Source organism: Benincasa hispida, chromosome 12, assembly GCF_009727055.1.
Source record: "Benincasa hispida cultivar B227 chromosome 12, ASM972705v1, whole genome shotgun sequence".
Lineage (NCBI taxonomy): Eukaryota > Viridiplantae > Streptophyta > Magnoliopsida > Cucurbitales > Cucurbitaceae > Benincasa > Benincasa hispida.
The window spans coordinates 41353724-41425812 of NC_052360.1; the positions used below are offsets into that span (position 1 = coordinate 41353724).

General features: G+C 33.7%; 1 protein-coding gene across 2 annotated transcripts; it reads left to right on the forward strand.

Annotated features, from left to right (window-relative positions):
- The first annotated feature begins 13028 nt into the window (after positions 1 to 13028).
- On the forward strand, positions 13029 to 48278 carry LOC120067195 (receptor-like protein 4). 2 transcript variants are annotated; one of them, XM_039018684.1, is made up of 9 exons: positions 13031 to 13348; positions 13438 to 14490; positions 15008 to 15158; positions 15645 to 15716; positions 16236 to 16304; positions 24754 to 24822; positions 25248 to 25325; positions 42701 to 42909; positions 47608 to 48278. In XM_039018684.1, exons 1-9 carry the CDS (start codon positions 13234 to 13236, stop codon positions 47712 to 47714), a joined length of 1923 nt encoding a protein of 640 aa, XP_038874612.1. In that variant the 5' UTR covers positions 13031 to 13233; the 3' UTR covers positions 47715 to 48278. The 2 variants fall into 2 exon arrangements, 1 of the variants encoding a protein (XP_038874612.1); XR_005478944.1 differs by lacking the exons at positions 42701 to 42909; positions 47608 to 48278 and having other exon boundaries at positions 13029 to 13348; positions 16236 to 16308; positions 25248 to 25311.
- Positions 48279 to 72089: the final 23811 nt, after the last annotated feature.

Consider the following 72089-nt stretch of genomic DNA (forward strand, 5'->3'; position numbering starts at 1 on the left):
TTTGAAGAGAATTTGAGTTCTCATCTGAAGTCCTTGGCCCTATTTATAGACGTCTAAGATCTCTCTAAGGCCGACACCTCCTACTTGGCCGCATGTCCAAGTGTCATTTCTTTACACTATTAACACAACCTTGCGTAATCGCAATCCAAGGTGGCTTGCTCCCCTTTCACCAACGCACAGACCTCAATTTTGCAAGTCTTCTTGTGTATCCACCTCATTTGCTTATGGCTTAAGATTTCTTCCTAACAAGCTACATGTCTGGATGACGTCCTTGAATGCGTCCATCCTCCATATGTGTTCATCCTTCATATGCGTTCATCTACCCACAAATGCGTCCATCCAAATGCCGCAACATTCCTATGTCTGAATATCACCCATTGACGCATGCGTCCATCCCCATGCTTGCGCCCTGCGGTGTCACCCTTCAAGCCATTGCTGCCTAGCACCTTTCCCCATATACGACTCACTAACCTCGATTATGCCATCTCCAATTAATGCAACCTTATCTTGTGCATCCCATTGATGCAACTTGGTCGCATATACTAGATGCTCGTAAGGCTCTTCCTTGGTCGCATGCCCTCTACCGCATGGCTTACCCTTGCCTTATATGCTCAACTAGGATTATGACCAACCCTCTTCCACCGCATACTATTTGCTCAAGCCTTGTCCTATGCGTCCACATGCCTCGGATGTCCAACGCATATAGTACATCTCCAACGCATAACACCAACGCATAGTGCTGCCATATACCATCGACAGTATACCTTCGGCTGCATACCATCGGCCGCATACATAGCATCGTTGCATGCCATCGTGGAGCATTGTCGCATACTTGATCAACGCGTGCGCATACCATCACCGCATACTCGATCAATCAACGTGCGCAACTCCAATGCCCAATGCCCTTGTTCGCACATCTTGAGGCTACCGCATGCTCTACTAACCTCTTAAACATCGGCTGCCACATGCTCCGCATACCTTCCTCTCGGCCATACTTTAGCCTCTTTCAATGCCCCAACTAACCTCTCAAAGCTTCATGGCTAACGCATGGCACCACACCAATGTATTGTCAAATACTTAGTCATTTTTTTTCTCTTGGCTTCCAACGCATAGTTCTGTTTTGACCTTATACTTAACCAAATTTTCACTAGTTATGACTTATCTCAAAGCTACTCAACAATCTATTTAAATACTTAGAAATTTCCTTCACTTTAACGTAGGATTTGACTTTCACTTAGTCAATCCCTTTTATTTCCTGCTTAAGTAGGAAAAATGGAAATATGGATTTCACACTATTCGACTTTGTCAATATTCGTGAAGCTCTCAACCAATGATTGAAACTAAGTTTGTTGAAATGTAGAACAATGTTTGATATGCATATAATTAGTTGTCACATCTTTAATTTTAGGATACACATATGATCTACATCTACTTTGAGGTACATTATTTCACTTCATCAAACATTCATCAACCAATATATTGAAAACTCATTTCTATTACACTCTTCTAAATCACTAAGATCTTTCTCACAATCCGTATTGTATTTTAAGCTAAAATCACAAAGCTCTCCAAATTCCTCTCAACTCCACCTTTTTGTAATATACTCCAACTACTTTTGGAGTTCAACAATTTTTTTTGTGTGTGTGTGTGTGATAACATTGCTTTCGTAACTATTTGTTTTTTAGTTTTAAGGGTCGAAAGTATTGATACTATTTTTTAAATGAGGCATTAATGGCTCCCGTCCATATACTAATGAAAACTATATTTTTTCTTTAACTTTTTAAAGTAGTATTATAAACAAGGTACTAATTGTCGGTTTCTATTCAAAACTAATGGTATAATAATATTTTTGAAAATTTTTAAGAAAATTAAATGGACGTGTGTAAGATGAAGGTGTTAAAGATGTGCCAACTTAGTTAGGATATCCTGGTGCACTCCCTGATCTCTCTCTCTAGTATTTTTTTTTAAAAAAAAACTTTTTTAAAAAAGATTAATTAACGGTTACTATTCAAATTTTAAAAAGTGCAAAGGTATATTTTTGACAAGAAATACAAAGTTTAAGGATATTTTCTATAATTTAGCCTTGAATCAAAGTGTTTGACATAGACTATGAGAATCAAACCATTGAGTTTTTCTTTTTCATTAGAATAACTTTTTTTAAGAAATTAGAATAACTTTTTTCAGCAATGTCTAGCCAAATTATTGATAGAATTACATTTATAATAAATCCATATGATGATTTAACAACAATTTTTTTTTGACAAAATTCAAAAGTGAAAGATCTACCTTATGAAAATTAAGCTTATAAACTCTCTCATCTATTAGTTTCTTTGCTTTATCTACTATTTAGAATTAGAGACAATCATTCAATTGTTTACAAACAAAATATGAAAATCAAAATCAGGGTAAACAAACAAAAACCAAAAAAAAAAAAAAAAAAGAAGATGCTATGCCAAAATGATAACAACTAAAGTTATATTTATATTTTGAATGTCAATCCGTAGCACTTTGAATATTATTGAAAAAATGACATAACTATCCAAATTCAAATATCAAAGATTTTAGTTATTATTTGGGAAAAATATTACATTTGATAGTGTTAAATTAATTTAATATTTGATATTAGATTAATTATTATTAATTAAATTTTTTAATTAATTATTATTAATTTTATTAGAAAAATAAATTTTGTATTAATTTTTATAAAATAAAATTTCAGTTTTAATTTTAAGATTAAAAACTGAAATTGAAATTATCGTGTGGACACAAATATATCAATAGTGAGAAGAGTGTAACTATCGAGTTATAGTGGTGTGTTTCGATAATTAATGAATACTGATTAATTCGGTCTAAAGAGTTTAACCAATTAATCTTAATCGTTGGAGCTCATGATCTGTAGGTTCATAAGGTCCCTCTACTAGCTCGTAAAACATGAACACCTTCAATTTATTAAATTGAGTGAATTTGGAATGATATCAATTTGAATTGTTCAAATTGAATTTCAATTAGAAAATATTCAAAATAAAATTAGGGTTTTTGAGTTTGAATTAGTTCAAAATCAAATTAGGGTTTGCTTAATTATATTCGATATAATTAATGTTTAATTTGTTGAAATTTAATGAAATTGGAGAGTTAATAATATTTAAATGTTGATTTAAATATCAATTACATGAATAAGATTCATGTTTAAATTTAGTATGTGATTAATTTGATATTTGATATTTAAATTAATTAATTTATTATGTTTAATTAATTAAAAATAAAACTAATTTCCATTTTTAAATTCAATTTGAGAAATTGGATTTTACAATTTTAGATTTGATTAATTGAGAATTAATTAAATCAAATTTTGATTAATTTTAGAATTAATTAAAAGAAATTGAGAAATTTGGAAATTAAACTTCAAAGTGGGTTTTTCCCACATTTGAAGCAAGTAGGATGTGTCCTACCTATAAGTTCACACAAATCCCACCTAAATCCACTTCAATTCTCAACTAGCTGCTGGCCTTGATGAAGCGCTTTAGTGGTTGCATGTTGAAGATTATTAAAAGTTCTTCAGTTGGAGAAGAAAAGTAGTTTTTGGCTGAAGAAATTAGTCTTTTTGCAGTCTTCTTCTTCCTCTTGAAACCCACAAAACACCTTCAACAAATTCACTCAAATCTGAGTTCCACCACTCAAATCCAAAGCTGAGAATAAAGAAGATATTGTGGTTCACAGTTGATTTGGAGCTGAATTGGAATGAAAAACAGCTTGGAATTTGAAGAATTCATCAAGAGGTATGTAACATTAAACACACTTGTGTTTTTTTTTCTTCTGAAAATGCATTCTTTAAAACTCAAATTAAATGCAATTAGAGTGCTTATTGATTATGTTTACTTCCGTTGTGTGCTAATGTATCCTTTCAATTGGTATCAGAGCATGATTTAAGCACTCAATTAATTTGAGTTTGTTGGGTAAATTTCTAAGTTTGCATGTTTATGGACTGATATGGATGTTTATCGGCCTTGACATTAGATTTCTCTTTGATTTCCAAGTTAAATTTGTAATTGGCTCTTGTTTGTTGAGCTTATATGTATGCTCTAGAGTCTATAATTTATTTGGAGTCATTAGAGTCCAAATTAGATTGTAATTTGGAGATGGAAACAAGCAAGGTCGAGGAGAAATTTCTGCAGAACTGCTTCTGTCCAGATAGCGTTGCAACACTGCCCTAGAGTGTTGCAACGCTATTCTTCATACCAGCACATATTCGTGGTGTTCTTCTTGTAGCATCGTAACGCTAGGATGAGAGCGTTGCTAACACTGCTCATACCACCCCAGATCCAAGGTGCGGGCTCGAGTCGGTTCACGCAGGGTTTTCCGGTTCAACTCTTATTTGGTCCTGTTCAACCTATTTTGGACTGTTCAACTCTTTTGAAGACTTTAGAGGTCCGATTCAAGCGATTCGGGTGGTTCTACAACAATTTGAAGTTTTTTTTCCAGTTTTGTAATACTTTAGTTATTATGCTTGCTTAGGATGCCAAAATTAAACCATATCAGTATTTTTTAAAAATAATTATGCATGTGATGTATGTTGTATTTAAATTCAAACATGTTTATGTATATCGTATGCCATTTAGATTTAAAATCCCACCATAGGAAGCATGTTACATGTATTGAGTATATGTTATAAATTGTTATAATGTATAGAATGCATGTTTAGGGTTTCTGTTTTAAATATAATTTTTATATTAAATTTGAATATTTTTTATGCATGTTGTGGATGTATAAGCATGTCTAAGTTTTATAAGTTATTATAAAATTGAAATAGATATTAAAATTCATAACGAAGATAAGTTCCATGCTCATGTAGGTTAAACACTTGTTTTAATAGTTAAAATAGGTCACTATCTTATAAATCACGGTTACAAACTCAACCAGTATATAATCTTGTCTAAGGTCGGGGGTACTTAAGTTGACAGTCTACGAAACACCTCCTACCTAAGGATTATGGCCAAATAGTTTAGTGTTGTTAACCGGTTTTATAAGCATACGTGAGCGGTGTGAAGTAATAAAACGGTTTATCACCTAGACATTGTAGGTAAATTCCAATTATAAGTGTTATACTTGGATAAAACCACTTAGACTTAGGGTTGTTTTAATTAGCCAAAAAGAACCTAAGTATAATTTTACCCAAATAATAGAACACTTCAGTGGAGTTTGATAACTCATGTGATAAATTTATTAGAACACTTCAGTGAGAGATTAATAACATATACGATACATTATTTTTCCTCACGTTCCTAAGAGTTCACAATTGAGATTTAAACGGTATTTCATGTCACCCTGGGAGTGATCTCCATACGGAAAGTATTTGCATAAATCTGGATTCTGGTGAATAAGGGAAGTCGTTCGAACATAAATTAAATATTAAATAGATTTCAACTGTCACGTCTCCACATAGTTCACACTGTGAGATTCATATGATACTTTTTGTCACCCTAGGGGTGACCTCCATTCGGAAAGTGTTTGTATGAGTTAATAACAAGGTGAATGGGGGAAGTAGTTCATAGTAAGTGGGTGAAGGATATGTGTCAACGTGTCCTGCAGTCTTTTTCATTAGTTTGGACCATGAGATTCCTATGTTGCGCCTGTTGGTTTCCTTTAGGCGGCCCTTGCTGGTCGTTTAATGACGGTTATCCCCTCGGAGGGTTGTAACACAGGATTCAGAACAACTCAAACTCCAGAAATGGATAGGATTTCTCAGGTCCATTCTCAACCTTGACTCTCCATTTCGTGAGCATAGTTGGGGCCGACCCCTGGTGTCTGAAAATGGAGGGTTACACTTATAGAATTACTAAAGTGTTAGTAATTTCTGACCGAAAACGGCAACTAAAGAACTATAGAAATAAGAGTTATTCTGGAGATATTGTTTGGCCAAAATTGTTTGCTTTAGAGAAGGAGTATCTGACTGCCCCTTGGTGCGTATTCTGACTCACTATAGTATCGTTGCTAATAAATAATGAAGGGTACATTATTACTTGTTTTGCTAAAATTTTGACGTTGGATTTAGTTGCAATTTGTTAATTATAATTTATTTAAAATTTTCATTATGTCGAAATCTTTTAGAGTACTTGCGTCCAAATTAGTTAACGATAAAATCAAATCAACATAAAAATTACTAACATTAATGATTCTAAAAGGGTTTTAATAGAGGATTTTCCTCGATCTCCCAATTCATCTAAAGTTTTGAACTATATAGATGAGAATGAAAAATTCGAAAAACAAGATGAATATGATTTACTAGTTATTGAAAGCATGTTTAGTGGAAAAATGATAAGACCTGGATAATTGATTCAGGTGCCACTAATCTTGTATGTACTTTCTCTTAGGAAACAAGTTCTTGGAGAAAGTTAATAGAAGGTAAAACGATCTTTAAGGTAGGGACCGATGAGGTTGTTTCAGCTAAAGCAATGGGAGATATGAAATTATTTGTAGGAGATAGATATATTTATCTTAAAAATGCTTATTACATTCCTTCTATGAAATCAGGAATCTGATATCTGTCTCTTGTTTGCTAGAACAAAATTATAGAGTTTCTTTCGAAAATGCTGAAGTGTTCATCAATTCAAGAAATAACAATATTTATTCTACAAAGTTAGAAAATAACTTATATTTGTTAAAACCAACTGAGGTAAAGGCCATTTTGAATACAGAGATGTTTAAAACTGCTGAGACTCATAAGAAAAGAAAACTTTCTCCAAATGTCTATCTTTGGCACTTGAGACTGGGTCACATAAATCTCAACAGGAATGAGAGACTGGTTAAGAACGGTCATCTAAATAAGTTAGAAGACAATTCTAAGCCATGTGAATCCTATCTTGAAGGTAAAATGACTAAAAGATTTTTTTCTGGAAAAGGTCTTAGAGCCAAAGAACCCTTAGAGCTCGTACATTCTAAACTTTGTGGCTCGATGAATGTTAGAGCTAGAGGAGGGTATGAATATTTCATCAGCTTCGTTGATGACTATTTGAGATATGGGCATATTTACTTGATGCACCAAAAATCTGAAACATTTGTAAAGTTCAAAGAATATAAAGCTAAGGTTGAAAACCAATTAGGTAAAAAAATTAAAACACTTTGATCAGATTGAGGTGGTAAAGTATATGGACTTAGAATTCCATAACTATTTAATAGAACATGGAATCCAATCTCAACTCACAGCCTCTGACACACCTCAGCAAAACGGTGTGGCAGAAAGGAGAAACAAAATTTTGTTGGACATGGTTTGTTCCATAATGAGTTATACTTAGTTACCAAATTCTTTCTAGGGACGCGGAGTTGAAACTGCAATGTATATTTTGAACATGGTTCCCTCAAAAAGTGTTTCTGAAACACCTTACGAGCTCTAGAGAGGACGTAAAGGAAATATACATCACTTCGAAATTTGGGATTGCTTGACACATGTATTGGTGCAAAATCCTAAAAAGTTGGAACGCCATCCAAAAGTATGCCTATTTGTAGGCTACACAAAAGAAATGAAAGGTGGTTTCTTTTACGATCCTCAGGAAGAGAAGGTACTTGTATCGACAAATGCAACCTTCCTAAAGGAAGACCACATGAAGAATCATTAACCTCGTAGTAAGCTAGTAATAGAAAAAATGTCAAGAGAAATGACAAATATATCAATAAGAGTTGTTGACAAAGCAGGTCCATCAACAAAAGTTATTGATGATATTGGTATTCCACATCATTATCAAGAGTAGAGAATACCTTGTTGTAGTGGGAGGGTTGTGTAACAGCCTGACCAATACATGGGTTTAACTGAAACTCAAGTCATCATACCAGATGATGGCTTAAAGGATCCACTATCTTTCAACCAAGCAATGAATGATGTGGATAAAAAACCAATGGATTAAAGCCATGGACCGTGAAATAGAATCTATGTATTTTAATTCTGTCTGGGATATTATAGATCAACCTAAAGGGATAAAATCCATCCGTTGCCAATGGATCTATAAGAGAAAATGAGACCAAGCTAGTAAGATACAGAACTACAAATCAAGACTTGTGGCAAAAGAGTTTACCTAAAGCGAGGGGGTAGATTATGAAGAAACCTTCTCTACAGTTGCCATGATAAAGTCAATTAGAATACTCTTATCCATAACTTCATTTTATGACTATGAAATATGACAAATGGATGTTAAGGCAGCCTTTCTAAATGACTATCTTGAAAAGAGTATCTATTAGCCCAAGAAAGAATGCTTTGAGTTTTTCTTTTAAATTATTTTTATATAGCAAGAGTGCTTTGATTTTTTTAATTAATTTATTATTTTTTCTTAACACAGTGGGCTTTGAGTTAAATGTAAAAATATTTTTTAATAGTAATGTTCTTTTATGAAAAATTTTATAAGTTACACATTTTTTAAAATTTTATTTGTATGGTACATGATTATGTTTCCTGATTTCTCTATAATATCACAATCTTAGTAATGAAATAGCTAAAAAACTATCAAAACGGATTCCTTAAGGATGATACGGCCTAGCCTGTTATAACTATATTATAATTTGATGCATATATTTGTATCAATTAATAGTTACGGTATTTTTAACTCTAAGTTTAAAGATATTTTTGAAATTTTTGAAAAAAATTAAAGATATTTTTGAAATTTTTGAAATTTTGAGGTATTTTTTACTCAATGTACAAAGTTCAAAGATATTTTTTATAATTTAGCCGGTCTTTTTTCTCGAAATTTCTACTTTTTTATTTTTCATTACATTTTTTTTTTTTTTTTTTTTGTGATTTCCATTTTGCCCTCAATATATTTAAAGAATTATAGATTTTAGATTTCTCATGCCTTCTTTGAGCTTTAGGGCAACCTATATCAGCATTAAAGCTTTGTTGCTTTTATATTTGTGAAAGTAGCTTAAAGAAAAAGGATAATTCTTTAAGGCAGCCTTATATATTAGCATTAATGCATTATTGCATTTGTATTTATGAGGGTAAGATTTATACGAAACCACAATATAAATGATTCGTTAACGACCATCGGAAAGGTCCTGTCTCCATATTCATTAAAAAAACAAAAAACAAAAAACAAAAACAAAAACAATTCATCAACCGATAAAAAAAAATATTTCATGAATTTAAGACCACATTTTTTTTAATTTAATTCTTGAAAACTGTGTTGGTCTTCCCACTATATTTTTTCAGAATAGTTATGTTTTTATCTCTCTCTTGAGGAACATTTATGAGACGTTGGAGACGTTTGATTAATTATTTTAGTTCGTGGATTATGATAGTTAATATTTGGAATGCATATTATTTTAGTGCGATCATAATAATTTGTATTTGAAATGTAAATTATTTTTGTCTAGATAGAAAATAGTAAACACTATAGCAAAGAATAAAATATAAGATGAGTGAAAAATAGTAAATATTGTAATAATGAAGGTTTTAAATAGTTTTTCACACCACTATTATATTTGGTGTCTCAAATATTGAGTGAATTACAACAACCAACTCCACCAATTCCTAGTTGGTGCCCCAAACGGTCCCTTAAAATTCTAACGAAATTCAAAAATATTTTTTTTGAAAAAATAAACGGTTGTTTTGGTTTTTAAAACATGGTCTAGATTTTAAAACACAAAGGTAAATAAAAACACACAAAAATATATGTGGATTAGCATTTATAAATTAAAATTTTCAAATGTAGAAAGCTAAGGTCCCGTGGTAACCATGGTTTTAATTTTTTAAAATCATGCCTATAAACACTCATTTCATCTCTATATTTCTTATTTTTGTTATCTACTTTTTATCAATATTTTCAAAAACCAAATAAAAAATTGGAAACTAAAAAATTAGTTTTAAAAAACTTGTTTTTGTTTTTTAATTTTGGCTAAGAATCCAACTCTTTTACTTAAGAAAAATATAAATCATTATAAGAAGTTGAGAAGAAGTAGACTTAATTTTTTAAAATAAAAAAGTAATATAATTATCGAACGGAGTTAACAATAGAAAGTTTGACCACTTATCATACAATTATTGATAAGAATTGCAATGGGTAGAGAAAAGCATTAGGATATTTGAAAATTTAGCCATGATTGTTTTAGATTTGGAACTATAGCAACATTTTTAAATTTGTCGTTTTTCCTTTTTGAATTATATTAATATACATTTGTGGTTGTGTACCATAAACATTTTGACATAATTTATATTTTGTTCATCAATAATATATAAGGTAAACTCTATATTAAATATAATAATTGTAAATATGATATATTTTATATTTCATATATTAGTTCAATATCAATGGTATATCTAATATACTTTTATATACCCAATCAATATTAATAGTATATTTATACTCCATTCATGTTTAACATTGATGTACATCACTACTAGTTTATACTTGAAATTATATATTTTTTATTAAATATCGATATACTACAGGTCTACTAATAATATACTTAAATGCAACTAATATATTATCGAAATAACAAAATTATACTTGAAATAAATTTTGATTGAATATCACTAATCTATATCAATTAATGATGTAATTACATCTTTGAATGAGAGTTGATATACTATAAATATACTAATGTTATAATTGAAATACATTTTAAATAAATACTCATAGGCTATTAATACATCAATATCATGCAATAAATTTTGAATAGGTGTTAATATAAACTTTGAAATTATATTTAGAACACGTGGTTGGTATATTATTGTTGCATTAATAATATTTTCGACATCACAAATTTTAAATGATTACTGAGTACTAATTTTCTCTATATTGTTGACTCTATATTTGAGAAGTGAAAATTCTATATCTTGCCCGTCATGATTTTGGCTGGGAACATCATGGGAAGGAACTCATTTCTTTTCGAAAAAAAAAAAAAAAAAAAAATTAATATTGTCGTAGTTTCATCTCCTTGCCTTCATTATTTAATACGTCATTAAATTATTTATTTCTTATTTATTTATTTCGTGTGCTACTATAGTGACAAATAAAGAAGGTAGGAAAATTTTTTCATACTATCGTAGTACTAGAAATTTTCTCTTTCTTTTCTTTTACAGTGGTGCACTTCTATGATTTTTTGGGTGTGGATTTTTTTAAAAATATATATTTTTTTTTGTTGTTCGTATTGAAGCTAGAATCCAAATGGAGGAAAAAGTGGCATTCACATGACAATAATGATAAATTTAGGGTGTGTTTAAATTAGTGTTAAATTTAAAAAATAAGTCATTTTAGGAAAAAAGAATAGTGTTTGACAGCCACTCAAAATAGCTTTTGAAGTTTATTTAAATAGTTTTGATAAAAAAAATGTTCAAATAAAAATGAGTTTTTTGAAAAACATTTTTTTCTCAAGTCAATCCACATTATTTAATAAGAAAAAAAAAATGTGACCTACAAAATCGAAAGATTTGTGCACTGGTGTGGAGAGTAGATTAGTGTAGTAAATTAATAGTTTGTGATTGAAGAATGGACTTACCTCTCCTCGATACTATCATAACGTATTTATAAGAGCGGTTGACTTAAGTTGTCTTGATAGGTTTTAGAGTCGCTTTGAGATAACTCTTCTAACTTTTCAAGCTGAGGGGACGTGCCTTATTGGTTTTTTGGCTGAGCATCTTCTTGGTTTCCCCTTTGGGTTGGGGGATGGGTAGGACATACCCCATTGTATGCCCATATTGCTAGGCTCAAGCTTTGGGTAGGGGGATGGATAGGTCGGTTATGTCCTTCGGTCCAAAACCATCACTATCCGTTCTTATTTGAATTGAGGCGGACAATCTTCCTTTTTTAATATTCTGTTTGGTATATGAATTTGAATTAAAAAAAAAAAAAAATCTAAGCTTTAGAATTTTAAAAGATGATAGTTTTAAATAACTAAAAAATTTAAGAGGTGAAAATAATTTTAAATTCTTACCTACTTTGGAATAAAATTGATTTGAAATTATTGGCATGACTTTTCATTTTAGAAGTAGGAGATTTGAACCCCATCTCCACAATTGATGAACTAAAAGAAATTGGATTTTCTTGTTTGAATGTTTCACAAGAAAGGAAAGTATAATCGTTTATTGTTAGGTCGTTATAATTTCATTGAAAACCTCGTGAATTAAATATTAGATATTTTTTTCTTATTCTTTATCTATCTTTTTCCTTTCTATTTTCTTTTAAAGCCAGTAATAATAAATTATATTCCATTTGTTTAGTTCATTTATATACATATGTATAATTGAAAATAGGAAGATTCAAACCACAGATCTAGCTTTTAGTACACTCAAATGCTAATGGATCAATATTCAAATATAATAGACAAATAAAATAGGGAAGCCAACCTTTAAGTTCGCTTCAATAAGAAAGAAACCATAGATATATAAAGTGTAGGGAGAGAGAAACGAAATCCCCATGGGATAAAATTGGAAACAAATACTAGTTTATTTGACAAATATCCAATATAGTCACAATAATGCAATTACTTTATTGTTGATTATAATTATCATTATTTATGCTAAAAAATTTATATTTAACTACTTTCGATAAAATTTAACTTTAAATAACTAAATTTAAGATTTATTGAGATTACAGTGACTAAATATAAAATTTAAGAAGTGTTTGGAGCATTAAGTTGAGTTATGAAGTTTGAAGTTAAGAAGTATGTGTTTATAGAATGCAAAATTATAAGATGAAATTCTGTAATAAATATGTAAAATAAAAAAGAGAGAAAGATGACGTTTTTCGTTAAATATATACATATTATTGAAGTTGGATTATTTAAAGGAACAATATTTTAAATGTCAAATTGCTGAAAATATTTTTAAGTATAGTAAAATGTCAAAACTATGAATATATCAGTGATAGATGATAGTAGTCTATCAAAGTCTATTAAGCAATGACATTTTGTTATATTTTTAAATATTTTAATTTATTTTTTTATATTTTAAAACCGCATTTGTTTAAAACTAACTTTGAGTTGAACATGATAAAGTAAACTAAAATGGAAAAAATGATAGAAGATTGTGAATTGGAGTGGGATGATTGAATGGGAGTGGGGGAAGAATTGACAACCAAAGATTGGGATGTGAAAGTTAACCCATTGTTCTTCTTCTTTCTTCTACTCAGTGGCTTACTATGGTATTTCAGCACTCATTCTTTCCTTTTCTCCACCAATTTCGCCTCCATTAAACCATTTCTCTTCTCTCTCCTTTTACTTTCTTCTTACTTATTTTCCACTTTCCTTTCCCCCATGTCTGAATTCTCTCCAGCTCTCAAACACCCACCAGTCAACATGACATTCTTTCTCTTCTTCTTCTTCTTCTTCTTCTTCATACCTTCTTCCATTTCTGCTCCTTATCCCTTCAGTAAGCTGGATTTCATTGCTTTCACTTACTGTTTCACCTTCTTCTCCAACTTCCACTGACTCTAATTTACTTTCCCCTTTTGATTTCAGGCATCTCTTACCACATAGATTGCGGTGGTTTAATCAACTCCACCGACCCATTTGGCACTACCTGGCTTTCCGACCGATTCTACACCGGCGGCACCACTGCTATTGTCTCCGAGCCGCTTATTTTCCGCCACCCACAAGAGAAGAATCTCAGATTCTTCCCTCTATCCTCCGGCAAGAAGAATTGCTACATTATACCCAATTTGCCCATTGGTCGATACTACTTTCGAACATTCACTGTCTATGACAATTACGATGGTAAATCTCACCCTCCTTCCTTTGATGCCTCCATTGAAGGTACCCTTGTGTTCAGCTGGCGCTCTCCTTGGTCTGAGGACCTTGCTCGCCATGGCGCTTACTCTGATCTCTTCGCCTTCATTGGCGACGGCGAGGCTGATTTGTGCTTCTATAGCCTCGCCACCGATTCACCAGTGATTGGGTCATTTCAGCTTGTTCAGGTCGATCCCTTGTCGTATAACTCAACCGCCATTGGAGATAACTTCATTCTTGTTAACTATGGGAGGCTTACTTGCGGGTCTGAGCAATGGGGCCCTGGGTTTAGCAATGATACCGACGTTTTCGGTCGGTCGTGGCAGTCTGATTCGAAATTCATAATTCCCAGTTTGGAACGATCGGTTAGAGTTTTGTCGACGACAAAATCCGTAAGTGGGACTGATCAGCCGCCGAATTATTTTCCGATGAAATTGTATCAGAAGGCGGTGACAGTTGGGGGAACTGGGGTTCTTGAGTATGAATTGCCGGTGGACGCCAAATTGGATTACTTAGTTTGGTTGCATTTTGCGGAGATTGATTCGAGTGTGAAGAAGGCGGGGCAGAGAGTGTTCGATGTGTTTATTAATGGCAATAATGCCACTAGAATAGATATCTTCGCGAAAGTAGGAAGTTTTGCAGCTTATTCATGGTCTTATACTATGAAGAATTTGAGTAGCTCGGCTTTGAGTGTGAAGCTTGTGGGGGTGGTTGGCTCGCCGCTACTCAGTGGGCTTGAGAATTATGCTTTGGTTCCGAGAGATCTTTCCACCGCGCCAGAGCAAGGTATGTGCATTTTATAATATCATATGTTCGATTTTGGGGCTATTGCTCTGTTTTGTTCTGTATTTCATGGGATTGTAAATGAATATTAACTTTAGTGGGATGGGTTTGTGAATGAGCTCAAGCAGTGGAGGGCTTATAGCATGCTTCCTTTGTTATTTGTGGTGAAGCTTTGAAAATTTTTCCATAAATAGAAATTTTGAGTTCAACTAATAAAATTAGGTAATTCTGGCTTTTCCTTGGGATTAGATCTGGGGAATTTTTGAGCACATGAGTGTTTGTTGAGTTCCTTTCCCTCCCATTTTCTTTGATCTTTCAAACAAAAAGGGAATAAAAGAAACAGTGAAATATTAGTTGTATGGTTGAGAATGGAACTTTATCAGTCATATGGGAATTGGGGATGATGCACTTCGATAGGGAAGTATTGAGTGGAAGTTGAATACGGGGACTGACAAATCCTTTTGGAAGGTATCCTTAACAATCTTAACACCTTTATATATTTATTTATTTATGATTGTAGTATCTGCAATGAGAGCATTGAAAGAGTCACTCCGTGTGCCCGATAGAATGGGTTGGAATGGCGATCCTTGTGCTCCTACAAATTGGGATGCCTGGGAGGGAATTACATGTCGTCCCAACAAGAATGTAACCGCCCTCATTATATTTCAAATGTAAGCATCATAAATTATCTCTTTCTTTATGGTCAAATGTCTCAAAGCATTTAAAATCTTAAAATGTTAAATTTTATTGTTTTGGTATGATGAAAAGTATTTTCATTAAAATGTAAACAAAATTGAAGTGATAAAGTCTAAATGAACTGACCATAGTCAAAATATCTTATTGGTGATTTTCTGCGTTGACTGATCAGTTTTTATCATCTCATACTTAGATTCTACCCAGTTGTGAAAAAGTAGGAAAACGTCTATCCATGCAAAAAATTCCACATTTTTAGAAGGGCAGCACCTAATCCATTTTTCCTTCTTTAGATGCATTTCCTTTTTGAGTAAAATCTGATGTTAATCTTACTTCAAGCCCCTTCTTCCTTGCAAGGCATTCTCTGTCAGTTCTCCGAGAGGAAGAGTGTTGCTTTCTGTCCCTTATCAATTCTTTATTGTGATTCCATTTGATTTACCTTTTTAAATCATTTGTCATTTCAGCGATCTTGGAAGTCAAGGCTTGAAAGGGTATATCAGTGACCAAATTATTCTTTTGACAAACTTGGTAAGCCTGTAAGTATCATCTGAAAATTCTTCCTTCTGGAATTTTCCTTTTCTATGATATCACCTAACCATTTTTTTCCCTTTATTAATTAACTGTACACTAAAATTTTAGCATGGTAGAATAAAAAGTTTATCACCATGTGCCTTATGATTCAATTGACGTTAAATTTGTCTCCAATCTAACATGCTACAGGAAATTTAAGTTTATATCCATTATGGTTGATGCTGTACCGTATAATTGTCGTCTTTGTCCTAAATTAACCCTACTAATTGGTACTTGTTTCATAGTTTTCATTTAGATTCAACCACATCTTTAAACTTAATTTATGCCATTGGAGGATTGTCAATAATCTTAGGTCTAATTGCTGTCCAGTTATAACATCTGATTAACTAGTTTGTCCTCATCTCACTTTTTCTTTTTCTGTCAAATCTGAAGAATCAGTCATTGAATATAAATTTTAACTTCTAATAGTTCTTCTGAATCATATTAGATTTTGTTTTGTTTTGTTCTTTCCCCCAAATCTGCAGAAATCTTAGTTCCAACTCACTGGGGGGCACAATACCGCCTGGGCTAGGTGAACATTCTCTCACACGGCTGTAAGTATGTTTGTTTTCTGTTTTTACTTGTTCAGTGGCTTTTATTTGTCTTTGCTTCAATTTAGATACTGTCTACCTATACAGAATTTTATATTAATTTGTTGTGGAGGCAAGCCTTGTTTATTCTGTTGATTTTGATGTGCACACCGATGCTGATGTTACTAAACAAATTAGACTACTCAAAATTATTTAGGCTCTGTTTGAGATTTCATTTTTAGTTTTCTATTTCTGAAACTTATGTTTTTTCCTCCCAATGTCTCTATTATAGTTTTCACCTTTCTTAATGAAATATTTGAATCCCTAGTCAAATTTTAATAAATAATATTTTTTGAAAACTATTATTTTTTGTTTTTAGAACTTGACTCTGTTATTGACTTGGTTTTTGAAAACATGAGTAGAAAGTGGATAAGAAAACATAAGAACTTATGGATGGAAGGAGTGCTTACAAGCACAAAACCAAATGTATGAAACGGGGCCTTAATATAATAATAGACTAGATTAAATTAGAGATAAAACCATAGTTTGATTATACAAGGTTAGATATGCCAACCTCAGTTATCTAATTATCTCATTATGTTGATAATATTTCTGGATTCTGATATATATACATTGAATATTATATTGGATTGGCTGGATATAATCTTCAACAATATTTCTGTTATCATTATTGTCTGGGACTGAAGTAGATAAATTCATCTCTAGGTTAGTCGTTCTTTTATGCTTAAACTTCGCAGGCTTCAATCTCAGTTGAAGTTGAAGCCTTTTTGTTAAACTTGCGTGGTTTCAAACCATTATTTTCACATTTTTCTTCATTTTTAAAGAATTAAAAATATCTTTCTTCTATAAATGCGTACATGTGAAGTTGTCGTTGTATTTTAGCTGAATATAATTTCCTGTTACTTCTAATGGGGCATTTTGGAAGATTCTACCCTATATCTTTGGCTGATTGTGTATATTTGCAGCCTATCTTCTTTGAGTTTTCTTTTCCCAGCATTGTTAGTGGAATTGTCTTCAATTTTTAATACTCAGTGGGTGGTTCCATGATCTGTTCAAGGAGTACATCCTCCAGCTTTTGGTTGGCCCTTCTTTGATATCTAAGTCTTAGTTATTATGGTCCATTGTGGTTAGAGTTCTTCTTTCAGTAATTTGGTTTGAAAGAATAAGGGGATTTTCTGGATAAGTCTCTTCTATGGAATGATCACTTTGCTTATGTCTGGGTTTAAAATTCTTCATGCTGCTCTATTTCCAAGCATTTTGCAAAATTTTCTATTCAAGATTTATGTTTGAACTGGAATGCTTTTGTTTCTCTTGCTTAGTCTTTTTCTATTGTATCCCTTATGGTAGTTTTATTTTGAGTATCTCTTTTCATTTAGTCAATGAAAATTTTCGTTTCCCTTTAATATATATATGTATATGTATGTGTATGATTTATTTTCTACTATTTATTTCTCCTCATGTGGTGTGAAAGTTTCTGGTTGATGAAAATTGCCCAGGTCTAAGCTGGCTAAAAAATTTGTTTCCATCCATTTTGTCAGCTTGGTTTGGTGCGTGTGTATGCTATTCATAGAATGTGATTGTTAAGACTCTTCCACCTGAGTCGCAATATATTGCCAAGATTACTCAAAATACAGGATACATACCAGTTCGAGAGGGTGGACTCTCCTTTCTGAGATACACTCCAGCTATTCCAAAACATAACATAACCAAAATACAAAAACTACGATAGCTAAATACATAGACAACACGCAACTAACCACCACGTAGAGATGTCCAATTTCCGCGCGGGGCCCCACCCCAAACGGGGCGGGGAATGGGAGAGGGAGTGGGGAAAATTCCCCGTGAGCTAAACGGGGATAGGGAATGCCCTTGGAAATAAGGGACTTAGTTGATTGTTTATAGTCTCGGGGGTATTATAGTTATTTATTTTACCCTATTTTTTTTTCCATTTTTTGTATTTAGGCTTGTTGGAGCCTATAAATAAGAATCCTCTTGTATCTCTCACATTATGTAAAAAATTAATAAAACTGAGACTCTCTATCGTGGTTTTTTCTCCCTGTTCTAGGGTTTTCCACATAAACCTTGTGTCTCCTCTCTCTCTCTCTTTTTTAACATGGTATCGGAGCATGGTGACGAAACCTTAGCTACCATCGGCGAAAACCAACCGGTGCAAGATAACCTTAGTGCTACACCAGCACCGCTTCTGCCACAACCGCCGATGAAACCTCTGACCGCTGTCGCCACTGCCATCGCTGCCGCCATTGCTGTTCAGATCGCCGTTGACCGGTATCTTCGATCGCTGCAAATACATCCTCAACAGTAGCCGATCGGGAACCCTAGCTCTGCCAGCTTTACTCCCAGCGCTACCATCGCCACCGCTGGTCCTGCCGTCGCCAGCCACTTCATCCAGCCGCCGGAATCTGAAGCCAGTGCTACTGGATCTTCCACGCATCACCGAGACAAGTCTGTAATCAGGAGTGATGTGTCGCCAGCCGCCTATAATAGCTTATTGTCGCTTGGGTTCCCCCATATGCCGCCGCCGAGCTATGAGCATCACGGGTCTATGGGTCTTTCTCCGGCAATGGTTCAACAACAATTAGCTAATGTTCAAGCGAGTTTTTCAAACATACAAATTGCCTGCTCTTGGGCAGCCCCTAGGTCTTCCACAACCACAAACTTAAATTCAAGTGTATTGAATTCAAATGTTCCTTCCGGTTTACCGATGTATCCAGAGAATCCGGTAACCTTTTTCCTTGCTTTAACTACTGCAAATTATTTGTCTGATTCTATGGGAAATTCCACAGGCTTAATTGTAGGAGAAAAGTCAAACGGCCAGAATTATTTCTCCCGGTCTTAGTCTATTAAAATGGTTCTTGAAGGGCATCACAAGTTTGGTTATTTGACTGGCGAGATACCCAGACCTAAACCAGGGGATCCTCAAGAGCGCATTTGGAAAGGAGAGGACTCCTTGCTACGTTCACTATTGATTAATAGTATGGAGCCTCAGATGGGGAAACCATTGTTGTATGCTGCCACCGCTTGAGATATTTGGGATCTTGTTAAAAAATTATATTAAAAAAGGCAGAATGCATCTTGTCTTTACACTCTGCGCAAACAAGTTCACGAGTGTAAACAGGGGACGATGGATGTCATTTCATACTTTAATAAACTGTCCCTAATCTGGTAAGAGATGGACTTGTGTTGTGAAATTATTTGGGACTGTCTGTGTGGAGGTGTTCAGTATTCCAAAATTGAGGAAATAGATAGGGAATATGATTTCCTAGCTGGTTTGAACTCTAAATTCGATGCAGCATGAGGCCGTATATTGGGATAGAGACCTATACTCTCTTATGGAAGCGTGCTCTGAGGTTCACCTTGAAAACAGATCCAGTGCTATGAACATCACTATTGTGTCACCTACTGATTCTGCTACTTTTAGTGCGAAATTACCTGCTAATGATGGTGACAAGCACAATGGGAGACAAACTTCAGTGTGTGAACATTGCAAAAAACCCTGACATATAAAGGAACAGTGCTGGAAATTACATGGTAGACCACCGAATGGTAGAAGACGCCCTCCAAATGACAAGTCCAATCCCAACCGTGCACTTGTAAGTGAATCTGCAAATGCTTCCCAACCACAACCTCAAGTGAATTGTCAAAGTGACTCTGTTGTCTCTTCCCTTGGGGCAATTGCTCAATCAGGTACATCGCAACCCTTAAGTTTCCTAAGTATAAATGACAATAAACCATGGATACTTGATTCAAGGGTTACAAATCATTTAACTGGGTCATCTGATAACTTCCTATTGTATCTTCCGTGTGCTGGTTAAAAGATCATAATTGTAGATAAATCTTTTGCTCCTATTGTGGGAAACGGTCATATTTCTCCCTTCCATGGTTTAACTTTACAGAATGTGTTGCATGTACCTAAAATATCTTACAATTTGCTATCTATTAGTAAGATAACCAGAGATCTAAATTGTCAAGTTGTCTTCTCACTGGATAATGTTTTCTTTCAAGACTTGAGCTCAGAAGACGATGACACTGCCTAGCACAATAGGGGACTCTACTTCCTTGATGATGATGCTTTTTCTAAGAACAGCTATAGGACTAGTTTGTTATCTTCGTATTTTTCAACTTCAGAGAAGATTGAATGTTATGGCATTTTTGCCTTGGTCATCCAAATTTTCTATATATGAAATTTTATTTCCTCGTTTATTTCATAAAGTTGATGTCTCTTCTCTTTCTTGTGATGTGTGCATTCGTGCAAAACAACATAGGGTCACCCTCTCAACCTTATAAACCTTCTCAGCCCTTTAATCTTATTCATAGTGATGTTTGGGGTCCCTCTAGTGTTACCACCTCTTTAGGAAAACGTTAGTTTGTGACATTTATTGATGATCATACTCGTTTTATGTGGGTCTTTTTTCTTACTGACAAATTAGAGGTTTCGTCAATATTTCAACAATTTTACACTAGTATTGAGACTCAGTTTAATACTAAAATTGCTATTTTTCGAAGTGATAATGGTTGTGAATTTCTCAATAATACTCTTCGTGAATTTTTGTCTTCCAAAGGCATTGTTCACCAAAGTTCGTGTGTCTATGCACCTCAACATGATGGAGTGGCTAAAAGGAAAAATCATCACCTCCTCGAGGTTGCCCAGTCTCTCATGCTATCTACCTCTCTTCCATCTTATTTGTGGGGAGATGTAGTTCTTACTGTAGCTCTTCTTATTAATCGAATGCCTTCTGTGTTCTCCAACTCCAAACCCCTCTTGAATGCCTCAAGGAGTCGTACCCGACCACATGACTCATTCCTGATGGTCCTCCACGGGTTTTTAGGTGTTTTGTCTTTGTCCATAGTTATGGCCCTAACCAAACTAAGTTTACCCCTCGTGCTAAAAAATGTGTCTTCCTTGGATATCCTCTTCACTAGTGAGGTTATAAATGATTCCATCCTTCCCGGAAATACTTTATCTCCATGGATGTCACATTTCTCGAGGATAAACCCTTCTTCCCCGTTAGTCATCTTCAAGGGGAGAGTACTTGTGAAGAGACTAACTGGTCAACATCCCTCAGTCCCTATTGATCTTCCTGAGCCTATCTTGAGTTTCCATGACACTGTTCTACCTATAGGTCCCTTGGCTAACCTACCACAGGAAGAAACTCATAAAGGAAATTGTGTCCCCTACTGTTCTACCGACTCCAGTCCATGAATCTGAACCAACACAAGCTTAAGGTACTACTGAGTGTGTCCCTAATAATAATAACGATTTGTGTGTTGAGGATGATATTGTGGATGTAATTAAGAATGATAGGATTGATGTGTTAGTTCTAGAAAATAACAAGGTGGTAGACAATGATGAGACTATAGAAACACAAAAAAGTGAAATTCTACCTCAACTTGAAACGTGTGAGCAAAATCCTACTGTAGGTGGGAAAGTAGATGAGAAGTCAGATGCTTCTCTTGACATGCCAATTGCCGTGAGAAAGGGCACCAGGTCTTGCACTAAGTATCCTATGTATCGCTTTCTATCTTACAGTAATCTGTCTTCTAAGTTCAGGGCTTTCACTGTCAGTCTTGACACAACAACAATACCAAAAAACATACATGTGGCTATGGAGATTCCAGAGTGGAAGACTACCGTTATATGAGAGCTCTTGAAAAGAATGATACGTGGGACCTCGTTACTCTCCCAAAAAGGACATAAAACAGTTGGGTGCAAGTGAGTATTCACTTTGAAGTATAAATCTGATGGTACTTTAGACAGGTACAAGGCCAGACTTGTAGCGACAGGTACAAGGCCATAGCGAAAGGGTTTACTCAGACTTATGGGGTAGACTATTCAAAAACTTTCTCTCCTGTAGCGAAGTTAAACATGATTCGGGTTCTTCTCTCTGTTTCAATAAATAAAGATTGGTCTCTCCACCAACTTGATGTGAAAAATATCTTTCTAAATGGTGATTTAGAAGAAGAGAGTATATGAGCCTTCCTCTAGGTTTTGAAACTTAGTTTGTTCATCAGGTGTGTAAACTTAGGAAATCCTTGTATGGTATGAAAAAGTCTTCGAGAGCTTGGTTTGAAAGGTTTACTACCTTTTTTAAGTTCCAAGGGTTCACTCAGGGACACTCTGACCATACATTGTTCACAAAAAGGTTCGTGTCTGGGAAAATTGCTGTCCCAATCGTGTATGTGGATGATATTGTCATTTCAGGAGATGATATTGATGAGATCACCAAACTAAAAAAGAAGATGGCAAACGAGTTTGAAATCAAGGACCTCGGGAATCTAAAGTATTTCCTTAGAACGGAAGTGGCCAGATCAAGAGAAGGAACCTTTGTCTCACAACGGAAGTACACTCTTGATTTGTTAAAGGAAACAGGTATGACTGGATGTAGACCTGCTGACACTCCTATAGAATTCAATGCTAAACTGGAGATTATGTTAACAAAGTTCCAGTTGATAAAGAAAGGTATCAACGTCTGGTGGAAAAGTTAATTTACTTATCACATACTAAACTAGATATTTCCTATGCTGTCAGTGTTGTTAGTCAGTTTATGCAGGCAACTTATGAAGAACATATAGAAGCTGTGAATTGAATTTTGAGATATTTGAAAAGCACTCATTGTAAAGGTCTAATGTTCAGAAAAACTGATAGGAAATGCATTGAGGTCTATAACAACTATGATTGGGCAAGATCAGTGACTGACGAAAAGTCTACCTCAGGGTATTGTACCTTTGTGTAGGGTAATTTGGTTACTTGAAGAAGTAAGAAGCAAAGTGTAGTTGCTAGAAGTAGTGCAGAGGTTGAATATAGAGCTATGAGTCCGGGAATTTATGAAGAAATCTGGTTGAAGAAAGTACTATCTGATTTTCATCAAGATGGTGTCTTACCTACGAAACTTTATTGTGATAATAAAGTTGCTATAAGCATCGCCAATAATCCAATACATCATGATCAAATGAAACATGTGGAGATTGACAGATACTTTATAAAAGAGAAATTGGACAATAGTAGTATCTGTATTCCGTATATTCCATCAAATCAACAAGTTGCAGATGTTCTCACTAAAGGGTTACTCAGCCAAAATTTTGACTCTTGCGTTAGCAAGTTGGGTTTAATTGATATCTATGCCCCAACTTGAGAGGAAGTGTTGGAAATAAGGCACTTAGTTGATTGTTTAGTATTATAGTTATTTACTTTACCCTATTTTTCTTTCTTTTTTTGTATTTAGGCTTGTTAGAGCCTATAAATAAGAATCCTCTTGTATCTCTCACATTATGTAAAAAATTAATAAAATGGAGACTCCCTATTGTGGTTTTTCTCCCTGTTCTAGGGTTTCTACGTAAACCTTGTGTCTCCTCTTTATCTCTTTTAACAGATGCATTCCCTGTCTCTGCCCTTGGCCCCCGTCCCTGTCCCCGCCCCGCCCCCACCCCCGTTCCCCATCCTCGTCCCGGTCAGCCTCTATTTATTTATTTAGTATAATTATTTAATGTTATGTTGTTATTATTATCATGTAAACATTACATTTAAATTTCAAATTTGATGGTTAGGTCAAGATAATGAATATGTTTAAATTGAATATTTACATTTAGATTATATTTGTGAATAATTTGATTTATTTATTTATTTCTACTAAAATAGTGATTAGTTTTTTAGGCTAAAATTTGAGTAATTTATCTATAAAATTGTAATATAAAACTAACTATAATAAACAATTTAATGATAGAGTTAATTATTTATTTAAAATTTTCCCACATTAGTGATTTAAATCAATCAGTTTTTTTTAGAAAAAAAAAAACTAATGGGGAAAAATTTCTCGTGGGAACCTGATCCCCGTGGGGAATTTCACAAGGATGGGGACGGAGAATGGCATCCTCGGCCCCACCTCGCCCCGCAGACATCTCTACTACTACGGGGTTGGGGTGAGTTACCACTTTTACCCTTCCCAACACAAGTATATATAATTGGGGGCCTAACAGTGGTCTGATCTGGTTCATGTGCAATAAATAATCACCTTTCATATATATTTGGAACTCTATTTTTTTCCTAAAAAACTAAGGGCCTGTTTGGGAGTTTGGAATGTAATGGATTTGGGTTGTAATCTCAAGCCCATGTTTGAATTGAGGATTTTGGGCCTAGTTTGTAATTACATTTCTTTCCACTCTTTTTAGTCCAACCCTCTTTCCCACCATTTTCACACTTTGCGATCCCATTCCAACCTCGGTTTTAACATTTCATCATAATCGTGATTCCCTGTAATTCTGATTATATTCCAGCCTCCCAAACAAGGCCTAACTGTTTTGAGGGACTAATTGATCATCTTCATGTTATATGACCTCATAATAAAATTATTTGATCTTCGTGGCAGCATCTATCATTGTTATATCTTTTTAATTTTTTTTAATGAATATTTATGCTAGAATTTATCCGACTTTGTAGGGATTTGTCAAAGAATCAGTTAACAGGATCCATACCGGATAGTTTAGCATCTCGAAATCTGCAGCTTGTGTGAGTATTCTGCTCACCCTCTTGCCAATGTACCTAATTATATCTGTAGTTGGTACTTCCTCACTTTTTCTGATACGTGAGTTTTCTTCCTCAAACTCTGGAAGAAAATTTTTAACAAAATTTTTTTTGAAATCATTTTTTTTAATATGTAATTTCAATACACAACATAGAAGTTCAAATTTTAGTTCAAGTGTTATCACATGAGAAAATAATGAAATCCAAAAATTGAGGGAAAAAGTTGCCAATGTTTCAAATTTAGTAGTTCCTGAATTTAGGAGACACACGCATGATCTTCAAGGTGGTCTTGATTTGGTTTGGTTTATCACTCTTCTCTTAGTGGTCTTAGTTAGGTTTTGTTTATCAGTTCTCTAAGTGGTCTTAGTTTGGTTTACCACTTTTCTCTTAGTGGCTCTCCATCTTATCAGGCTATTAAATGACAACTTATTAGAAGGACGGGTGCCCGAAGAAATTTATTCTATTGGCGTGCATGGTGGAGCCATTGAGTACGTAAAGTTCAATTTATATATTTCAAAGTGCTTGCAGTCATTGTCATCTTTTCGTTAATCTTTTAGTGTAGTAACGTTCTTGTATTGTGCATGATGTTTATTCCTCATTCATGGCTACATAGTTTTCCTGTAGGTTAACGGTTATGAATTTTCTGGTCCTTTCTGAACTTTGTTTAATCAATAAAAGTTTCAGTTTTAAAAGAACGGTTATGTTTTGAGATGAAAAGGGAAGTCACCAAGCACATAATTGATAATTTTTTCCTTATTCTTCTTCAATCAGGGAGCTGAAAGCAGAGGTCGGTGCCCCTCTTATTTAAAACTTATGTCATAATTAACTTATACCAGGAGAATATAATCTATCCAGATTTTATTTAGACACATAATTGATTGGTCCTCTTTTATTTAGACAGATCCCTCTTTTTTGGACTTGGTTTTTTGGGTGCCCTTGTATGCTTTCATTTTTGTCTTAATGAAAGTGGTTCATTTGATAAAAAGAAAAATTGAAATACTGATGTCGACATTGACATTGATATTTTTATCCTTGCTTGTCACTTAGGAAAGTGAGCTTTTTTTTCCCTTTCTTCTGGGATGCGAGGCATTTAATCACCAACTAACTTGGACTTTGATTTTGATTATTCCCATCAGATATCAAAACCATGAGTTCCCATATGGCATAAGTGCTCAGGGCATTCCATCAAATCTTTTAGAAGGTTGTATTTGATGGTCGACGTGGCAATAGGCTTTGCTTCTACGAATGCCTACCTAGCCATTGCAAACATTGAGCAAGAACGTAGTGTTCAATATCCATTAAGTGTTGGACACATGTTGGACACAAATACGCTAACCAAATTAAAGTATTTGTACTTCTTAGCATGAAGGTGAACCCTCCTTTCAATGGCGGTTGTGCAGCATCACCCACGATAACACAGGTTTCTCAGTGACTTTCAACCGCCTTGATCTGCAGTAGCCAATAGGACACATTCTTGCAAGAGTGATGCATTTAGGTTCTTGTCTGTGTGGTAGGTAGCGGATAGCAAAAAATGCATTGTGAAGTTCAAATAAAAGTTCAACCACCCAATCATTGCTTGCAAGGCAAGAAAAAAAGCTCACATTTCCCTTACCGGTGCACACTACTCTAAATATCTGAGAGAGAAGAGAAGGAAGTTCATTGGAGATGATGGAGGGGGAGGAGCGCCAAGCCAAGCCCCATCGGTGAAAAGACAAGCTGAGGATGTCATCCAAGCATGTTTGGAGGGAACTTGTTTAAGGCTGTTTTAGGACCATTCAAATTGTTTTGGCAATGCATACGTTCTAAACTCGGGGAGGAACCAATAGAAGCCATATAGGGGCTGTTTGTGGGCCCGTAATAGAATGAGTTTGGATTGTAATGTAATCCAAAACCCATATTTGGATTGAACATTTTAGGCCTGATATGCAGTATTAAACTCATTCCATTCCGACAGTTTTTAACCTAACTGTCACACCCCGTACCAGATTACCCTCCTAACTTGGATGGAATGGTGACTGCAGCAGTTACCAACCCTTTTGCTGGCACTTACTGCCTATCTTACCTGTTAAACCTTGCTCAAACCCTTAATACATACATAATAACTCAGAACTTAACACATTTACATTACAGGGTTTCGCAGCATTGTTTATACATAGATAATACAACCTAGTGAGCCCTATCAAGAATACTAGTCACTAGACGGACACATGTGTACTAACTAACATAGGTCTTCAATTACGCTTCCCTCAACCTACTTCTTTGAGTGGCAGAGCAACAGCAGAATAGTTTTTTGGGAACTGACCGCTACTTGAAAGAAAACATTTGAAAACGTGAGCTAGAAGCCCAATGAGTGACTTAATAAAACATAAATCTCATGCTTAAACTGGAAGCTCGAAAACATAATACTGGAACTAAAATATACCAAGTAAACGTGTACATAAAACCTTTACAACCATTGTATCTAAAACCTGAATCTTAATTGAGACCCCTACTTCGATATCTTCATACTGAGCTATGACTAAGAGGGACCCCTATGTCGATCTCTTTAAAAAAATATATCGATGGGCATCTCAAGCAACTTCCTCTAAACATTAGCATTGATAACTACTCTTAAACACCATTAAACATCATTATTTCTTAGTTGAGAACGAGCATACCTCGTTTTAGCTCCCAACGTCTGTTATTGGCCATGAGACCCATGCTTCGGCCTCTCTTTGCTGGTTTATGGCCTAGGAGACCCATACTTCGGCCTCTCCTTCATAACTACCCATGTGTATGTGGAGGTTTCTATGTACCGTCAACACCTTAGGTACATTTATTCAGATACCTTTCTTACCTTCAGTACTCCTCTTCATTGTGTTTAGGAATATCAACGCATGTACTTTAGCAATCTTAGGTATATAAACATAGCACATCAAACTTAGTTTTAACCCTAACGCATGCTTCATACTTTATAAAATAAGTTGGCTTAAATCGTGTTGAACTGACTTGTAAAAACTATTAGCATGCGTTAGATATGGAAAACATACTTGGAAAATTCATACATTAGTAACATCATGCGTTGATAAGCATTCATAAGCATTAGCAATTCCAAACTATCTTTCTAGCCTAGGAGAAGATATGACTGCCTTTATCCTTAGTTGAGAGTGAACTACTAGATCTAACCCTCAACGTCAACCTTAGTCGAGGAGAACCCTTTTGCTCAATCCCTCGATGTCGTATTACCTACGTGCACGTGGTTATAACTGAGTACCGTCATACCTTGGATACTTCTGCTCAGATACCTTCTCAAATGTCCTTCAGCTGTCTCTTATACACATCTAGATGTGTATAAGAGACAGGTTATAACTGAGTACCGTCATACCTTGGATACTTCTGCTCAGATACCTTCTCAAATGTCCTTCAGCTGTCTCTTATACACATCTAGATGTGTATAAGAGACAGCCCTCGATGTCGTATTACCTACGTGCACGTGGTTATAACTGAGTACCGTCATACCTTGGATACTTCTGCTCAGATACCTTCTCAAATGTCCTTCAGTATCGAGCTGCTAAGATACCTTCTCAAATGTCCTTTGGTATCAAGTTGGTCCGATACCTTCTCGAATGTCCTTCGGTACCAAGTTGGTCAGATACATTCTCAAATGTCCTTCGGTATCGTGTTTTAAGTAAAACTAGTTATAGACATTTAGTTGAACACTAAGGCTTAGTGCTCGAATCATCATACTAGTTCACCCATCATACTAGTTCATCATAAAAATGGAGTTACTTAAACATGTTGAAAGTATTTGGACAAGATAACATATTTAAATCATGTCAATTTCATGGAAAACAGGCTTTACTTAGCATGAGAAACAGTTTCACAAATATGTTGCTTGGCACTTCATTTAAACACTTAGCATGAGGAATATCTTCAAAGAAATCATAGTTTCTAACACTTAGCATGAGAAATAACTTCAAGGAAATCATGGTTTCTAAATCATTAAAACATCGATTCATCACATAGTCACTCACAGCTCGTTGGCCTCTTAACGGGTTATACGCCTCTCCTAGCTCCTCTTGGCCTAAAAGGACATAATTCCCGATTAAACTACTTAGAATTCCTAGCAAAATACCTCAAATAGAACTTTCATCATCAAAGACAACCAGCGAGATACTCATCATGAGTGAATTCTTCTCATGAGCGAGATCCTTTCATCCTAGCGATACTCACCTTACTAGCGAGATTCAGCCCAATTTCTAGCGAGATTTCCTTCTAGAGCGAGATCCTCATCACAAAATTAGCGAGATTTCCTTCATTAGCGAGATCCTCATCACAAAATCTCTCTATAATCTCCCTGGTGAGTTGTTTGCTTGTTCTTCCCAAGCAGCTGTCTGCTTATGCATAGATTCTCTATTACAACTTTAACAATTCATAACTCAAAATCTAGATCTCTTTTGAAGAAATTTCCTTCTACAAACATGTTTAGAATTGAGTTGACTTTCTTACCTTAAAATTTCAGCCAAAAATTCCTTATAGTTTGGCCTAGAGCTTCCAATCTTCACCTCGGGTCTTGATTAGCCCGAGATTCTGTCTCTTCTGTAATTTCATCACCTTCTGTTCTTCTCCTGCAACTTTTCTTCGGCAAGACAACCTTGAAAACTAGGTTCTCCTAGCTTTCAAGTGACACCGATTTCACTAAATTTGCTCATGTGGATTGCCGAAACCAAGCTTTCAAAGTTCCTCTTCCTTTTAATCTTCCTGCCGCCTCCCGAATTCAATGATTAACCACCACGTGCCATACCAATAATTGAGTTTCCTTATTTAATGTGTTTTTCTTTTCCTTTCTCCACAACTTCTATTTCACTTATTAAATATTTAATATATCATTCCTTTGGCTAAACATACTTGTTTAGGAACTTAGAATTCAGGGTTTACACTTAGCTACACAAGAGCTTATTTCTTCTTGCTTCCATCCTCTAACCCTCCTAAAACATGGCTTCATTTAACTCATTAGGAGACATCTCATTACTTACTCTTACTTAAAGTAATTAGGGTTCAGGTTTTACACTAACTCTCTTTCCCACCATTTTCACGTTTCACGTTTCACAATCCCATTTCCATTCCACCTTTGATTCCTCATGCATTCCGACACTTCGCTGATTCTTAGTAATCCTAATTACGTTACAATCTTCCAAACAACCCCATACATATTTGGACTTGGATCCTCCGAAGAGAAAGGAAACTTAGGTAATGGCAGAGACATGTATGGCAAGTGACAAGATTGTTTATTGGTTGTGCCATGAGGTCAATGTATTTTGTTATATGATATTTCATGTTTTAATACTGTTACTAAAAGGTTCGTTATGAAATTGTTTCAGTCAGTTTAGTTTTGTTATACTTCTATTGTTAGGTTTTCCATTCTTATAAATATTTTATGATATTTTCCTTTTCTATGCATTGGACACTTGTATATATTCATACCTTTGGTGAATGAATAGAGTATTCTGATTCTCTCTCAAACTTAAGAGTTTGCATGGTATTAGAGCTCTCTAAACAAACTTAGGGTTTTGTGAACCGTAGGATTTGAGAATTTAGAACCCGTTTGTGTTACGTTTAGGGTTTTGTGGAGAGGTGAGTTAACACTTTTGCTCACAGTCGCCGTTAGCCGCCGCGGGAAGAAAAAAAAGCTAGTTTTTCGACATCGTCCAACCCGTCGAGGAATCCAGCCGTCGATCTACAAAACCCCAAAGTCCGGATTCCATCTGACCAGCGCGTGAGGCTCACGCGCCACTTACTCCATTCTGTCGTTGGTCCACGCACCGGCACGTCTGCGCGTGCGCCATCTGTTTTGGTTCGTCTTCTATGGGTTTTCTTAGTTTTGTTGACTCTTTTTGGTCGTGTGTTTGTTTGGATATATATACTCATTGCTTGTAAAGACATCTCTTCGAAAAATTAGGGTTTGATTCTCTACTATTCGGTATCTATTTTTTGAGGTAATGGCTGATAAGAAACCAGTAGTCATGTCTAAGATTGTTCCTATGGTGTCAAAAGTAACTGAACACAAGTTGAATGGATCCAACTACTATTCATGGAGGTCAAATGTTCGCCACTTTATTAGGAGCATGGAGATGGATGATCACATCACAGAAGAGCCACCGATTGATGCTAATAAAAAGATTTGGTGGCGGGATGATTCAAGAATGCTTCTACAAATCAAGAATTCAATTGACCGTGAAATCGTTGAACTAGTAAATCACTACGAATCAGTTAAGGAACTATTGGAATATTTGGATTTCCTTTATTCTGGGAAAGAGAATATTAATAGAGTGTTTGATGTTTGTAAGACTCTATATCAACCTGATGAAGGAGAAAAATCTCTTACCAAGCTACTTTATGGAGGTTAAAAATACATGTGCGGAATTCAATGCCTTGATGCCAATCAGCACGGATTCAAAAGTTTAGGCTCAACGTGAAAAGTTGTTTATCATGAGTTTTTTAGTAGGTCTTGCACCTAAATATGAGATGGCCAAAGATTAAGTGTTGTCAAGCTCAAATATCTCATCGTTGGAAGAAGCTTACACTCGAATACTTTGTACTGAGAAGACACAAGCAGTTACGTCATCTGATTCTAGTAGTGCTTTGATTGGGCGCACAAATGATTATAGAGGGAATAAGGGGGCTGAATTAAATAGCTCCAAAGGTGATGACCAAAGATAAAATCCAGGAGGTATTGTTTGCTATTATTGTCATAAACCTGGCCATACGAAACGTGAATGCAGAAGATTGCTGAATAAGGGTCAGAGGATGCCATCACCCTCTGCACATGTCGCCTCTACTTTTGATAATCTTGACAAGTCAATTACGATTTCTGCAGATGAGTTTGCTAAATTTCAGCAGTATCAAGAGTCATTGAGGGCATCATCTTCTACTCCCATTACGGCCATCGCAGAGACAGGTAACATTTCTAAATGTCTTCTTTCCTCCACGTCAAAATGGTTCATTGATTCTGGCGCTACAGACCATATGACAGGTAACCCCAGTTTGTTCTCTAATCTTTGTACATCCACCTCTTCACCTAACGTCACTATAGCTGATGGAACCTCCACTCCTGTTTTAGGATCAAGAACTGTCCATCTTACTGAATCAATTTCTTTGTCATCAGTTTTAAATTTACCACATTTCTCGTTTAATTTGGTTTCGGTCAGTAAACTCACTCGTGATCTTCATTGTTGTGTCTTTTTTTTTTCCTGGTTATTGCTTATTTCAGGATCTTACGATGAAACAGACTATTGGTAAAGGGCATGAATTTGGAGGTCTTTACATCTTTGAACCCCACACACCTACGGCTATGACATGCTCAAGCGTGTTGTCTCCCTTTGAAGAGCATTGTCGTTTGGGTTATCCGTCTATCTCTGCATTGAAGAGTCTTCATCCACACCTTCAACATTTGTCTTCTTTAGATTGTGAGTCATGTCAGTTTGCTAAATTTTGTTGTTTGAGTTTGTATCATCGAGTCAATAAACGAGCTAGTGCTTCTTTTGAATTAGTCCATTCTGATGTTTGGGGTCCATATCCTGTTGAGTCCAAAGGAGGGTTTAGGTATTTTGTTACATTTGTCGATGACTATTCTCGTGTTACGTGGTTATATTTAATGAAAAGTCGTTCTGAGTTACTTTCTCATTTTCGTAACTTCCATGCTGAAATTCAAACTCAGTTTAGTGGTGCTCTTATAATCCTATGGAGTGATAATGCTAAGGAATATTTCTCTCATACACTTAAGTCTTATCTAGATGCCTATGGCATTCTTTATCAATCTTCTTGTGTCGATACTCCATCTCAAAATGGGGTTGCAAAACGAAAGAATCGTCATCTCCTTGAGATAGCTAGAGCTTTGATGTTTCAGATGCATGTTCCAAAATCCTTTTGGGCTGATGCTATTTCCACAGCTTATTTCTTAAAAAATTGCATGCTCTTCCATTCTTAAGGGCGAGATACCATTTTGTACTTTATGCCTCAAGCAACATTTGTTTCCCATTCCACCCAGAATATTTGGTTGTACCTGCTTTGTTCGGGATGTTCGGCCTCAGCATACCAAGCTGGATCCAAAGTCCTTAAAATGTATTTTTCTTAGTTATTCCTGTGTTCAAAAGGGGTATCGGTGTTATTGTCCTAGTCTAAATAAATATTTCGTCTCTCCTGATGTCACTTTTTTTAACATACCTTTTTTTTTTTCATCACCGTCTTTCTCTTCAAATAAGAGTCAGGGGGAGCATAAGGAATTAGAGGATGATTTCCTTGTCTACACAGTTATTTCTCCTTCCGGTCCTCTTCCTAATTCATCTCTACCTGTGGCTACTTCTACTCTTCCACCCATTGTTAAGGTCTATACTCGACGACAACCTCCTTTAGTTCCATGCCCTGTACCAGAGTCTTCTTCGTCATTGAATCTAGAAACGAGTGATGATCTTCCTATTGCTCTTTGTAAAGGTAAACGTACATGTGCTCATCCTATTTCCTCTTTTGTTTCATATAACCATTTGTCACCTTCCACATGTTCATTCATTGCATCCTTAGAGTCTGTATGCATCCCTAAAACTGTTAATGAGGCTTTGTCTCTTCCTGGTTGGTGTGCTGCAATGGTGGAGGAGATGACTGCCTTAGATGTTAATTGTATTAGGGATTTAGTTTCTCTCCCTACAAGAAAGAAAGCTATCGGTTGAAAATGGGTGTTTGCAGTTAAAGTCAATCCTGATGATTTTGTTGCTCAGTTAAAAGCGCGCCTTGTAGCAAAAGGCTATGCACAAACTTATGGCGTTGATTATGCTGATACTTTTTCTCCTGTAGCAAAAATGGCATTTGTGAGGTGGTTTATTTCATTAGCTTCAATCAATAATTGGCCTTTACATCAGCTTGATATTAAAAATGCATTTCTTCATGGTGATCTTCAAGAAGAGGTGTATATGGAGCAACCACTAGGGTTTGTTGCTCAGGGTGAGAATGGAACAGTGTGTCGCCTTCGTAAATCCTTGTATGGATTAAAGTAGAGCCCACGAGCTTGGTTTGGTAAATTTAATCAAGTTATTGAAAGCTTTGGACTGCAGAAGAACACGTCAGATCATTCGGTCTTTTTTAAGAGATCTGAGGGTGGTGTCATCTTGTTAGTCGTATATGTGAATGATATTGTGATTACTGGTGATGATGCTTTAGGTATCCAGTCTCTAAAGACCTTTCTTCATAGTCAATTCCATACAAAAGATTTAGGCATGTTGAAATATTTCTTAGGAATTGAGGTGATAAGAAGCAAGAAAGGAATACTATTATCACAGAGAAAATATGTACTTGACTTGTTGACTGAAACAGGAAAGCTAAGGGCTAAGCCATGTAGTACCTCAATGATGCCCAACTTACAGCTCACAAAAGATGGAGAATTGCTAAAAGATCTTGAAAGGTATAGGAGGTTAGTGGGAAAACTTAATTACCTTACAATGACTCGACCCATCATAGCTTATTCAGTAAGTATTGTGCGTCAGTATATGTCATGCCCTACAGTTGATCATTCGGCTGCATTGGAACATATTCTTTGTTAATTGAAGGCTGCTCCCAGGCGTGGTTTATTATATAAGAATTATGGTCATACTAATATTGAATGTTTCTCAGATACCGATTGGGCAGGATCTAAAGACAGAAGATCAATCTTAGGGTATTATGTTTTTGTTGGTGGTAATTTGATTTCTTGGAAGAGTAAGAAGCAAAATGTAGTGTCACGTTCAAGTGCGGAATCAGAATATAGAGCAACGACACAGTCTGTGTGTGAATTGATTTGGATATATCAACTTCTTGTTGAGTTGGGATTTGAAATCATCACACCGACAAAGTTGTGGTGTGATAATCAAGCAACACTTCATATTGCGTCTAATCCAGTATTTCATGAAAGGACTAAACATATTAAAGTTGATTGCCATTTTGTACGTGAGAAAATTCAACAAGGGTTGGTATCTACAGGATATGTGAAGACTGGAGAACAATTAGGAGATATCTTCACGAAAGCATTGGATGGAAGACGTATAGATTATCTATGTAACAAGTTGGGCATGATTAACATATATGTTCCAACTTGAGAGGGAGTGTTATAATTATATTGTTAGGGTTTTCCATTCTTGTAAATATTTTGTGATATTTTCCTTTTCTATGCTTTGTACACTTGTATATATTCATACCTTTGGTGAATGAGTAGAGTATTTTGATTCTCTCTCAAACCTAAAAGTTTTACAAGTTTAATACTTTATTTATGTTTGGAAATTTTCACAGACAGAAAAATTGTCAAATTATTTACAGAAGTCTATCAGTGATAGACTTCTGTAAATTTTTATCACTGATAGACACTGATAAACTTCTATCAGTCTCTATCAAAGAAGATTAAAATTTTGTTATTTTGTGTAAATAGTTTTCTTTATTTTTCTATTTTTAAAAATCCCCCTTTTATGTTTTACATTATTTCCATGGAATCCCAATAAATGTTTTTATTATTTTGTTAGATGATATTTTATTAAATTTACCTTCACCTATCAGTATAAGCTTTTGGGTCAATCAGAGATTTTACATGGTATTAGGGCAAGTGATTCAGGAGGCTATGTATTCAAACCCTAGCAATATTATTTGCCTTCCCAATTAATATCATGTCCACTTGTTGGGTCTTCTACATATTTCAAGCCTATAAGTAGGGGGAGTGTTATATTAAATTTACCTTCACTTATCAGTTACTTTTAGATCAATCAGTGATTTTATATATTTTGTAGAAAAATTATTCTCTATAATTTTTTCAATGATTTTTAAATACATTTGTTCAAGTCAATCTATGTCCAAACAGTCAGGTCATTGCACTCAAGACATAAATGTGATGGTTTTTCTTGACTATATCTGTTTCCAACAGCCATTGAACAACTAAGTGTGTTCATATTGCAACTTTTAGTTCAGAAGTTTGCTTTTAATTTATTCTCTGTTTTTCTTTTCTAATATCCATTGATGGTGAATGTATGTAGTGTGTCACAATCGCAGTCTTGTAAGGGTCTCAAACCGATGGTGCGACACTTGTTCTCGCCCTTGAACAATTCAGCCAATCCAAATTCGAATAGTTGATGGCACAATGGGCATTCTCTCAACCTCCACCCCCGTTCTTGAGAAAATGTTTTAGAAAACGGGTTTAGAGAAAAAGGTTTTCACAAGTGTTTGACAGTATGATTGAACGATGGAAATTAGTCATACAACTCTAGAAAGCAATAAAAGGGTTCAACGCTTTATAACATACAACTCTCGGATGTGAAGATAGGTGTAAGGTTCAGCCCCTTACTACTTATATTCACATAGGAAACAAGCTCCAAATGAGCTCCAAAATCTCCAAAACAATAGTCCACCGGCTAAGAATACCGGCCAAGAGAGGTCACTCTTCCAAATACACTGTTCACAAAGAAAAGACAAGATAACTAACCCTAATCCTAACAAAATGATTTTATACCCCCAAAATACCCAAATCTCTTTCAACATGTACGAACACAAGGGTCCCCACCCCCTAATCGTCAGCAGTTGCAATTCCTCTTTTGCCCTTCCTCTTGTACACATGCTTGATAGGAGGCCTAACAACACCCCCCTCCCAACTTCCTGAAGAAGAGTCACCTTGTCCTCAAGGTGGAATTCTGGGAATTGGGCGGTGAAAGTGGCATACGATTCTCAGGTAGCCTCGTGCATAGGTTGATCCTTCCAGGTGACTAAGCATTCCCATTCACTTTCAACATCATTCCCTCGCATTTGATCGACCGTGGCCGGTTCCAGACCCACTCCAATTGTTCGTTCAGCATTGAGACATCTGATTGCACCTTGTGGTGACTGCCCACGGCTTTCTTCAACTGGGACACATGGAACACCGGATGAATCCGAGCTGTTTCTGGAAAATCCAGGAGATACGTCACAACGCCGTTTTGCCAGTGATTGTTGCCGGTTAGGCCGAATTTTTAGGTAAACCCAGTCTCCAGATTCAAATTCGACGTCCTGTCGGTGGCAGTCGGCGAACTTCTTCATTTGTTCCTGCGCGCGAGTGAGGTGGTCTTTCAATATTGCCAAGGCCTCATCCCTATCCTGCAATTGTTTCTCCATCGAGTCATTCGAGATGGTTCCTATCTGTCTGTAAGAGATGATTGGCGGAGGGGGTTTCCCATAAATGACTTCATACGAAGTGGTTTTAATTGAGGGCTGATACAACGAGTTGTACAATAGTTCCGCCCACGGCAGTTCCTCACTCCAAGTTTTTGGCTTCTCTTGATAGAAACAACGCAAGTACATCTCGACACACTTATTTACAGCCTCCGTTTGTCCGTCGGTTTGGGGGTGGTACGCCATGCTCCGTTTCAGCTGAGTCCCCTATGCATGGAATAATTCCCTCCAGAAATGCTGAGAAAAACCTGATCTCGATCCGAAACAATGGAATGAGGGAAACCATGGTGGCACACTACTTCCTTAATAAACACCGTGGCCACTATTTTGGCCGAGTAAGGGTGGCTCAGGGCTGCAAAATGCGCGTACTCGCTCAACCTATCCACCACAACCAAAATCACCTCGAAACCCATTGAATGGGGCAGCCCCACCACAAAATCCATCCCCACACCTGGTTTGGAATTGGCAAAGGTTGTAACAACTCAGCTAGAGACAAAGCTTGTATTTTGTTATGCTGACAAACATCACATTGTGCCACATATTGCTTCACATCTGATCGCATACCTTCCCAAAACAGTTCAGCAACTGTCCTCTTGTAAGTCTTCAAGTACCCTGAGTGTCCACCCACCATGGAGTCATGGAATGTGTGAAGGATGGTAGGAATCAGTTCCAAGGAACGTGCAAGAACTAACCGACCCTTGTAGAATAGTCTTCCTCGGTGCACTGTGTAGTGGGAAACCGTCTCCTCCCCTCGGGTCTCCTTGGCAAAAATTTCTCAAAGCTTCTCGTCCTCTTGAACTTTTTTGTCAACCACCCCCACGCCAATCAACGAAGGAACAGTTATCACATTCAACTGAGCATCGCTGGGAATCCTTGACAGTGCATCCGCTGCCTTGTTCTCTAGTCCAGCCCTATATCTGATCTCGAAATCATGCCCCATCAACTTGGTCACCCATTTCTGGACTCCGGGTGGAATGCCCCTCTGCTCTAAAATGTAACTCGGTGCCTTTTGATCCGTGTACACAACGAAACGATGACCCAACAAATAATGGTGCCATTTTTCCATTGCCAACACGATTGCCATCAATTCCCTTTCATACACCGATTTCTCTCGACCTGAAGCTGAAAGTACTTGACCGAAATATGCAATGGGACGTCGGTTCTGTGACAACACTGCTCTGAGCCCGGTCCACGATGCGTCCGTTTCGATATCAAAGGGGAGACTAAAGTCTGGCAGAGCTAGCACAGGGAGCGTCTTGGCTTTCTGTAAAGCCTTGAAGGCCCTTATGGTGTCCTCAGTCCAATCGAAACCATTCTTCTTTGTCAATTTCGTTAGTGGGCCTGCTATTGACCCATAATTCACCACAAATCGACAGTAATACCCTGTGAGGCTAAGAAAACCCCTCAATTCCTTGATGTTTCTCAGCTGGGGCCACTCTACCATGGCTTTAATCTTCCTTCATCTGCCTCGACTCCCTTTGTAGACACCTAGTGGCCCATGAACTGGCATTTACTCTGATTTGCGTACAGACTATGCTCACGAAGGAGCTGGAAAACTACCGTTAAGTGCTCCAAATGGGAGACCATGTCTCTGTTGTAAATCAAAATATCATAAAAAAAATACTAAAATAAATTTTCGGAGATAGGGACGGAAAACCTGATTCATAAGGGCTTGGAACATTGCCGGTGCGTTGATCAGGCCGAAAGGCATGACCTTACTTGTAGTGACCCTCGTGGGTTCGAAATGCAGTCTTGGGTATGTCTTCTTGTCGCGCTGGTATCTGGTGATAACCGGATTTCAAGTCGAGCTTTGAGAACACTCGGGCCCCATATAACTCGTCTAATAGCTCATCGATCATTGGAATAGGAAATTTATTAGGTACCATTGCTCTGTTTAATGCCCGATAGTCAACACAGAACTGCCAACTTCCATCCTTCTTAACTAGGATAACTGGACTGGCAAAAGGTCTTATGCTTGGTTGGATAATGCCTGCCTCCGTCATCTCTCGCACCAACCTCTCGATTTCATTTTTGTCTGCGTGCGGGTAACGATGCGGCCTTACGTTGACTGAGTCAGTACCCGTTTTGAGTTGGATCTGGTGATCCACTTGGTGGGTCGAGGGTAGCCTTCTAGGCATGTGGAACACATCCTCGTATTCTTGCTAAAGTTGCTCTAGTTCCGGCCAGAGTTCCCAAATGGAGTCACTTATTAGCATTTCACTGTCCCCTGTGGCACCCCCATTGCTCGAAAATCGATCAGAAACCCTTGGTCCTCTGACTGCTAAGACTTCACCATCATCTTCAACGAAACTTCCATCCTTGCCAATGTTGGGTCCCCTTATAATACCACCTTCATCTCTCCTACCTTGAAGGTCATTGTCAATTCCTTCCAGCTAACCGTCATCGATCCTTGCTTTCGCAGCCATTGCATACCAAGTACCATATCCAAGTTGCCTAGCTCCATGGGAAGAAAATCTTCCACAAAAGTTAAAGTGGGAAGGTCGACGTGCACTCCTTTACACATCCGACAGCCTCCCCTAACCCCATGATGATACCGTAGTTGGTCGTCTCTGTCACTGGCAACGATAAATTGTCCACCACGTGCTGTCCTATGAAATTATGAGTTGCTCCTCTATCCACCATGACCGTGATTTCTTGCTCCCCGATCTTCCCTTTTAGCTTAAAAGTGCCCAAAGCAGTTAACCCCACCACCGAGTTTAGCTACAACTCTACCACCGACTTACCTCCAACATGCAATCTTCCACCTGCATGTCTTCCATTTCCAGATCCTCGATGTCGTCCACTACAACACAGAGGCGTAACTCTTTGTTTTTACAACGGTGACCCTTGCTGAACGGCTCGTCACAATGGTAACACAAACCCTTCTCTCTTCTCGCCTGCAACTCTGAGTCCATCCACTTCCGAAAAGGGGTTTTGCGTCTATTTGTTCCCGTGTTGGAGTTTAAATTGGGTACCTTCTCTACCCACATGACCGTCTGTGTGGCGATCCCATCTGGGGTCCTTGTCGTTGGCTTTTGGACTAGTTTTCCATCCTTTCCATATGGGCCTTGGGCGGTCTGGCCCACGTCAATCCTATCCTCTGCGAGTTGGGTCGTGTCCATCATTTTTTCCAAGCCCACAGTTTTCATTGCGAACACCGCCGTACGATTCACCGGATCCAATCCGTTCGTGAAGATGTTGATTAGGACCTCCTCCGATAAGTCCGGTAACGGTGCAGACAACTCCTCAAAATGTTGTAAATACTCTATGACAGATCCTTCTTGTTTGACGGCAAAAAATCGGGCGCACGGTGTCCCTCACTCCCGTGACTAGAAACACACGTAAATCCCCACCTTAAGATCCTTCCACGACTTAAATTTCCTCCGATTCTCTGCTCACCGATACCAATTCAACGCCTTCCCTTCCATACTCACGACGACTATTTTTAACTTCTCCTTCTCAGTCAGCAAATGCAACTGAAAATAATGCTCTGCCCTAAAGAACCAACCATCCGGGTCTTCTCCATTAAAAACCAGCATCTTGAGCTTTTTGAACTTAATCCGCTCCTGCCCATCACTGTTCTCCTTCCTCTGAGACGATTTCCCTTCTCCGTCTTCTCCGATCACTTCTTGTTCCTCATCTGGCCTCATTTTTCTTTTTCTCATGGAAGTACCGGTCACCTCCGACGTTCCCTTAGGGGTTTGGTGCTTTGCGTACATCTCTGATATCATGACTTGGATCTTCTCCATCGATTTCTCCAAGACCGGCAGCCTCTGGAGTTTCTACTTCATGAGCCTGATGTCATTTCCCGTCGCCTTCAAATGTTCCTCCATCTGTTTCTACATCATTTTCTTCCACTTCCCCAGGTTTTTCGATGTCTCTGATACCACTTGCAAGGTTCAACCTCTTACTAATATATTCACACAGGAAACAAGCTCCAAATGAGCTCCAAAATCTCCAAAACAATAGTCCACCGGCTAAAAATATTGGCCAAGAGAGGTCAGTCCTCTTCCAAATACACTATTCACAAAGAAAAGACAAGATAACTAACCCTAATCCGAACAAAATGATTTTATACCCCCAAAATACCCAAATCTCTTTCAACATGTACGAACACAGGGTTCCCACTCCCTAACCGTCAGCAGTTGCAATTCCTCTTTTGCCCTTCCTCTTGTACACATGTTTGATAGGAGGCCTAACAATAGGACAATTAATCATACCCCCAAATAGTATATTTTGAACAAAAAGCCATCTACTACCTTTGTATGTGCAAAAGGGTGAGTGGTCACTTACAACAAAAAGTACAAGGAAAACAAACTAACTTAACTAATGAAATACATTGAAAGCATGATAAAAAGGGGGATGGATTGGACATTCTGCCATGGGCAACATGCACTGGACAAGCATGACTATTACACAATGCAAGTAGGATAAAAATTATTCACTTTTATTGATTTTCAATTTTAATATTGTTGAAATGGTATTTTAGCCCTAAAGGCGTTTTAGTCTTTTTCTCAGTATCTACTGCCTAGGTTTCTCTCTGTTTGGTTATTTATACCTGTTCTGTATTGAGTACTGTGTATCAGAAAAATTAAAAAAATAAAAATTCTCCTATCGTGGTTTTTCTCCCTGATCTAGGGTTTCCACGTAAATCTGTGTTTCTTTTCTTCTCTTCTTTTCCAATAAATATCACTCAGAATTGCCTTTTAGTCGTGACACATAATTAGATTGAAATTATGTATTAATAAAATATATTAGTGGGTTAGATCCTTCGAAAAATTTCTATGAAAATATAGGCATTTTTTTTTTTTTTGTACGAGTATCTCAGTACAGATAAAACTATTATTCACAAAGGGAGAAGGGGACAAAAGGACGTCCTCTGGAATTGTTAACCTTGGCTTAAGGAGTTGTTAACAAGGATAATCAGATGTTTGGTTTATGATTCCAAATTTCGAATATTGCCAGTCATTGCTTCAAATCTTAATCTTGAGAGATACGATTTGCATCAAAGTTACCAGCTAATTTTGGATATCATTGGCGGTTTTTCAGAACAAGTCATTATTGGAATTGTCTGCTTAGTTTTAGTCTACCTTGCAGTTAATATGGAATTCAAGTTTCTTTCATGATTGTTGAACAAATTGGTAGACGTTTATAACGGCATTTTCTAGATTGTTTTTTTTTTTTTTCAACTCTTCTTCCTCTACAGGACTTCGTTTTTTTCTTGAATGTTATAATTCTATAGTTAGGGTTTTCCATTCGTTTTTTCTTTTACTTTTCTATACTTTGTACACTTGTCTATATTCATATCTTTGGTGAATGAATAGAGTATTCTGATTCTTTCTCAAACCTAAGAGTTTTACATTGAACGTCATCACTCTCTTTTTATTTCAGCAATAAAAAAAATTGTTTTCTATTAAAATAATAATAATAATTAATTCATGAGTAATTTTGATTTCTTTAGTATCAAGTGAATCTGCATTCTTTACCAAACTTTTCCGAATCATGCTGCAAAAGTTTAGAAGATGGCTTTACTCGAAGAAAATCTTTAGTTGGCTGAATTCATATTGACTACACTAATTAACAGCAATCCTCATCTTGTAATGAGCATTTTAGTCTCGTGTTACCTTACCTCCTAGTTTTCTGTGCTGTGTTTCAATTCCCCTTTTTTCCTTCGCAGCCTGTCTAGCAACAAGGGTTTGTGTGGTGTGCCTTCCCTGCCAACATGCCCTATATTTTGGGAACATGGGCGGTTGTCTAAAACTGGTAAAATTGCAATAGGTGTATCATCCGCCATCCTTTTCTGTGCACTGCTGGCAGTTTTCTACATATGCTGCATCAGAAGGCGTAGAAATGATTATGATTTCGGCTTGCCTAGTGAATTAATGTGTAAGTATTTAGTTGAAATACCTTTATTTTCTCCCTCGTTTTTTATTTACCCCCACCCGAAGCTAAACCGCAATTTTATCAATTATGTGATTAGTTTAAGCTTTTACACGGAAGCAATTGTTATTTAGATTTATAGACTTCCATTTTTCTGTTTGTCTTGATACCTTTATCATTTTTCTTCAAATGTTACCAAAGAGAAACTGAAAGGTAAAAAACATTTGTTATTTCAGTAAGAAAATAAACATGAGCTTCTACTGGATTATCTTAATAATTGCACATTGATTTCTTATTTCTACATAAAAACAAGGAGCATGTTGTTTGATTTTTGTTAGGCCCCAAAGTTCAGTTTTTTTATCAGAGGAGAGGGAAGAATAGGGTGTAAGAAGAGGTCGGATTGTTTTGATTCAAAATTTTGTACGTTTTGGTGTGAAAGAATGATCGGTAAGTAATGGGTGGGCCATTGGTGGGGTGGATTCATGAAAGAAATTTGTAACTGAGAACTGGCAAGTTGTATAGTCCATGAATGTTTTATCAGAGTGATAAGATGGCTGCAAATGGTTGCAGAACAGAAGATGGTAGCTGGAGTTAAAGCTTTCGTGGAATTCAGGGTGTTAGGTTAGGTAGAGTTATTGGAAAACTAATTCACTCAAGTTGTGGAGGCAGTAGCAAAGTCATTGGAGAAAGCATGAAGATGATGACATCGCAAGTGGGTTAAATATTTGAAGAAATGGGAGAGTACCTCACACTTGGGATTGGAAATATCGCTGAAAGGCTAGTTGATTAAAGGGATATCATCAAAACTTGTAGCGATAGAATCTATTACGCCACACAAAGAGCAGTTGAGCTACAATTGCTATGTTTGGAGATGCTGACTTTTGATGGTGATAGTCTGGAGGTTGGTTTGTTTGAGCTAAATAATACTTACAAAGAGCAACGTGTTGGGCTAGAATCGGTTGGAAGAGGAGAGGAGACCATTTTGAAGTTGGTTGGGATGAATTGTGAAGGCAACCTTTATCCGTCTTTGTTTCTCTCAAGAAGGGACTCTATTTGAGAAGTTTCTTAGCTCATAGTAGCTCACCACAAAGGAAGGATATTTGCATTCGAGTAAGCACGAATGCTTTATCCAAGCACGCACTCATTGGGTTGGACAATGTGTACATGTCAAACATGTGTTGGACATGGATATGTTAGTATATGCTTTGGACATGTCTAATACTCCAAGAGAAATGTATGTCCTTTTATTATTTTTAGAAAAATTTGAGCACGCCAAGGCACGTGAGAGACACGTCCTGGACCGTTTTTGTTGAAAAAAATTGAAAAATGAAAACATGGAAAGAACAATTGCAGTTGCTAGCCCGTTGAAATTGAAGAAGTCATGCAAAGACAGAGGAATCAAGTATTAAAAAATAGCGTAGTCAATGGAGAGAACTTTCTGATATTTTACACAGAGGGAGAACCTATAAACATTTAGATCGTGTTGATTAGGGAGGATAACGGTTTTTCCTATCTTCCTTCTAGTCTCAAAATTGAAAAGGGTACTTTATGTACAAGACCGATAGAGACCTCTTTTATTATTGATCTTCATAGATTTTACAGGGACCCAGGGAGAATTCGAGAGATCCCTACCTCTCCACACTCTCACTAACCAACCAACCAAAAAGATACCCCACCCCTTTCCACATTAGCCCCTATACAAATTAATAAACTACCCAAAATACCTCATGCTAAATAACTTGGGCCCATAGCGGGCGCACTCCCCACCTCACTCCCTAAGGTTTTGTTCCTCTCAGTAACTGAGCTCCAAGACTAGCTACAAGAATGAACTTCGATTAACAATAATGAGACTCAGTTGGTAATTACAAAAACCTCAATTGATGGATGCCCATAAAAACTAATTAAAACTAACCATCTCTCAAACCTCTTCTCAAGTTCTCTTAGCTCTTCTAGATATTCTATTATTCCTCTCAAGTCAAATGCCCCACAAAATAGCAAAAGGATAAGCCTGCCACATAACTCTTCCTTTATGTCGAACGGGGGGATTCAAGAACAACTCCTCAATCATACTGCTATGAGCCAAAACAATCCAGAACGTCCTGAAACAGACTCCAAAGGAAGAAGGCGAGCTGGCAACCTCACAGTAAATGACCAAGGTCTTTCTTGTGCTATCACCCAACCACCGATTCTCCTGAAAACAAATTGAAGACATATACCTTACAAGAATCTCAAATGGCTAAAAAGAACCTCTCATACCCCAAAACAATAGACTTCCCATGAGTTTTTGAAAGTGGCTTTTCAACTCTTGGTTTGAGATCCATTTACAAGCAAGACATCTATACGTGCTTAAAATGATTCTGTGTCACAACATATTGGTTTCCAAGAGGAATCACCACAAACTATTTTGATAGAATTATGTATTATTGGGTTATATTGGAAATATTAGTAGTACAGTAGTAGGTGCTTAAAGGTAATTAATCAGTGGTGCCTTGATTTTAGATGTGGAGAGTTAGGGACCTTACAAGGTGTATCATTTTGGTGACAGTTTCTATTGTGGGACTTCAAGAGAGATAGCCCTCTTGAATTGATATAATATATTGTAATTTGAATTTCTCTACTGATATTGCAACATAAATCTTTAGTGTTTTCTTGTATTTTCTATGTTTGGGTACCTAACAACGTCATTACGAAATTTAAAATTTTCAATGCCCAACCCCTCTAAAGATTGATTGGCTGAGATATCTTCCACCTAATCAAGTGAGATCTCATCTCTTGAATTCCTTCCCAGACTCGTCATCTTCTCCATCCTCGCACTCATAGAAGGGTTCCTAAATAAAGATAGGAAGGAAGTAGTAACTAAATGAACGACATCCGATCCCCTTATAAAAGAAAACCTTTTTCCATGAGGCTATTATGGACCTTTATAACCACTGAACTTCAAAAGGCCAAACTATTATACTGTTTCTTAGAGGAAGACTTGAATAAATAAGAATTGGATCCAATCTCACAACCTGCTATGGAAGCCCATCTTTCAATCTTGGTAAAATCACAACTAATATCACACATAGAACTCTTATCCTTGTTACTCTTCAAGACCGAAATGATTTCGAACACCTTAGGATAGAATTAAGATTAACAAAACAGTCCTCCGATCTCGAGTAAAAGAAAATCACCAAGCTTAATTGTGTCAGTAAAACCTTTTGGTACTGAACAAAGTTGATGAGTCTTTATACCTAGGATTTAATATCCTATGGGTTTCGTTGGCACTTAAATGTTGTAGGGTCAGGCAGGTTGTCTCGTGAGATTAGTCGAGGTGCGCATAAGCTGGTCCGGACACTCACGGATATTAAAAAAAAAATGTTGATGAGTCTCAAAGACATGGTCATGTGAGAAGATGAATCCTCTAATGGACGACAAAAAGGGGTGAGCAGTAAAGCTTTATTAGACAAGGCAGTCTGATGGAGGCTTGATGGTCTTTTATCTGTTGGGAGGATTGTTAAAGGGTGGGACAGAAGATGGTCGATGAGAAATTATCCCACTATGATTTAGTTACTATAGAAAGGAAGAAGTGATGACCTGGATATTAGCCAGGTTGGGAAGTTGACGTGGATTTCAGACAGGCTGGAAAGTTCACCTAGATATTGGGGGTGTGCTCTAGAAAATAAAAATTAGTTGACCTAAATAAGAGAAAACTCTTGATAGGACCGTGAGAGGATACAAATGGATGGACTATATGAGGGGCTTCTTTAAGGGAATGATTGTTGAGAGTGCAACATTGGCTAGACAAAGATCTCATGGGTATATTGGCAAGGATAACTATCTTCATTTGTAGGAGGAGGTCTTTTGGTGAAACCTAAAGCAAGCCATGAAGGCTTTAGGCTCAAATTAGACAATGCCATTCCATTATGGAATTATAGAGAGGTTTGTTGTCCCTAACAAAGTCTAACAATGCATGAAAAAGAAGATATTTACCGGGGAGTAAGTTTTTTCTTAAATACTTGCTGAGAGCAAGGAAAATTTTAAGACACGAATATATTAGGTGTTCATAGTGTGCTTGAGAAAGTTGGCGTTGTAGTTTATACACTTGACCTTGGCTCCTCATTGATTAATCTAGTTTGAAGCAAAGTGAAGGATGAGTGAATCTATTATGATACTTATTTAAGTGACATCTGGCATGTAGGAGTTTCTTTTCCTCCCATTTCAAACTTCTATGTAGTCAATTTAACAATACTTGATGTTGGTAGGAGTGGGAGAGGGAATGATATCCTAAGATTGAGAGGATTTGGGTTAGTTATTTTCCCACTGTCTTACCTGCTGACTTCAGGTTGATGAATGAGGGGAAGAGACAAAAAAGGAATGAAGAATCCAGTGAGAACCTTGTGAGAGCTAGGATATCTCGAAATATCTGCCTGTTCCATTTTTCTTTCTTTCTTCTTTTAATGTAAAATCAAGGGTATGGGTATATTAGATTCTTTTCAGAAGTCTATTTCTGATGCCGTTGCATTTCATGCTTGTGAACATCAGCCGGTGGTGATGAGTATGAGTATTTAGAGGCTCCTATATTCATAATCTGATAATCTAAGTCCTGACTATACGCTCTCGTGCAGAGAGCTATATTTTAGTTTTTGTTATTTTCTTTTATGCAACAAATCATTTTGCTTGGATTCTCTGCTAACGTATTACCTTCTGACAATTATTTCCCAGCTCTTGCTGCAAAAAGGAACAGGTATCAGAGGCAGAAATCCTTAATGCTGTTGGAAATGGAGAGTCAACATGCCAAGGGATTATCACCCTTCACTCCCCTTAACTGAATTATGCTGAAAAAGAAAAAAAGGGAATCCTTGAGAGAGTTTTGAAACTGTAACAGATCATTAGAACGCTAACTTAAATATGACCGTACAGGATGTTCGAACATAAAATAATCATAGGCTTTGCTGCTGAAATGAGACTGGCTTTCTCGAGCTTCATTCAAGTAACCAAGCAAATATATATCACAGAGGGCAATTACATCTTGATTGATGGAACAGTGACAATTTTTCTTTGTAACATTTTGATATGATCCAATAGAGCATTTGATTGGTGTACATTTGGAATGGCATAGTTCCTTCCAGAAATGAGATGTCTTCATAATATGTAGTTCTGTTCCAAAAGTGTATATACAGAGTGTTTTTGCTGAATAGTAGTCAGTTTTATCATGAACTACTTGTACCAGTTATTGAATTCCAGGAAGCTGTTCTTCCACCTTTCAATGTTCTTTTAGGATGATGCGTTTCCTTTGCTGTTGAATTTATCTAAGGTAAATTTCATTTTTCTCTTGTGATTTCCTTTTTTTATTAGTTGAATTATAGGAGCAATAATGTAAGCTTTTGAGCCAAGTGATCAATACATTTGTAGCATTTCTCAATATGGAATATTTCTACAAATGTATTAATATGGAATATTTCTATGGAAAGTACTTAGTGCAACCGACAGCCAATAAAAGATTGTTATGTGTCGAATTTTTATTTAAAAAAATGATTAAAAAATAATTTTGTGTGTAGGAGAAGGGGAAATATGGGGATTAGGTGTAGTCTAAGTTGCACCTATCCTACTTTTATGAAGAAAACTCTATATCTAATGATTGCTTTATTCTTACGAAGAAAACTCTGGTGTAATTTGGGTTGCATCTATCTCTTGTGTAGCTCATACAACACTAATGAAAGATTGTCATGTATTAATTTATTTTATTTATTTTTACTAGGTAAAAACAAAGGAAGCATGTGATTAGGTATGGCCTGTATTGTCTAGGCTATACTTAATGATTGCACTCTATTCATTCAACATTTGGAAGGGATGGACCTAAACATATTGTAATAAATTAGTTCGTTTAAATTTTGCAAACTTTAAAAATATTTTTGAAATCATATGAGGAACTGTTGAATCATTCCCATTCTAATTTTAAAGAATAAAATATCATATCAACGTAGAGTTTGGAAGTAGACAAATGATATGAAAATGGGAATCTATAATAAAATTGGTATAAAATGGAAACTAAACCTTCTCATTCATGAACAATTGAAAACATGTTTTTGGGAAAACAGCATTTTTTTAAAAAAAAATGTCAAAGATGTCAGAATCGGGGTGGCTTTGCTGCACAGATGTCCAACCATATCACATTTGAATATTTGCCTCTAAAAAGGCAAAAACAAAAGCTGAAAGTATAAAACAGTCCCTTTATTGGTTTATTTATTTTCCCAATATAAAAACACTACCAATTTACAATAAATAATAATAATAATAATAATTGGAAAAAATTAGGGGAAAAAAGAGAGAAAAAGAGAGATCTTGTTTTTGAAGTCTGAACTAGCTAGTTGTGTTTATAAGAAATTGTAATTTCTCTTTTCAATCTTGACTCTACTTAAAGTTTATAATTCAATTCACTATCCCTTTTAATTTTAAACTATCCCAATGGGCCTAAGTATGACTTAATTATGGTTATAATCATGAGATTACTTCAATTACCATATACACAAACCAAAAGTTTAAGTCTAAATTTTCTACTCATTAAAAAAATGTAATAACTTTAAGTTGAAGGAAAATCATTTTTGTTGCCTACTCCATTTCCAAATTAATGGGAGATAGCTTCATCCTCTTGAAGTCAAATCTAATCTCCATAACACTATATAGACTTATTTGTCTCCTACTTGTTAATTTCTCAACCACTCATTAATTCCTCATTAAGTTTAATAGAGAAATTTATAGAAAAAATGACAAACTATTTACAGAAGTAACAAAAAAAAAAAAAAGACATCGATAGACTTCTATCAATCTCTATCAAAGAAAATTAAAATTTTGCTATTTTATGTAAATAGTTTCCTTATTTTTCTATTTTTTAGAATCCCTAAATATATATATATATAAAGACAAGTTAGTTGGATTGAAGGTAATAGAAACCAAAAACACAATTTTGAAAAAAAAATGTATGAAAAGTCAGTGATAGAGAATCTAAGCAATGTGGGATTGAGAGTATTCAACACATTTGATTGGATGGTGAGGGAGTTGAAAATTCTCCAATCCAAAAGTTTCAAACAAACTTTTTTTAAAAGGGTTTTGAAGTTAAGGTTTGTAAAAAGCCACATCAGTGTGTTTATTTTACAAAAGGAGAAGAGGAATTGGTCAGTGTGAAAACAGTGAGGATTCAAATAATTCAAGTGATATGTTATGTTAAAAAGGTTTTGGTTTTTGTTGCCTTTTTGGTTGTTTTTTTCCCTTTTTTTGACTTTTGAGGCCAAACCCATCTGTCCATGCAACCCCAACGGTTGACTTCACTTTTCTAACACAAAAACACTTCATTAAATGCTTTTTTTAAGAAAAGAAAAGAAAGAAAAAAAAAACTAAACTAATTTTGTTTGATTAGGATTAGACTATACTAATGCCTGTTTTGGCCAAAAACTGTCCAAGTATCTATTGTTTTTTTTTTTTTCCATATAAGGGTATAATTGGAAGGAAAAATTAATCGACTACCGAATCTTTGAAAATAAAGGATTCTATGAAAATGAGAAACTCTACATTTTTAATGTTTTCAAACGTGTGTGATAGTAAATTCAAAATTCGAATTTCGATTTAACAATTATGATCAATAATATATTCATAAATAATAAAAATAATACGGGCAATTAATAATGTAATATTTAGTTCAATCTTGAATATGATTAATAAATTAACATGTAAGGCGAATATTTTTCACAATATTATTTACTCCATAATATGTTACTGCGACATAACCTGTTTTAAATTTTTTTAAAAAATAAACTTGGGTATGTAACATGAAATGATATATTTGTTTAATATTTTCAAATTTAATAATACGTAAAATATATATTATATATATGTTCTCTCAATTTCTATTATTTGAATCACATAATCTAAAATTTGTATTCAAAAAATAATTTTTAATAAATCGATTTCATTAAAGCTAAGTTGATCAAGTGAAACTACATTGTATATCAAACAGATTCCTCCAATCTGTTCAATAATTTGCATTAATCTTTGTTAGAGGAGAAAAAAACTTAGGCACTTAAAGCCACATGTAACAAGTTGGATTTTAAATTATAAGTTGAATCAATAAATCTACTAAATGATAACAAAAATAATAAAGACTTTTAATTTATTTAAAAGTGTGAAATTAAAATAGAATAAATATGAAAATTTGGTGAGATGAAGTTTGTAGTGAATAATCAAACTCACATGTTTGTAGGGATGGAAAAGGCCACAATTGTCTTCAACAAGCACACCACCAAATAATTGACTTCAACATACTAATAATAATTTCCATATCAAAACCCAAATATTTTTTGTTTTATTTTAGAAAAATAATAATAAAATGAAGTAAAAAAAATTAATATGCCCTCTTGTTTTTTTTTTTCCCCAAAGATATTGTAGTTAAAGTGTAGGATGGGAGAATCGGACCTCAGACCTCAAAATCGATTGTACGAGCACTATGTCAATTGAGCTACACTCTTGTTGTCAATATACCGCATTTTGGATCAAAAGTTTTATGTGGAATTAATAATGATATTAAAGGGTCGTCGATATCCGGATATTTTTAGCTATTTTTATATTTTTACAAGTGGATGTCATTAATATAAATATAATATATATAATAAATATTTTAATCCATTAATAAAAATATAATTTTTTAGTAATTTACATATTTTTTTTTATTAATTTTTCAAAATTATTCTTAAACATGATCATTTTATTGATATTTACATCGACATTTTCATAAGATTAGAAGATATCCACATTTCAGTTGATATCAATCTTTTTTTATATTACTAATAAGATTCTAGGGCCACATATAATTACCAGACAAGAACAAAATTACCCATAGATTTGAAAAGTCTCATTACCTTCTTAATGTTATAATAATTAAATCAAAAGGAATAAAACATAAACCATTTCTCTCCTAATAAAACAATAATATTATTATTTATTCCTATGGTGGGTTTATTTTTTTCCCTCCCCAAGATAAGATTTTTTTCTTTTTCTTTTTTTTTTTTTTTAAAAAAAGGATCCATCCTGTGGATTTTGTTGACCTTTCTATAAGAAGACCTGATTTTTTTTTCCTTCTTATTTTTACCTAATTTATTATTTTTTTTAAAAAAAAAAAAAACATAAACTTACAAAATGGGGAAATCAATGGTATTTGCAAGTGGGACAGCCAATGGAAGACCAAGTGGCCAACTTTTATTTGATTTTTCTGTAATGAGTTAAATTTTACTTTGCTCATGTTGCCAACTTGGCCTATTTATGAGTGATATTTATTTGTTTTTTTTTTTTTTTTTTTAGCCAATTGGAAATTTTTGTCATATGATTTTATTAGAATTATTGAATGTCTTTTTGTCATTTGTAATGTTTGTAGTCACACATATGCTCCCATCTTTGAAAAATTGAGGTTACATGTTATATTTCCACTAAAATATGTGTTGTCTTTATTATTATTATTATTATTTTGGTTTTGAAGATTAATAAATGATTTTTTTCAACCCATTATTAAAAGTATTTTAATATATTGTCTAAAATTTAAAAACTAAAAAAATTAACTTGAAAAAGTTTTTAAAATTTGACCTAATTAGAACAACTATTCCCAAATTTATAACAAAATGGTTAGTATTAATGATTCATAATCTTTTGGCATAAATTGCTATTAGATTTATGTTTTTTTCCCTCTCCTAATATTTTCTATCAATCTAAAATTGGAAATTGATCAAAAAGCAAGAAAAAAACTGCACTTTAATATCTATGAAATATCTGAGTAACGTTACATATGTATTATTTCTTCACCATAAAATTGAAATCAAAAGTAAAGAGAGAAAAATAGTTTCCTATGTAAAATTTGATACTATCGAATCTTGTACAATAGAAGTACAAGTATACTGGTGAACTCCTATATAAATATTTAGGGGTTCTAAAAATAGAAAAATAAGAAAAATTATTTCCACAAATAACAAAATTTTAATCTTATTTGATAGAGACGGATAGAAACTGATATAAATCTATCAGTGTCTATAAGTGATAGAAAGTCTATCAATATCTATCCATTTTTTTCTCTATTTCTGTAAATAATTTAATTTTTTTTTCTATATGTGAAAATTTTCTGAAATATTTAGTAATTAATATATTTTGATTCAATTTTTAAATATAAAACAAAAACAAAATCGTTTACTATGTCAAATTTGATAGTTCTCTAATATTTTTCTTATAAAAAACCTAAATATATATTTGATGCTCTCTTTTTATTCGAGTTCAAATCATCTTTTAGTTTCTTTGAATTCAAGATTGGTTTCCATTCCTAGAAACACATATATTAGTTCAACTTATTCAATTATGAAAACTTGCCAAAATTATGGATTAAATCTTCTAATGAAAATTCAAATTTTTTAAAATCAAACAAATTAGCTTACCAGAATTTTACTTATCACATCACTCATTAATTCAAGCAATGTATTATGTAAGTAGTACATTAAGTGTGATTAAATTCTTTTCAAAATGCATAATTAAAGCCTTTTAAAGTAAATAAATATAACTATCATCAATATTCATACATATCAACAACTTGCCATAATGTTTTAAAATAAACATTTGTATTTTCTATATATATATATTACAAGCACCATAATCACGCATGAAAAATGGAGCCAGAAATAGAAACAAATAAGGGGAGGAATCAAGTGTAGGCGATCACACGCTAAGCATTAGTAGGCACTGTAGAATTACGTCATCCGTGTCGTGAATGCAAGGAATGGCGGGTCCCACTTAACAGTTATTGGTGGTCAACGATGATTAATCAACGAATGCAGCTACGAGGTATGTGGTCCGTGCATGACCTTATCGCTTCCTTTCCTATATTGTTTCCTTAAGCCATTTTGTTGTTCTTCCCTTTTTGCTCACAAACCCAAACTTCCTTTCAAATTGCTTTTATGCCTCATTAATTTTGGTATTTAGATTTTAACTTTGTTTTCGCCCTTCAAACTTATTTTAATATTTATTCTTTTTTGTTTTAGTACTTCTTTTATTTGGGTTTTTTTCCTTTTTTTTTTTTTTTTATTGCTCTTAATATAAATTCGACTAAATTTAATGATAAAGATAAAAATAACACTTACAAAAATTTGAAAATTGAAACATAATATTCAAAAAAAAAGAAGTAAGAGAAATGTGAAAATTAATGTCTGTTTGATAACTATTTCGTTTTTTGTTTTTTGTTTTTGAAAATTAAATCATTTTCTCTTTATTTCTTATAATAAATAATTTATATCTTTCTTAAGTACAATTATTGAATTCTTAGCCAAATTCCAAAAATAAAAACAAATTTTTAAGAGTTACTTTTTTAGTTTTCAAATTTTGACTTAGTATTTTAAACAATTGGTAAAAAGTAGGTAACATAATAAAAAATTTAGATGTAGAAATAATGTTTGTATGCTTAATTTTTAAAATTAAAAAATAAAAATATCAAATGTTTATCAAATATGATCTAAATAATCAAAACAATACTTATGATGATTTTTACTGGTCAAATATTTGAATATTTTTGTACACTTGGCTTTGCTTTTTATATATACATTTTTTAGTTATTATCGTTTAATTAAAAAGGGCAAAATTTTCATGTCGGTTATAATTTTTTCACTTGAAGTTGAACGTCTAATTTTAGATTAAAAAAATGAATTGATAATCAAAGCGTCGCATAGGTTTTCTCAAACCATCAAAGTAATCCAAATTTTCGTTTAACAAAAATAAATAAATAAATAATTTAAAAAGTGTAAAGAATTTGCTTAGAATAATAAAAGTCTGGGCCTAATCATAATTAGAATGAACTAATCTGAATTAAAAGATTCTGAAAAGTCTACAATTTTCTGTAAATAGACTCGAATAGAGAAAGGCTTTTTTTTCTAAAAAAAATTATGATTACATATATAATATATATTTAGTTCTAAAGTATACTAAAAACCCTTTTTTTTCTTTTTCTTTTTGGTCTGTTTAACATTGACTTGGACCAATGATGCATCCATTCAAAGCATCAGATTTTTCTTTCTGGAAAATAGCTCACAAGTTAATATTTGTTGTTTTGTTTTATTTTATTTCTTTATTTAAAGTTTTAATCTTTGAACAATAGAAAATGCATGTGTCCACTGAGGAGGGAGTTTATATTTTTTATTAAGTCAAAATTAAGTGGAATAAATCTTACCGAATTAAGATTTTAAAAAAACATTAGTTAAATTAAAATTTTAACTCCTTAATTTTCTACATTTAAGTCATTTCTTTTCTAAAATATCAAATAAGTTTTTAAACTTTCAATATTATATTTCATTCATAAAAATATAATTATTTTCAATTTTTATAAAAAAATAAAATTTAGAGCTGGTAAGAGACAAAATTGAAATTTATATTTTATAGGACCAAGACCATTCAAATTTTGAAGTTTTAATAAATCCATGAATTTTGAAAATGGTTGAAAATAACATGTATACATAAAATAGAAAATTAAAATACTCATAATCATTTAAAATTTTTCGAGACATCTTGTGGGGTGAGGAGTGGAATAGTAAGGAGTGAAGAGTTATGAAATATAGGAAGTTGTAAACTTTTAAGGCCTACAATATAAGAAGTTAATAAGATATAAAATTGTTGTTTTTTAATAGTGGGATTCACAAACTCTTTGAGCCAAACAAGAAGTGGAGACCATAAACCCTAAACCTTTACTTCTACTTCTCAATTCCTTAAACCAAACACATCTTAAGGGTTGGTGAGAGGAATAGTACTTTTCAAAATAAAGTACTAAAGTTTTCAAGTCTAAAAAAATTTTAAAAAAATAATTTTTGATTTAATTATTTAGTTTAATAGATTATAAAAATGTTACAAAAGAGTACATATAACGAATTTATTAAAAAAAAGATACAAGTTTTTAAAACCATATCCATCCAGATTTTATTAGTATTTAAAAAAATATATCAAAACTATAATTTTCAAATTATTAAGATCTCGTTTGGTAATATTTTGTTTTTTTTGTTTTTTGTTTTTGTAAATTAAATCTATGGACACTATTACTATCTCCAAATTTTTTTTTTATCTTTTTATCTATTTTTCACCAATGGTTTAAAAAATCAAGCCAAATTTTGAGAATTTAAAAAAGTAGTTTTCAAAAAGTTATTTTGGTTTTTGGAATTTGGTTAAGAATTCAGTCATTATACTAATAATGCAAATCATTGTAAGAAATGTAGATGAAATGAATTTAATTTTTAAAAACAAAAACAAAAAACCAAATGGTCACCATACGAGACCTATTTCACACTCTAAACATTTCATTCTTCTATTTAAAGGATTTTGTCCGATAATTTGGGAATCCAACAACCAAATTCGATCTAACATTTTCTTTAATAGTAGTATTATTAAGACTATATTACACCTTAATTGGAGTAGGTAATATACACCATATACAAATTTGATGATTATTTGAAAATTGTGTGATGATGTTAATTATAATTGTAATTTTAATATGTTGTTGAAGAAAAATTGGTAAACAACAAAAGAAAGACATAAATAACGACTATTTACTTAAGAGTTGATAATTCTGTAAAATAAGGTACTAAATCGCTGATTAAAAAAAAAAAAAAAGTAATTATCAGTTAATTATTTTTCTTCCTCTTCATCTTCCAATTTTGAATTTATCATCCTTGTTTTGCCTCATCAAATCTCCATCGTGCTTTGTCCCCCCAATTGAGCTCGTCTAAGAAGGTTTGTTACTTCCTCTAAATCTTTCCATGATCAAGACAATGAGTTCAAAGTGTGATTCAGTATCCATATAGTGAAGATCACAACAATAACAACAACTCGAATTCTAATTTGCATAAATGGTTTAAGAAGCACAAATACTTTTCACTATCGAGATTTTCTTTGGTGTTAGAAAAGAATCAACAAAGAATAATCAGGAGCATTGAAATGCATCAGAATCGCACATTAAGAAAATCAACTCTTTCGCGAATGAAGTTCTTAGGAAGTAATTGAAGAAAGTCAAGCTATTATACGAAAAATTTTCGCAAAAGCAACAACACTATGAATAGAAGACAAAGATAAATAAATATAGTAAAGAGAATAAATCGTTAGACATTGAGTTTTTAGACAATAACTCTACGAAAGAAAGCGAGTTTGAAATGTTATCACACTGAGAAGAAAAAAATAAAAATATAAAAGAAAAGAGGAATAATAAGGAAGAAAGATTTGAAAAAAAATTTAAAAAAAAAGAGGAAAAATTGGAACAATAAGGATAATGAGATTTGAAAAAATAATATAAAAAAAACGAAATATTGAGAAAAAATGGGATTTTTTTTTAAAAAAAAAAAAGGAAGAAGAAGAAGAAGAAGATTTGATCCTTATAAAAAAACCGGAACAATAAAGATGATACGAGATTTAGGGGAAAAAAAGAAAAAAATTGAAATAAAATGAGATTTGAAAAGGAAAAAGAAAAAAGAAAAAGAAAAATGTTCCTATCTCAAGATTCAAATAAATATGGATAATTTTGTAAGCTATATAGAAATGTCAAAGTGTAATTACGATGTAATACAAGATATATGGTTGAGTAGATTTAGATTTTATGATTAAGAGAAAAAGATTTTAGATGTGTTTTGGTATAATTGTTGTGATTTCTGAATTTTGGTAAATTTAGAAATGGTATTTTAATTCAAAATTAGTTAATGAAAAAAAATAATTAGTGGGAGGTAACAAAAGCAAATAGATCACGTGCGAATTGACCCGAAAAATATGTTATCTGTCCACGTATACAGAATAGGAAGAGGAAGCAGCAGTCAAAGGTTCGTAACGTGATCATAATTTTAAATCCGTGTTGTGTTTAATAATTCTGTATAATTTTAATTGGTTAATGAGGTTTTTAATAATTATGGTTGCATTTATTTATTTAAAAATTGGGTGCCACTTGCAAGCGTGTGAACGGGTTGAAGAAAGAAACTAATGAGAAGTGGAAGACAGTGAGGAGTTGCTGATGTGGCACATATTCTTTTTTTTCCTCTCTTTGTTTTCTTTTCAACCCCACCAAACCATATAATATGATGTCAATCAAATGGAATTTTTCTTTTTAATTTATTTTGCTTCAACTCATTTTTATTTATTTATTTATTATTATTATTATTTTTAACTTTGGAGTTTATTTAATCTAAAGTCATGTAATAGTCTATGTTCAACTTTATGTTTTAATCTATTTGGTTGCGTACGTCCACAGTTAACACTTCTTCCGTAAATTGCAAAAATTACTTTGGAAGGATGGTGGCATTTCTAATTAAATTCTTTAATTTTTAATTTTTAAAATTGAACCCTTAAACTTATATAAGTGGTAAAATTAAGTCACATTGGATCTTCAAAGTTATATAATTGTATAAGTTAGTACATTTGTATAGATTTGAGGGTCCAATTTTAATACTTGTAGAAATTCAGGGGTCCAATTTTTACCCATGATAAGAAATTAGGTTATTCTCAATGCCAAAGAAATCGTCGGAAAAACTCATTTTTTCTGATGAATTTTTTGGCGTAGGAAAAAATGGATTTTTCCAACGGTAGTTCAAATGGCGTTGGGAAAAACAAGTATTCCTGACGATATTTTTAGACCATCGACATAAAAAATGGTGGAAAAAATTTTGTAGACCTCTCTTGATAGTATGGTCTAGGTGTTAGGAGGAATTACTTTTGTCGACAGTGGAGGGAACCAGTGGAAGTTTTAAAAAAAATTGATATTGTTTTTTAAGGTTATCGTGACAGTAGTTTATACAACTGTCGGGAGAACCAATTTTTTATGACGTCATGTAAGGCGTCGCGATAAGGTGATTTAAAACTCTAATTTTCAACTCCTTATTTTTTTCATCTCTAGCTACCTAACCCAATATTTTCCCTTCCTTCTGCAAACCGCACGATCAAGAAGGTTTGTTTTCTTTTTCTTCCTTATTTTTTTCATCTATATTCAACTCACATGTTCGAAAACTCCACTCCGCTTCGTTCAAGCGTCATGGTTCCATCGTCGTTCAAGCATTGTTGGAGTTCCATTCCACGGTCGCCGTGCTTCGTTCCAGCACAGTTGAAGTAGATCTGAGAGTTGTTCTTACTTTGTCGAAGTTGTTCCTACACCATCTAAGCAGATTTGAGTTATTTCTTTTCATACATTTTTCACGTTTTTTATTTCTCTTTCAGACTGATCACAACTTCATTATAGCGCCATTGAAGCAAATCTGAGAGCTTCGTTCCAATGTTGTCTAGCGGCATGAGCTCTTTGCAAAGCTTCTACTCCTCTTTGTATGCATATCTTCCTTCATCTATGTATCTGTTCTTCACGCTAGACCTCTTTATTTTTGTACCTTCCTTCACAGATGGTTCGTATTAATAACTGGGTCAAAATTATTGTTTTACCCCTGTAATACATCTTGCTTCTTAAGTCTCCATTGATTCACTAAGGAACAATTGGTTTACGGTCCTACCAATAAACTGAGTCCCTCTCGATAAAGAGGGTTGGGCCCCTTTATTCAAGACCAGAAGTTAGTACTTAAGGGAACAATCTATCTGCTAACCCTAAAACGGGTAAGAGTGAATTTCATCTTACAAGACTATGTCCCTAGCTATCTACTCGGTCTTACTCCTAAAATGGGAGGTTATTGAGCAATGTTGTTGAGCCACTCTCACCCATGTAGATTAAAGGATAATTCTGAACAAACAGGAGTTCATAGTTAGCTCAGAATTGAGATCGAGTTACCTTAAGTCATCAGATTGAAATAGTCAGTTTCAACAGTAAACGGTCATTATAAAGAAAAGTGGTCCGGTCTTATGAAAACATCTTTTGCATAGGATGCCCTCACTCGCATATATCCACATGAACGATTTTGGGATCCCATCAGTTGTATCAAATACAAAGCTGGTCGCATCCATAGTATCCCCATGATAAGATACCCAACCTCATCCTTATACTTATAGACCATTTTCGCTATATAATACTCAAACTTGATCGTCTTTTATGGCTCCACATAAAGTTTAAGTATTCATGTTATAGCTAGAGGCTCGTTAGTTTATAGAATTTAGGCTATTACTAGTGCAATTTACACATTCAATTAAAATTTCATTGAATAAATCTCAATAACAGCTTTATTGCAAATAGAATATTTTTAATATTTACAAACTGCGAGTTTTAAGATATATAACCCAACACAAAGTTAGTACTGATTTTTGATTGAGTTTCCGCTGCTCATGAAAGAAGAAAATGAAGTAAAGAGTTCTGCGTGATTTGTTATGTTCTCGTAGTTACCTTTGCTTTCAAAAAATTTTTCTTTCGTATATTAGCTGTGAAATGTAAAGCTTCTCTTGGTTAGGTTTTTAACAAGTATGACTGGAAGTGAGATGTTGAAATTTGGGTTTTTTAGCATTTGGCTAAAGGTTTTAGTTGAAATATACCAGAGCTGAGAAGTTCTATGGCTTCTTTTGGAACCATTTGGGAGATTTGGCCAATATGTTTCATGAGCAGTACAAAGTCATTCAACTTCTAGAAGGAGAAACTTTCTCTCCATGCAGCAACTTTGGTGAGAGATTAAATATCTTTCTCATCTTAGTATTTGAAGGTCTATTATCTTATCTCATCGATTTTAATTATTTGTGGACCCATTTTCGGAATGTGTTTCGTATCTCACCGTCATTTTCCTTCCGTGTATCGTATATCATCTCAGTGCTTGAACATACTCGATCGTTCATACTCGATCAGAACTCCCCGAACTCCCCAGATATTAGAACTTTTCAAACATCAGAACTTCTCACATCCTGTATGTCCCAAATAGCCCCTAGTTGTTTTCTTTTTTCTTTTTCTTTTTTTATTTGTATTAGGTTTAAATTTCTAGTTGAGCTCATTTTGGTTTTTAGACCTTTTTTTATAATCATTTGATTTTAAAAAATTGTGCTTATTTTACACCATTTATTAATTATGATTTTCAACTACATAAACATTTGAATTAATAGTTAAATTCCAAAAAAACAAAACAAATTTTAAGAAACTACTATCAATTAAAGTTGATAATGTTCTGATTGTTATATAGTATATTGAGCTTGAAATTAAAATGTGTAAATATGGGTTGGTTTATTTCAATTTGTTAATGTTCTTAAGTTGAGTTTTAAATTTTATATTGAGTTTGAGATTAATTTTGAGACGAGAATATGCTATATTGAGTTTGAGGTTAAAGTGGGTAAGGGGAGATTGCATAAAGTTCACTTATATTTGTTAATGTTCTTATGTCGGGTCGTTGGTATAGAGGTAAATGTATAATTATGTTTAAGTTTAAGTTGAGTTTTAAGTTCAATATTGAGTTTGAGATTGAAATATGTTAATGAGTTGGTTTGTTCCAATTTGTTAATGTTCTTAAGTTGAATTTTAAGTTTTTTATTCATTTTGAGATTGGTACATAGAATATCGAGCATTAAAACTATTTAAATTTGTATTTTGTAGATATCTCGAGATTTATGTTGAAGAGGCATCTCTCGACGAGCTAAGTTAAAGTTGTAGAATTGTATTTTTTAGATACTTTGTGGATATTATGTAATGTTATTTTGGGGTTAAAATTTGTTGATATCATGTAATATTTAAGACAAAACTTTTAAATTTGTAAGATTTAAGCATGTTTTGTGGATATTATTTAATGTTATAGACATCTAATTAATTTTATAGTTTTTATTTTAGTTTATTTGATACTTGTAAGATTCAAAAAGGTATGATATTTGTAAAAAAAAAAAATTAATACGTAAACAAAGAAAAAAAGATACTCCCGACACCTAAATATATAATCCCAACGGTATATGCATTGAGAAAAAATTGTAATTTCATGAATTTTTTACCTTTTTCTCGACGCAAAAATAGATCACATCAGCAAAGATAACTTCTCTCGACGTTAAAATCAACTTTTCCCAACGTTAAAATAATCGTTGGGATAAATAACCATCTTCCGACACTAAAAAGAACCGTCGGCAAAAGATTAATTATCTTGACGGTGAAAAAAAATTTATCGTGGAGAGAAATACTTTTTGTCGATAGTTCCTTTTAGCGTCTGCAGAAATACTTCATCCTTGTTCCATCGCAAAATCTTTTTCCCAACGACAAGGTTTTCTTGAATCGGGGAAGGTTTTTCCGATGAGGTTTTCCTGACGATAGTGCTGATGGTCAAAATTCCGTCGGAAATATTTTCCTGACAGTTTTTTTGACTTTTTTCGATGGTTTCATCTGTTGGAAAAAGTCAAATTTCTTTTTTGACATATTAAAATGTTAAGAATTGTTAAGAATTGGCCTTTCAGAACAAAATATCTGAGTAGCATGTATTTGAAAATTATCTGTAAGAAAGCAAAAAGAAAAAAAAATTAATAGAATTAAAATCATCAAAAAGAAAAAAAAATTAATAGAATTAAAATCATCTATGTTATATTTAAAAAGTAAATTTTATTGTGCATTTCATTAGTTAAAAATATTAAGATAACGTTTGTTATTCTGAAAAAAAAAATCAATAAAATAAAATAAAGATAAAATAACTTATTTCAAATTGAAATTATTCTTTTCTTTTTTAAATGAATGTAACTAGTAAATATATTACTATTTAAAAAAAACTACTAAGTATATCAGTAATCTATTTAAAGATAAAGATTTAAATCTCTCACGTCACCACCATCTTATATTAATTAAAAAATCAAAACAAATTTATTATTATTATTTATAAAGTCTTTTGACCAATCATATCTGTAAATTAAATTTTAAAAGAAAAGAAAAAGCAGCCCAATCTCATAATATATATATATATATATATAATAATATAATATATATATATATATTATTATATATATATATATACTTTAAAAAAATATACATTCTTAGCTAGCCGCAATTACTTTTAAAAGCATTCTCAAAATTCCTTATAAAGACATCCTCAAATAAACTTTTGATGAAGCAAAGCAATTGTTATTATTTAGAATATTTAAAAACATTTTTGTAAAATTCTTTTGTTTCGGTTCCTTTCAACTTTTTAAGATTTCACTTTCCATATATACTTGAGAATATGGAAACTATTAAAAAAAATTGAAGAAACACAAAGGATAATTAATGTATTAATTATGGCTTTAGAGTATATTTGGAGCCCACAAATTTTGACTGTTCACCCTTATCATCACTACGAGATTACGATGAGATAATGAATCTCTCTAATTAATCTAATCTAAAATCATACTTCTTTCTATCATCAATCTTCTTCTTGTTTCTCAATTTCGAAATTATTTTAATATATTCCACTTCGTTTATAATGATATTGAGTCCTTATCTTCTAGATTTATAAAAATTTATTTCTTCTATATCTTGTAATTATTTAATCTCTAAAATTTAATAAATATTAAATTATAATTTATACTTTAGAGTAATTTAGTTTATATTATGAAAAATATTATTAAGATTTAATGAGATTATTTCTTATATATGTAGATTGATAAAACTAGTTACAAATCAAGTTTGTTTTTAAATTATAAAGACTAACCTGTTACATAATTAAAATTGGTAAATAAGCTTGATGATGTTTTTCATGATAGAGACTAGATTGTTATAAATTTTAAAATATATGGACTAGATCGTTACAAATTTGAAATACAGACACTTAAGTTTTATTTGATAACTATTTCGTCTTTTGTTTTATTTTTGAAGATTAAGCCTATTTCCTCCTTATTTCTTATAATAATTTGCATCTTTCTTACTTATAATGATTAAATACTTAGTCAAATTCAATTTTTTTTAAAAAAAAAAAACTACTTTTTTTTAGTTTTTAAAATTTGCCTTAGTTTTTTAATCATTGGTAAAAAGTAGATAACAAAGAAAAAAATTTAAAGATGAAAGTAGTGTCTATAATCTAAATTAAAAAAAAATAAAAAAACAAACAAAATTATTACAAAACGAGATAACAAAAATAATTAAAACCTAAATATATACGGAAGATTTGTATGATTTTTATTTTCCTTTTTCTTTTTATTTTTAAAACTGAAACTTATTTATGACATTGAGTCATTGACAACGGCATTTGGGTATCGCTGTATGTTTCTCGTTTATAAAATTGAATACGTTTTTGAACTAAAAAAAAAGAGAGAAAAAATTGAATACATTTTTTTTTCAGTTGAAAATGATAAATTTTGATGGAGTGCTACGATTATTATTATTTTTTTTTTACCAATTAATCACATTTATAACATTTCAACAAATTAAGGGTTGTTTGAGACGCAAAATTGATTATATTGTCTCCGGAGCAAGAATGGAGCCACATAGGGGTCAGGAGGCATGTGTCCCTCAAATTATCGGTTTTTGTATTTTTAATATAACTTTTTAAGTAATAATTAATAATATTATTAATAAATGTACATTTGTCATCAAATCCTTTTTGTGGTTAAGTGGTTAAATGGTTGGCTGATATTGCATGGGACTTAGATTTGAATCAATCTTGCCTAATCTTCTTTTTTTAACTCTAATTTTAAATTCTTGCTAAAAAACTGGTTTATCTTTTAAAAAAAATCCGACTTAAAAATGGGATTCCTATATCCAAACTGATTTATCTTGATGGAAATAAAAGTATGTTTTTTTTAAAAAACCAAATATGAAGTTAAAATATAAAGTAGGTTTTAGCTTTTTAGGTTGTAATTGCAAATCAATCTCCAAAAAAATTAGAAAATCAGTGTAATTCTTTTATTTGTGGAAGTTTTTTTTCCCTTCAAAATTTAGGGAAGTTTTTAATCATAATTCTCAACAATGTCTTCTTGAATAGGTAATGTTTACTTTTTTTTCCTACGTAATTTTCATTATATATATTAGTCTTAGAGTTGTAAAAGATAATTTTTTTGTTACTCATTAGGCTATATGTATCAAATTATTGGTTTGTAAATTTGAATTTTTTCTTAGACTTTTTAGTTCTTATATTTTTAAATCTACATAACAGTTATTAATATTTTTATTGTGAATACTTTTGTAGAGTTAGCTCTAATTTAATATGGAGAGATATTTTTATTATATCATTAGTTTTTTTTACATAATTTTTATATTCACATTACTCTTCATTTATTTTCGTTTGTTTCCATGCTATTTTTTACATTCACATAACTCGTATAGGTTTTTAAAATTAATTTTAGAGTTCAAGTTAGAGGATTATTTATTGTCACTCATTTGTATATATGAACTTGGCAAGTAAGTTTTAAAATCTTCTTAGACTTTAAGTTTTTATGTGTCTAAATCTATATAATTCTTATTATTGATACTTATGTTGAGTTAATTCAAAATTAATATGGTGAGATATTATAAAAGAAAAACAGCAATAGAGACAATAGAGACATCATCTTCAAAGAAGAAAAATGTTTTGGGTTCTGATTGATCTTATACAGAATTCAATCTAGAAGAACTACCCGCAGATCCTGGTTTAAGAATCAAAATTTATGGTTATAATTATAATATTTGAGATCAAGTTCGTAGAGCGTATTTGCTAAAAGGTCCTTGTCGGCCTCGAAACCATACTTTTCCACTTAAGAACTTTGGTACAAAGTTAAGACGATTTAACCCAGCTTGGTTTAGTGTATATTCTAATTGGCTAGAATATAACATTTCAAAGGATGTCGCATTTTGTTTTTGTTGCTATCTACTCAGACCAAAAGTAAGTGAAGAGTCAGGAGGTGATTGTTTTGTTAGTGAAGGATTTTGAAGAGTCAGGAGGTGACTGTTTTGTTAGTGGATTTTCTAAGTGGAAGAAAAAAGAGAAATTGCATATTCATGTTGGTGGTCTTAATAGTGCACACAATATGGGTTTGGGTAAATATGAGGCTCTTTTGAAACAAAAACAACATATTGAGACTTTTTTAAATTGGATGTCTGACCAAACACGAGTTGAGTATCGAACTTGATTAGGTACATCGATTGATTGTATTCGACTTTTATTATGACATGGACTTGCATTCCATGGATATGATGAGACAGATGATTCAAAAAATCAATGTAATTTTCTTTAACTTTTACAATGGTTATGCAATCATAATAAGGATATTGAAGCTGTGACTTTGAAAAATGCCTCAAATAATTTGAATTTGACTTTACCCACTATTAAAAAAGATATAGTGCATTTCATTGTAGTAGAAGTTGTTAATATGGTTATAAAAGATATGAGTGACAAAAAGTTTTCTATCTTGATAGATGAATCAAAAGATGTATCTTCAAATGAGCATATGTCAATTGTGTTGCGACATGTGGATAAAACTCATGTGATTGAACGATTTGTTAGAGTCACATACATGTCAATGATACAAGTTCTTTATCACTTAAGAAACCATAGATGATTTTTTTTTCTCAATGTGGGTTAAGCATCGCTAGTTTACGAGGACAAGGATATGATGGAGCAAGTAATATGCAAGGTTAGTTTAATGGATTGAAAGCACTTATTTTAAAAGAAAATGAATGTGCTTTTTACATTCATTGTTTTTCTTATCAGCTTCAATTAGTTCTTATAGCTACTGCTAAAAATCATGTGGAATCTATCGGTCTGTTTTTTATTGTTCCAAATGTGGTGAATGTAATTGGGACGTCAGTAAAATGTCGAGATATTCTACAAGAGAAACATAGGATGGAAATTTTTGAAGCTTTAAATAATGGTGAAATATTAAGTGGTCAAGGATTAAACCGGGAGATAATGATTAAATGACCCGGAGATACTCGATGGGGATCACATTACTACACTTTAACGAGTTTATTACAATATTCTCTTTAATAGTTGATGTACTTGAGATAATGGTGTAAGGTGGATCAATTTTAGAACAAAAATATGGAGCACAGACTCTTATAAGTTCAATTCTATCTTTTGACTTTGTTTTTCATATACATTTTATGAAAATTATCTTGGGGAATAAAAAATGACTTGCATCAAGCATTACAAAGAAAAGATCAAGATGTTGTGAATGCCATGAATTTAGTTAAAATTGTAAAGAAAACTGCAAAAAAAAAAAAAAAAAAAAAAAAAAAAGTGATTGAGATTCGTTGATGAGTATGGTTTCTAATTTCTTTCATAGTCATGATATTGAAGTTCGTAAAATGGATGACCTATTTCTAATTCGAAGAAGAAAAAGGCGAAAATCTCAACCAATTACAAGTTTACATCATTATCGTGTTGAAGTTTCTATGTCGTCATTGGTATGCAACTTTAAGAGTGAATAATCGTTTACTGAAACAAATATTGAATTGCTTCTCTGTGTGACATGTATAAATTCGAGTAATTCATTTATTTCTTTTGATAGAAAAATGTTTAGTCAACTTGCTCAATTTTACCCTTATTACTCTTTATGCGTGAGGATCAACTTCAAAATTACATTATTGATATGCATTCAAATATTTAGTTTGTTGAGCTAAAAAGCATATGTGATCTTGCAGTAAAAATGGTCTTGACGAATAAAGACAAAGTCTATTTATTAGTTTACAAATTACTCATCTTGGCGTTCATTTTACCTGTCGCCACAGCTACTGTAGAGAGAACATTTTCTGCTATGCATATTGGTGAAGACTCGATTACGTAATTGAATGGGAGATCAATGGATGAATGATTGTCTTATACCCTCTATTGAAAAGGATTTATTTGATAAGTTAGACACTGAAGTTATCATGGATCGTTTTCAAAACATGAAAACTCGTAGAGGAAAATTGTAATGTATTAAATTAATTAATTTATGAAGCTATAAATACTTTTTTACATTCATTTATATATTTTATTTATTTATTTATTTTTTTGCATATAGTGCCCCCTATATAAAATTGTTGGCTTTGCCACTATTCGTGAGATATAATCTACAGAATTGAATAGTATGTATTTGGTGTAGAGTATTTTAGGTTGAGTTCAGAACTTCTCTGTTTGAGTTGCAAAATATTTTAGTCTAGACTTAGGAAATTCGTGTTTAAGGTGTTAATTTGTTTGACATAGAATTCTTAAGTATCCATTTATACATAATAATTTTTTTTCCATTATACAAATAGTGGTATGTTAAAGAGGAGATATTATGGAAATTAAAAAATAAGGAACAGGAGAGACATCAACCTTAGAGGAGGAAGAAGACACCATAGAAGATGGTGAAGCAAAAGGAAAGACACATTTATTAAAATAATGTGACAAGAAACATAACTACGACCATAGCCCTTATGAGATGTGGTGTATCTAAGAAACACACATTCCCTTAACCTATACTGCAATTTGGTATCATTAAAAGGTTTAAGGAATCGAAAAACTAGTGCAACCAAATGATCTTAAGAGAGTTCGTGGATTTGATTATTAAGGCAATTATTATAGTCAGAGAGTTTGTGAAACAATTTAAAGTAAGGGGATTGATGATTAAGCCAAGAAGCAGGAAGGCGATTAATCAAAAAACAGTAATATGAAAAAGCAAAAAGCAAAAGAATGAGCAAGAAGAGACAAGCCAAGCTCCAAAGATGTGTCTGTTCTTCCTCTCAATGTTTTCATTCGTATATGGACAAGGAAAAGACGATGAACAATATTAGAAGATAGAAGAAAAGAAATGAGGGATGAAATTCACCACCTCCATCTGTTTGAAGGGCCTTTATTTTAGTGGACAATCGATTTTCAACCATATATTTTAAAGTGAATGAAAGTTGGCAAGACTTCACTTTTTAATTTCAAAGTATATAACCAAGTAACACGAGAGAAAATATCAATAAATAAAATAAAATATTTGTTTTCATTGATAACAGAAATAGGAGAAGATCTACAAATATCTAAGTACATAAGTCAAGGAAGGAAGAAATAGTAGATTGAGAAGCCAGAACACGGAGACGATGACTTTTGGACATTTTAAACTTCATATGACATCGAGATAAACCTAATTTAACAATAGAATAAGATGGATAGCCTAAACAATAATGCAAAACTAAAACATCTTGAAAAGTCGATAGGAAGAAGATAAGACTATTTTGAGGTTGAACAGGACTGGAACCACTGCTAGGAACAAAAAGTTTGTATAATCCACCATCAAGTTTTCCCTGTAGAAAAGGACTATTGGTTCGAAGATCCTTCACAAGAAAAGAATCATGGAAAAATTCAACAAAAAAATATGATTATCATAACATAAGGGACCTATACGTATTAAATTGTGAGACAAACTAGGAGTAGGACATATTTGAGTTGAATAGACTAATTAGGAATAACATAAGGTAAAATAGTAGAACCAATGTTTTGAATAAAAAGAGACTTACCATTACCGATGGCCACTTGCTATCACCATAATCAGGTGTGGATTGGTGAACATTAGCCAAGTTTGGTGTTATATGATGAGTTGCACCAAAATCAAGAAACCAACCATCATCAGTATGAGTGGAAGTTGCTATAGGTTTAGATTTAACATAAGGAGGGGCAGTATGTTGAGGAGAAACATACGTAAAATGGGCTTGAGGAGACAGAGAGGTGGCAAAGTTTGGAGGAGCTTGATATTGAGGGTTATGGCGATCGTGGTAGTGTGCCAAGTTTGCCACAGACTCGATATTGTGGACGATTATTATTTGAGGCCATTTTAGAGGTCGATATTGCGAACAGGGAGGGCCAAGAACATCTGGCAGAGAGGGTTGGGGTCAAGTAGGAGAGTGGTAAAAACCAAGCATCGACATATTTTGGGTAGTAGAAGACTTACGGTTGTATTCCATGGAGGTTGTCGAGAATTTCGATTCACAGTAAGGTTAGCCACGTTAGCTTAAATGAGATTGAGTTGATCACTTCCTAAGGAAATAATTGACAACGATTAGAGCTGGAACATTAAATGTTGACTTCTAAGCTATACTTTCAAATAGAGTTGAAAACTGAAGAACTCTTAAACAAGAGAACCAAATGAGCGAAAGCAGATCGTTCCAAATTCCATTGCAAAAGAACATACACATTTACAATCAAACAACAACAGTTATGCATAAACTTTAAATTACAGTATGCTTCAAGAAGAGAATACAAGAGATCGAGTGAACATACACTTGAATAACCTTTTCTTCTCATACTTCCTCGATCCAACTCAGTCTAACGTCCAACAGCACAAACACAAACCAGTGAACAAAACGAACTGTAGAATCCTCGAACACAATCGAGTAACATTCGACCCTCAACCCTCGAACATCAAGTAGACACTATCACGAGGCTACCTTGGTATTCTTGGTGTGAGAATCTAGGAGTTGTGGGCTCTGTGGATTTGATAGAGGGAAGGAGGAATTGAACGATCGTGTAGATGATCAAGTAAGTGGAAGAAGACAGAAGTCTATTGTGTAGACTTGAGTACTCGATCGTTTAGTAGCAAGCAACTATCATATAGAAAAACTCTATGCACAATCGTTTACTCTCTCAAACTATCGTATAACTTTTTCTTTATGAGCATTCAATTTCATTTGATTATGAAAAAATGAAAACAATTTTCATTTTATCCATCAGTTACCATAACTGATTACCACTTCCCACTAAGTTAGTTATTAGGAGAAAAAACTGAAACCAATTATCTTATAATTGATTTAATTATAAATAAATATAATATTTATAACCTATAGTTTTAATACCACATCTTATGCAAAATATAGACCATAGTTCTTTTTCTTCTTTATGGCTTTTAGTATTAATTCCTCCAATTAATGTATCTAATACATCAAATCAATTATATCAAATATAATTGAATCAATTTAATTATATCATATATAACCAAATTTTCTCTTGTTAATATGAACTCTTCAAATTAACCCAAAAACTGATTCTCAACATGAATCCATTGAGTTACCAAGGGGACCTTATGGACCTGTAACTTGAAGCTTTAACGATACGTGAATAATTGACTAAACTCTTTAATCACGATATCCATCATTCGTTAACTGTCAGGCATTCCACTAAGACCGAAATCTGCACTATTCGCACTACAGATATATTTTTGTGTCCATTGGATATAACCAATCAACAGTACGATGACCCTTCACAAATCGTTCGTAAGTACAGCTGGACCAATTTACTGTTTTTCCATGTAGTTATACCTAACTCCTTAAGTACCACTGATTACTCCAATGAACAATCCATCGTAGTCTACTATGAGTAAATCCTTTTCGGGCCAAGAGAAGGTGTGGCGCCATATTGTTCAAGCCCTGGAATCAGCCCATAAGGAAACAATTTATCTACTTACCCCTACTTTAGGGAAGGAGTGAATTCCGTCTTGTGTAGCTGAGTTCCCAGCTCCCCAATCAGATGAATCCCTAAAGTGATAGGTTTAAGTCGACGATTTGGCCCCTCGCACCCATCCAAATCAAAGGACTGACCTCATAGGCAGGAGTCCCAACTTACTTAGGATTAAAGTCATATTTCCTATGGTTATCCTAGTGAAATGAAAATCTCTGTCATGAACGGCGTTATATAATGAGACTAAACATTTCGTGGTCTAGTCTTATACAAACTCCTTTGTATAGAGCATCCCCGCTCACATGTCTAATACATGAATGGTCAGGATCAAACTATTTGTAGCACTTTACAACACTTGTAACATCTACAAAGTGGGTCACATTGTAGTGTCACGAGGATAAGTTTTCCCTCCTTTATCCATATACTACAGACCATTTAGGTTATCACTTAAAGCACGATCCACTTGTATGTCTCTACATATATGCTTAAGTTACAACGATAATCAGGGATCTTAGTTTATTGGTTTGTGGTTAATGCAACTTAAATATCTCATATTTCATAGACAGTAGTGAATAAAATATCTCATATTATTACATCACAAATAGTTTGTTCATACAGATGTTTACAAACTACAAGACCCTACGAGATTTAGGACATCAACCTTGACAAATAGATGCAACATTTGAAACTTCAAGATCATCCAAGAGACTTCATGAATTTGGAAGTTCAGATTCATCCACATATTATTCTAGATGTATCAATTTATTCAATGTATACATTTATGAATGTTCATGTATGAAATTGAAGAGTTGTTGTATTTTTGTCATTTGAAAGAGAGAATTGGAATTTGAATGAATTTTTCATAGAGTTGAATCTCTCAAGTTGTTATGCTTTTTTTTTTTTTTTTTGCATTCTTGTGTTCAAAATGCATGTTTTAGAATTTTCAAT

What these genes read in the sequence shown, in the direction of transcription:
- LOC120067195 (XM_039018684.1), top strand. Translation starts at nt 13,234, where the DNA reads ATGTCTGAATTCTCTCCAGCTCTCAAACACCCACCAGTCAACATGACA. An exon ending in TTCCACCGCGCCAGAGCAAG is followed by an intron (nt 14,491 to 15,007) that starts GTATGTGCATTT and finishes TTATGATTGTAG; the next exon opens with TATCTGCAATGAGAGCATTG. An exon ending in CTTGCCTAGTGAATTAATGT is followed by an intron (nt 42,910 to 47,607) that starts GTAAGTATTTAG and finishes ATTATTTCCCAG; the next exon opens with CTCTTGCTGCAAAAAGGAAC.